This window comes from Rana temporaria, chromosome 12 (genome assembly GCF_905171775.1).
Source record: "Rana temporaria chromosome 12, aRanTem1.1, whole genome shotgun sequence".
Classification (NCBI taxonomy): domain Eukaryota; kingdom Metazoa; phylum Chordata; class Amphibia; order Anura; family Ranidae; genus Rana; species Rana temporaria.
Window position 1 is genome coordinate 147,243,866 of NC_053500.1, and position 69,805 is coordinate 147,313,670.

Here is a 69,805-nt window from a genome sequence, read left to right on the forward strand (position 1 = left end):
GCTTGTACATCAAGACATCGCTTGTATATCAAGACACCGCTTGTATATCAAGACATCGCTTGTATATCAAGACACCGCTTGTATATCAAGACATCGCTTGTACATCAAGACATCGCTTGTATATCAAGACATCGCTTGTACATCAAGACATCGCTTGTATATCAAGACATCGCTTGTATATCAAGACACCGCTTGTATATCAAGACATCGCTTGTACATCAAGACATCGCTTGTATATCGAGACATCGCTTGTATATCAAGACATCGCTTGTATATCAAGGCAAAATTCATTAAAACATTTTGCTTGTCTTGCAAAACGCTCTCAAACCAAGTTACTCTCAAACCAAGGTTTTACTGTAAAAAAAAAATAAAAGGCTTCAGACAAATGAAAAGGCAACGCTGCTGCAAAAAAAAAGACTGACAAGTTTAACCACTTCAGCCCCGGACCATTATGCAGGTTAAAGACCAGGCCCCTTTTTGCGATTCGGCACTGCGTCGCTTTCACTGACAATTGCGCGGTCGTGCGACGCGGCTCCCAAACAAAATTGGCGTCTTTTTTTCTCAACAAACAGAGCTTTCTTTTGGTGGTATTTGATCACCTCTGCGTTTTTTATTTTTTTGCGCTATAAACAAAAATAGAGCAACAATTTTGAAAAAAAATGCAATATTTTTTACTTTTTGCTAATAATAAATATCCCCCAAAAATATCTAAAAATTTTTCCTCAGTTTAGGCCGATACGTATTCTTCTACCTATTATTGGTAAAAAAAAATCGCAATAATCGTTTATCGGTTGGTTTGCGCAAAATTTATAGCGTTTACAAAATAGGGGATAGTTTTATGTCATTTTTATTAATAATTTTTTTTTTTACTGCTAATGGCGGCGATCAGCGACGACGAAAGGGCGTTCTGCGTTAGGAGATGTGAACAGTCTCCATAGAGAACAATGCAATTTCGACCCTCCGGCGTATTGTAGCGTCGCGCTTCAGGCGTACAAACGCCTAGGTGTGAATGGAGCCTTAGAGAGGACGTACCCATACGTGATTGTGCCCAGCCGTGGCATTCTGCCGACGTAAATCGGCGTTAGGCGATCCTTAAGTGGTTAAAAGGCAATGGTGCAAAATTTACAAAACAAAAAGCCGTCCAACAAATTAATAACAACGCAAATTAATAAAAAAAAAAAAGGCAATGGCGCAAAAAAAAAAAAGTGACGGCCAATCACAAAATCAAAATTTGTAGCACCGCCCACCACTGAATAGAATCGTTGGGTTTGTCCTCTTATCATAGGCATGTGCACAGGGTGTGCCAGGAGTGCCCAGCCCCCCCCCCCCTCTACAGCACAGATTCCCTCTACTGCCCAGGCCCCCCCCCTAATCACCCTCTACTGCCCAGGCCCCCCCCCCTAATCACCCTCTACTGCCCAGGCCCCCCCCCCTAATCACCCTCTACTGCCCAGGGCCCCCCCCCCCCTAATCACCCTCTACAGCACAGATTCCCTCTACTGCCCAGGCCACCCCCCTAATCACCCTCTACTGCCCAGGCCCCCCCCCCTAATCACCCTCTACTGCCCAGGCCCCCCCCCCTAATCACCCTCTACAGCACAGATTCCCTCTACTGCCCAGGCCCCCCCCTAATCACCCTCTACTGCCCAGGCCCCCCCCCCCTAATCACCCTCTACAGCACAGATTCCCTCTACTGCCCAGGCCACCCCCTAATCACCCTCTACTGCCCAGGCCCCCCCCCCCTAATCACCCTCTACAGCACAGATTCCCTCTACTGCCCAGGCCCCCCCCCTAATCACCCTCTACTGCCCAGGCCCCCCCCCCTAATCACCCTCTACAGCACAGATTCCCTCTACTGCCCAGGCCCCCCCCCTAATCACCCTCTACTGCCCAGGCCCCCTTCCCCCTAATCACCCTCTACTGCCCAGGCCCCCCCCCCCTAATCACCCTCTACTGCCCAGGCCCCCCCCCTAATCACCCTCTACAGCACAGATTCCCTCTACTGCCCAGGCCCCCCCCCCCTAATCACCCTCTACTGCCCAGGCCCCCCTCCCCCTAATCACCCTCTACTGCCCAGGCCACCCCCCTAATCACCCTCTACTGCCCAGGCCCCCCCCCCTAATCACCCTCTACAGCACAGATTCCCTCTACTGCCCAGGCCCCCCCCCTAATCACCCTCTACTGCCCAGGCCCCCCTCCCCCTAATCACCCTCTACTGCCCAGGCCCCCCCCCCTAATCACCCTCTACTGCCCAGGCCCCCCCCTAATCACCCTCTACTGCACAGATTCCCTCTACTGCCCAGGCCCCCCCCCCCCCTAATCACCCTCTACAGCACAGATTCCCTCTACTGCCCAGGCCCCCCTCCCCCTAATCACCCTCTACTGCCCAGGCCCCCCCCTAATCACCCTCTACTGCCCAGGCCCCCCCCTAATCACCCTCTACAGCACAGATTCCCTCTACTGCCCAGGCCCCCCTCCCCCTAATCACCCTCTACTGCCCAGGCCCCCCCCCCTAATCACCCTCTACTGCCCAGGCCCCCCCCCTAATCACCCTCTACAGCACAGATTCCCTCTACTGCCCAGGCCCCCCCTAATCACCCTCTACTGCCCAGGCCCCCCCCCCTAATCACCCTCTACAGCACAGATTCCCTCTACTGCCCAGGCCCCCCCCTAATCACCCTCTACTACCCAGGCCCCCCCCCCTAATCACCCTCTACAGCACAGATTCCCTCTACTGCCCAGGCCCCCCCTAATCACCCTCTACTGCCCAGGCCCCCCCCTAATCACCCTCTACTACCCAGGCCCCCCCCCCCCAATCACCCTCTACTGCCCAGGCCCCCCCCCTAATCACCCTCTACTGCCCAGGCCCCCCTCCCCCTAATCACCCTCTACTGCACAGATTCCCTCTACTGCCCAGGCCCCCCCCCCTAATCACCCTCTACTGCCCTGGCCCCCCTCCCCCACATTGCCTCCGGCTTTCCTCCTCTCCCTACGGGCTGCAACCTTCGGGCACACACACACGGGGGGGGGGGGGGGGGGGTTAGGATGAGTGGGGGAAGGGGGCAGTAAATATGAATTTTACCAGCCCCTCCCCTTTCTGAGTGAACACAGTGAGTGATTGATGGCGTGGGTTGGAGCTTTGGGCTGCGCACAGCTGTGCCTCTTATTACAGTTTTGGTAGAAGGAGATTGTACAATCTGATTGTATAGTATATGGCCAGCTTTGTAGAACGTGTAAGGACCTGCCTGATTGGATAGTTGAGGTAGGTCCTCCTATTGCACAGTGTTGGTAGACCTAAAGCTGATTGTACAGAGATTGATTGGTCAGCCTAGAACTGACCATACGTTATACAATCTGATTGTACAATCTATTCTTCTTATGTAATAGAAGCAGAAACCTAAACAATGGAATAGAAGGGTCTTACGCTACAGATTGGATAGTAGAGCGAAGGGAGATTGTACAATCAGGTTGTATGGTGTATGGTCAGGAGAGGAGGGTGATTGGATGTGGGTGTGGTGCTCCTGCATTGATGCTGGGAGGAGTTTATTAATAATGATGATAGGCTCCTCCTCCTCCTGTGCACGCCCACTCACGGCCAACGCTCCGTGTTTATTCAACTGTCATCTGCTTTTGTCTCAACTGTCACCCAATGAGACGATGGCGGATCCAGTGTGGGGGCGACGCCCCCTGGTGGACATACATGGGGGAGGGAGGGATGTATTCAGGTCATGCTTATTCTTGCAATGCGCATCCTTTGTTGCAGAGACATTGATTTGGAATAGCGAATCCCCCCGTGCATCAGCGGTGCGGCACACCGTTATTTTATTTATTTTATTTATTTTATTATTTATTTTATTATTTATTTTATTTATTTTATTATTTATTTTATTATTTATTTTATTTATTTTATTTATTTTATTATTTATTTTATTTATTTTATTATTTATTTTATTATTTATTTTATTTTATTATTTATTTTATTTATTTATTTTATTTTATTATTTATTTTATTTATTTATTTTATTATTTATTTTATTTTATTATTTATTTTATTTATTTATTTTATTATTATTTATTTTATTATTTATTTTATTTATTTATTTTATTATTTATTTTATTTTTTACTTAATTTTATTGGGGTGGATTCAGTAAGCAATTGCGTCTGCGTAACCATAGTTACGCAGCGCATTTGCTTAGTTGCGCCGGCGTAACGACTTTTCTGTATTCAGAAAGCTCGTTACGCCGACTGCAGCCTAAGATATGCGTGACATAAGGCTCTTATGCCGTCGTATCTTAGGCTGCATTCTTACGATGGCCACTAGGTGGCGTTCCCGTAGTGGTCAGCGTAGAGTATGCAAATCGCATACTCACGCCGATTCACAACCGTACGCGCGCCCTACGTTCGCATTTTACGTAGTTTACGTTGGTCGGGTTCCGCGTAAAGGCTGCTCCTGCTATTAGCAGGGGCAGCCAATGCTAGGTATACCCGTCGTTCCCGCGCCGCGATGTTTGAAAATTACGTCGTTTGCGTAAGTGAATCGTGAATGTCCACCCCCCGTTCAGGTGTGTGCCCCCCCCCCCCGTTCAGGTGTCCGCCCCCCCCCGTTCAGGTATCCGACTGGCATTGGGCACACTGGCAGCATTTGGCACGCTGGTGGCATTAATAATATAATATGATAATAAAATATTAAAAATATTAATAAAAATGCAATAAAACTATCCCCTATTTTGTAAACGCTATAACTTTTGAGCAAACCAATCGATAAACGCTTATTGGGATTTTTTTTACCAGAAATAAGTAGAAGAATACGTATCGGCCTAAGCTGAGAAAAAAAAAATGATATATATTTTTTAGGGATATTTATTATAGAAAAAAAGTTAAAAATATTGCTTTTTTTTTCAAAATCGTCGCTCTATTTTTGTTTATAGCGCAACAAATAAAAACCGCAGAGGAGATCAAATACCACCAAAAGAAAGCTCTATTTGTGGGAAAAAAAGGACGCCAATTTTGTTTCGGAGCACGACCGCGCAATTGTCAGTTAAAGCGACGCAGAGCCGAAAGCTGAAATTTGGCCTGGGCAGGAAGGGGGTATATGTGCCCAGTAAGCGAGTGGTTAAAGGGTTCCTTCGTATTAGAAAAAAAAATAAAGAATAAAAGAGGTTGAGAAATGCCGGTCTAGTTGAACACTTTAGTGAAATCCAGCTATCTCACAGCACCATCTTGTGGTGACAATACTTATTACAAGGAAAAGCTAATAAAGGACTAAATAGGGTCACCATAGCCAATAAAAAATAAATGCCGTGATCTGTCACTCGCATTAACACAGCAATTTTCACGAATGGCGCATGCGCCGTCCGTGGAAATCTCCCAGTGTGCATTGCTCCTAATACGCCGCAAGGACGCATTGGTTTTGACGTGAACGTAAAAATTACGTCCAGCCTCATTCACGGACGAGTTGCGCAAACGACGTAAAAAAAATCAAAATTCGACGCGGGAACGACGGCCATACTTAACATTGGTACGCCGCACTTGCGCCTCCATATAGCAGGGGTAACTTTACGCCGGGAAAAGCCTAACGTAAACGGCATAACTGTACTGCGTCGGCCGTGCGTACGTTCGTGAATTCGCGTATATAGCTGATTTACATATTTCGACGCGTAAATCAGCCAACACGCCCCTAGCGGCCAGCGTAAATATGCAGTTACGATCCGACGGCGTAAGAGACTTACGCCTGTCGGATCTAAGGGAAATCTATGCGTAACTGATTCTAAGAATCAGGCGCATAGATACGACGACGCAACTCAGAGATACGACAGCGTATCTGGAGATACGCCGTCGTATCTCGGTTGTGAATCTGGGCCAATGTATCCACAATGTATCCACAATTCCACAATGTATCCACAATGTATCCACAATTCCACAATATATCCACAATATATCCACAATGTATCCACAATATATCCACAATGTATCCACAATGTATCCACAATGTATCCACAATGTATCCACAGACTTCTCAGAAAATATCTATTCAATTAACTAGCAGCCTCTTTTCATTAACGTATGTCAGACACACCTGTACTCGGCACCACCTTATTACCTGGTATAGGTGTGACTGTCATACTTTATTAGAACACCTTGTTTCCCATTAATATACGGGGTCACACAAACTGGAATGAACTGGTTACAGGAAAACCCTTTCAATCATAACAATCCGACATAGGAATGTGTCAGCACCGGATTTATGTATGATTTGGCCAAGGTCTAGGTTTAGCAACCACTTCAGCCCCGGACCATTTTGCTGGTTAAAGACCAGGCCACTTTTTGCGTCGCATCCCCTAGACAGATCATTGGAGACATACTGGGTGTGTGAGCTGAAGGGGACACTGGCTGGTGCTCTGAAGAGACAAAGTCCATTGAGGTCCTCCTGCTACAAATGGGATTGTTTATTCCATACAGGCGCTGTAAAGTTCTGCACTTGGGGGCTAAGAATATGCATCATACATACTAGGGGGAGTACAACTGGGGGGATCCGTAGTGGAGAAAGATCTGGGGATCTGTAGTGGAGAAAGATCTGGGGATCCGTAGTGGAGAAAGATCTGGGGGGAGTCCATGGTGGAGAAGAATCTGGGGGGATCCATAGTGGAGAATAGGGTGACCACATTTCCAAACTGCCATTCAGGGACACCCCCCTCCTTCACAAAAATTTGCCAATTTTAAAGTTATTCAGGAGCAGTGATTCTAATTATGCTTAAAGTGCAACAATAAAAATGAACAATTCCTCTAAATATAGTGTCTGGGGGGGTCCCCTTAATCTGCCTGTAAAGTGGGGCATGTGTACCATGTATAGAACCTGCTGCAGCAAAAATGAAATTTCGAAAGAAAAAAAAAAAGAGTAAAATCACATATAAATTTACTCACGGTTGCAATTGCTGGCACCCGGCTATTGAAAAAAAGAAAGAGAAAAAAAAAATAGTGCCCCCCCCCAGTCCATACCAGCACCCACGGGCTCTACCCCCCACCCCAAAGCCTCACGTCCCCATCTTACCCTTGCTGGTGGTTGTGGTGGCATGCAGGCAGGGGGGTTATCAGAATCTGGAAGCCCCCAAAGGGTTTGGAATGGACAAGGGGAGAGGGACTTTTTTTTTACTGGCAGCTTTATTTTTCATTTAGCTGTCAGCGGGAAAGCCCATTGACAGCTGAAGACTCATCAGTTGTTAGAGACGCCGGCTTCCCAGTTCCGCTCTCTCATCGGGTGACTGTGTCAGTTTCATTCCGGGATACTGTATTGTCCTGGAATGAAGGTGCCCGGGACCCGGGACAGAACTTCAAAATGCGGGACTGTCCCGGGCAATCCGGGACACGTGGTCACCCTAGTGGAGAAGGATCTGGGGGGAGTCCATGGTGGAGAAGGATTTGGGAGGGATCCATAGTGGAGAAGGATCTGGGGGGATCCATAGTGGAGAGGGATCTGGGTGGAGTCCATGGTGGAGAAGAATCTGGGGGAGCCATAGTGGAGAAGGATCTGGGGGGAGTCCATGGTGGAGAAGAATCTGGGGGAGCCATAGTGGAGAAGGATCTGGGGGGAGTCCATGGTGGAGAAGGATTTGGGAGGGATCCATAGTGGAGAAGGATCTGGGGGGATCCATAGTGGAGAGGGATCTGGGGGGAGTCCATGGTGGAGAAGAATCTGGGGGAGCCATAGTGGAGAAGGATCTGAGGGGATGCGTAGTGGTGAAGGATCTGGGGGATCCATAGTGGAGAAGAGGGATCTGGGGGGATCCGTAGTGGAGAAGGATCTGGTGGGATCCATAGTGGAGAAGGATCTGGGGGGATCCGTAGTGGAGAAGGATCTGGGGGATCCGTAGTGGAGAAGGATCTGGTGGGATCCGTAGTGGAGAAGGATCTGGGGGGAACCATAGTGGAGAAGGATCTGGGGGCATCCGTAGTGAAGGATCTGGGGGGATCCGTAGTGAAGGATCTAGGGGGATCCATAGTGAAGGATCTGGGGGGATCCGTAGTGAAGGATCTAGGGGGATCCGTAGTGAAGGATCTGGGAGGATCCGTAGTGAAGGATCTGGGGGGATCCATAGTGGAGAAGGATCTGGGGGGATCCGTAGTGGAGAAGGATCTGGGGGGATCCGTAGTGGAGAAGGATCTGGGGGGATCCATAGTGGAGAAGGATCTGGGGGGAGTCCATGGTGGAGAAGGATCTGGGGGATCCGTAATGGAGAAGGATCTGGGGGGAGTCCATGGTGAAGAAGGATCTGGGGGGAGTCCATGGTGGAGAAGGATCTGGGGGGATCCATAGTGGAGAAGGATCTGGGGGATCCGTAGTGAAGGATCTGGGGGGATTTATTAAAACATTTTACTTGTCTTGCAAAACGCTCTCAAACCAAGTTACTCTCAAACCAAGGTTTTACTGTATTCTGATACTCAGTTCTACAGAGAGAGTTGTCCTCACTTGTACATTAAGTTAATTCCCATCTCCTATCCAAGTTCTCCAAATAAAACATAAAGGGCCGTCTTTACCATAGGGCAAACAGGGGCAGCTGCCCAGGGCCCTGTCACTGTTGGGGGCCCAAAGCAGAGCCGCCCGTTAAGCCCCTGTGCTGCCCACAAATCAGCGCTGAAAATCATCAGCGGCACGCAGCCAGTGACAGTACTGCTTCCCTTCCCAGTGTTTCAAAATGTACAGCACCCCTTGCTTCCCTTTAGACGTGCACTTCTCCCTTCCTGCCACTGGGTGCTGCTTGTCTATAAAAGTGAATTAGAATGTGATTTTATAACATCCCCAGTTTGCTCTTCCCGAGGCTGACTTCTACCTGTCCTGCTCCTCAAGGTATGTCAATGTTTGCTAACGTATTATGCAAATAGAAGTTTTCTGTAGAGTGTGCCCAAAGTCTTTATAATATTTGATTCACTGCAGGTCTGGTCAGTGTTTTAAAAAGTTCCTCTATTTTACACATGGCATGGCATGGGGTCACAGCACCGTCTGTCCATTCTGCTTTAGCACCATGGGACCCCATGCCATGCCATGTGTAAAATAGAGGAACTTTTTAAAACACTGACCAGACCTGCAGCCCAGGCTGAGTAAGGCCTCAGAGCACATGGCATTACTGTCTGTATTTAACTGCTTGATGGGCTTATTTTGGGCCTGGCTGGTTCACATGTATGTGTTTTGGCGGCCCACATTTGCGCAGGCACAGCAGCCCATTCATTTGAATGGGCCGCCATGCCTGCGTTTCCTGCAAAGAAAAGCGCATGCCTCATGTAATAGGCTGCGCACACGGCACGCCTATGCCCATCAAGCACTGAAATACAGCACTGTCTGTCCATTCTGCTGTCTGCTGTGACTTATCTGCAGTTCCCGCACTGTCAAACTTGCTGCATTTTTAGACGTTTAGGTCACGCTTTTAAAAACACAGTGCGTTTGTGTGTGCAAGAACTGCAGGTAAGTAGCATGGTGCAAGAACTGCAGGTACGTAGCATGGTGCAAGAACTGCAGGTAAGTAGCATGGTGCAAAAGCAGAATGGATTTAAAGGCAACTGTATTTTTAAAATGCTGAATGCACCTTTTTTTCTGCAGGAAACGAAGGCATAGCAGCCCATTCAAATCAATGGGCTGCTGTACCTGCACAAATGAGGACCGCCAATACATACATGTGAACCAGCCAGGCCCAAAATAAGCTGGAGGGGGGCCCAAACCATATTAAAGACGGCCCTGGACACATCCCCTAGACAGGTCATTGGAGACAACAAGTGGAAGAGTGTGTGCACCTGACTGTGTGAAAATACCATGTAACTGGCTGTGTATTACTCAGTGGCAGGGCCGGACTTACCATTGGGCTTGACTGGGCTCAGGCCCATGGGCCCTGCCCAATAGGGGGCCCCGGGAGGAGGAAGCAGGAAGAGCCATGCAGTTGTGGATGGATAGGTAAGAAGTCCGTTCAGCCGTAGCACCCACCCCGCATACCTCCCGACACGCACGGATTCTGCGGGACTTTCCCGCACAGACAGCTTCTTCCCGCAGTCCCGCAAAAGGGTTAATTTTCCCGCACTGCAAGAGGAGGCAGCACGGAAGCAGGAGGAACCGGAGCGGTGTGTGGAGGCAGGGCCGCTGATAGGGCAGTACAGGCAGCCCTGTTGTACCGGGCCCGGACCCCAGCAGCTCCACAGGGGGGCCCGGACAACTTTACAGTTAATTTCTGTCTATTAAAAAAATACAGCTTTCTAAACTTCAAGTCCTTCCCCCGCTACTACTTGCTAAGGGAAGGGGCTGTAATTACACATTCCTGGGCCCCATCAGGTCATCAGAGGGGCCCAGGATGTGAGTGCAGTGGTGGGACTATTTCTTGTATTTCGGGCGGATGTACATAACACTGTACAGCACATTACTCTGCTTTTTAATTAGTCCCGGCCACTGCTGCTCACTACCTTCCCTGGTGGAGTGATACGATGCTGCACTCCGCCTCCTGTCCTCAACTCCTCATGTGCAGAGTGCAGACTGCCGAGACTTAGATGAGGCTGACAAGGGAGAAAGAACCTGAGCACCATGGCTGCAGAGCACACAGTGAGTGTAGCACAGAGGATAGACTCCTCACTGTGTATGGCTTACACACAGCATGGCATGTTACAGTATGTGTATTTAGAATTATGATACTTACAGAGGCAGCATGTGCTCTGTGATGATCTGTCACAGTGTCATATTGCTGTTGGGTGCTTACTTTGTTATGGCTGTACTGGGTTGAAGTTTGTAACCCACAGTACAGCCAAAGTCAGAACCCAAAAGCCATTTGACACTGACAGATCCATGACAGAACACATGCTGTGTGCTGCCTGTGTGATTTTCATAATGCTGGTGAAGATGCAGTGAGATGTTGCTTTACACATGCATTTAACCACTTCCTGTCCAGCGATGTACTGGTACATTGCTGGATTGTAAGGGTGATATCTTGATAATCGCTACAGCGATGATCAAGATATAATTTTTGAGCCCCAGCGATTCTGCACAAAGTAAAAAGTAATCTTACTGGTTAAAAAGCCCCTGGATTACTTTTATAGTCAGTGGAAGGGGGTTCCACCACCATCACGCCACCACCTTTGCTGGGCTCTCCAATGCAATCGGGTCCTGTGAGCAGCAGCATCAAGTTCCTGGGACACAGTGAGTAGAACTGATGTAGTTCCTCCCACTGTGTGCTGTCAGAAACCAGGAGCAATTACCGGCTTGAACAAGCAACTGATCAAACCGATCTGGGTTTGATCAGATGCTTTGGAGGCCAGAGGATAGATATGGGGTCTAATAGACGCCAGATCTCTCCATAAAGGGGACCTGTCACTGCCCCATGCTATAACCAGGGATGTTGTTCATTACTTCTGATAGCAATAAAAGAGATATAAAAAAAATGAAAGACACAGTGAAAACATTTTTTGTTAATAAAATAAAATTGAAAAAAAAAAAAAAATTAAACCGTCTCTGTCCCCCTGTACTGATAAGCCATAATGATTGTGTGTGCATATGTAAACGGTGAGAAATCTGCAGAGGTGGGGAGGAGGGGCCTGGGGTGGGGTTGAGGGCGGGATTAAAGGGGGCCCCGTCAGGTAGTCTGTACGGGGCCCCATGATTTCTAACAGCAGCCCTGTGTGGAGGACTGTGGCTGCTGAAGGGAAGAAAGCTGACATCCGGGCTAATCACAGTCTGTGGCCCCGGCTGTCGGCACAGGTGAGAGGCACTCCCCCCCCCGCTCAACAACTGCAAACCCCCCCCCCCCGGACAACAACTTCAATGCGTGGGAGGGAGGAGGAACCGGAGCAGTGTGTGTGGATGTCTGCTGAAGGGAAGAGAGCCGACACATTCCGTGCACAGGTGAGAGGCACCCCCCCCGCACAACAACTTTAATGCGCCCCCCCCTGCTCACTCAACAACTTCAATTCGCCACCCCCACTCAACAACTTTAATGCGCCCCCACGCTCAACAACTTCAATTCGCCCCCCCGCTCAACAACTATGATCCCCCCTCACTCAACATCTTTGTCCCCCCCAATTCTCGGCTCCAGGGGGCCCCTTCAACACTCAAGCCCAGGGGTCCCCACCACCCTAAGTCCTGCCCTGCTCAGTGGGGTACAAATATTGGGGGGTAGTGCTACAGTTCCATGAACTTTGTTCTCTGACATTATTATTTGTCCTGCAGGCAACTCTTCAGCTACAGCAAAGACGGAGGAAGGGAACGGCACTCTGAAAAGGAAGTTTCACTTTCGTTTCTTGCTCTCAGTCACGATGGCGAGTGTCGATGTGAGAGACGAGCTCTACTGCTCCATCTGTCTCGGCATATTCACGGATCCTGTAATTCTGCAATGTGGACACAACTTCTGTAAGGTCTGTATTACCTGCGTGCTGGAGACACAGGAGGGGTCCGGAGTCTATTCCTGTCCGGAGTGCAGAGAAGAGTCTCAGGAAAAGCCGGCCCTGCTGAGGAACATAACCCTTCGTAACATCGCTGAGCGTTTTCTATTGGCTCAGCCAACTCCGGAGGAGACCGGGGTCCTCTGTACTTATTGTGACTCTTCTGTTCCTGCTGTTAGGACCTGTCTGCTGTGTGAGGCTTCTCTTTGCGGCAAACACCTAAAAAAACACAGAACTTCACCAGAACACGTCTTGGTGGATCCCACCATGTCCCTGGAGAACAGGAAATGTCCCACTCACAAGGAGGTCCTCAAGTATTTCTGCACTGAGGACTCCACCTGTATCTGTGTGACCTGCAGGCTCGATGGAGACCACCAAGGACATCAAGTGGAGTCTCTGGACCAGGCCTCTGAGAGGGAGAAGCAGAACCTGAGAAATCGTCTTCAGAATATGACTTCTAGCAGAGCAGAAAGTGAGAAAACGCTCCAGAGATTGCAAACGCACATGAAATGTATTCAGGATAAAGCAGCAGGTAAAACAGAAAGAGTCACCGCCATCTTTACTGACCTCAGGACCCAACTGGATGCCCTGGAGAAAAGAGTCCTCACCAAAATCTCCACACAAGAAAAGCAGATGACCTGTTCCATCTCAGATCTGATCCGGCAAATGGAAATAAAGATGGACGGGTTGCTTAGGAAGATGCGTCGCATTGAGGAGCTGTGCGACTTGACCGATTCTCTGACTGTCTTACAGGAATCCAAGAGAAATGGTTTTTTTGATGTTGGAAAGAAAGACCATGGAAGTGGAGAAGAGCATTTCAATATATCCTGCGCTACAAATCTGGATGAGATTGTGCTGGTAGAGACCATACATGCTAAATTCTCTGATATTATAACCTCCGCGGAGAAAGAGATTTACACACCGTGCCGTTCCTACAAACTTGATGGAAACACGGCAGCTAAAAGTCTTCGTCTTTCCTGGAATGGAAAAGAGGCATTCTGGATACAACCAGCACCAGGCTCATCACATGAGGACTCACCAGGAAGATTCCGGGACTGTTCCCAAGTTTTAGGCACCCCGTCTTTTTCTTCAGGACAAAACTTCTGGGAGATGCAGATGAGTGAGTGTGGGGAGTGGAGGTTGGGGGTGTCCTATGGCTCTATTGATAGGAGAGGAGAGTCTTCATATTTGGGGTGTAATGACAAGTCCTGGTGTTTCTCGAAGTCCTCCTACAATCGGTATTCAGTTATACATGACAAGAAAGAAATTATAATATCTCACAATATTTCCCGCAGTAGATTCCGGGTCTATCTGGACTATGAGGCGGGACAAGTATCCTTTTATGAAATGTGTAACCCCATCAAACATCTCCACACCTTCACTGCCACCTTCACCGAGCCCCTTTATGCATCTTTCTATGTGTTTGGATCCAAGGCCTCTGTAAAGATCACAACATAAATTAGGGGGCGCTCATGCTTTGAGAGGAGGGACCTTGTCCCATGGGAGCCAATGGGGAATTGTTTTTAGAATTGTTCACTTTACAGTATCCACACGTTTTGTATTATAAAGGCTACAAGGCCTTTAAAAATAATCTCTTTTTCGCCTTGGTACCTTTTCAATTTACTAAACTGGCAGCCAGTGGCAGGTGGTGGGTACTTCTTTGGGGGGGGGAGGGGGGCAAGCAAACACCCCCTTGGTGGTGTGGCACAGAATTCCCCCCCACGAGCGGTCTGGCCTGGCACTGACCCACTTTTGTGGCGGGGCTGTGGTGTCCTCTCCTGGAGTACAGGCAGTGGCCACGGTGGCTCCGGTGTGTCCACTCTTTCTGCTTCTTCCGACAAAGCGCTAGGCATCGAATAGGATTGCCTGACGGGCTCAGAGCCGTCTTAATGGCATCATGGGCCCCTAGGCAAAGTAATGCACAGGGGCCCCAGCTTTCCCCAATTTACACATCTACTTTCAAGAAATGAAGTATAAATAGTTGATAGAATTAAACATATATTCAGTACTTTCAATAAAAGCGATTTTACAAAAGGAAAGTATTCCATAAACCAAAGACTAGTCAACACAAAGGGCACAGTGCAGGGGGAATGCAGAAGGGCACAGTACAAGGGGGAGGGGAGGGGTCAGAAGGGCACAATACTGGGATCAGGAGGGCACAGTACAAGGGGGAGGGGGGGTCAGAAGGGCACAATACTGGGATCAGGAGGGCACAGTACAGGGGGGAGGGGGGGTCAGAAGGGCACAATACTGGGATCAGGAGGGCACAGTACAGGGGGGAGGGGGTGTCAGAAGGGCACAATACTGGGATCAGGAGGGCACAGTACAGGGGGAGGGGGGGTCAGAAGGGCACAATACTGGGATCAGGAGGGCACAGTACAGGGGGAGGGGGGGGTCAGAAGGGCACAATACTGGGATCAGGAGGGCACAGTACAGGGTGGGAGGAGGGGTCAGTAGGGCACAATACTGGGATCAGGAGGGCACAGTACAGGGGGGGTGAGAAGGGCACAATACTGGGATCAGGAGGGCACAGTACAGGGGGGGTGAGAAGGGCACAATACTTGGATCAGGAGGGCACAGTATAGGTTTTGGGACGCTTCCCGGGACACAACCATATCAGGACAGTTTAGTAAAAAGCATGACTGTCACAGCAAATTTGGGACAATTGGCAAGCATGATGTAATGCAAGATTATTGTGCCCCCCCCCCCCCATGTACCTGGGGCCCCTGGGCAGTGCCCTTGCATTAAGATGGCCCTGCTTTGGCCAATCGGGAAACAGGTCTCAATCTCCTGATTGGCGGAGGGGAACTTTTAGTGTGTTAATAGCAAGAATTAATTCGCTATGGTCACACAACTGGGTGGGCTTGGCGCTCCGAGGCCACCCTTTTTATGAAGCCTAGTAGAGCCTATGGCTCTAATCGGGTGCTTCAAAAACACACCCTGCCGCATTGGAATCCAAGGTACACCGCCACAGATATGTAGATCAGGAGGCCGGACGCATGGATAGGGGAGGCGGCGCCCGAGCGCCCTCTATGGACGGCCCACCACTGCTGGCAGCCGACATGAAAAGCAAACCTTTGCGGTACCGGCTCTCACTTTCACAAGCCTTGCAGAGCTCCACGTGTAACCCCAAAACCCTGAGAATCCATTATACAAACACAAGCAAAGTTGTACAACTCCCCCCGAGTGCACCCCCCTGACTGGCTGGTCATTGGTGAGCATTGCAGTAAAATTTGGGAAATGTAGATGTGTGTAGTTGCTTTGGTATTTAAGTGGTGGCACGAAAATGGAAGAAGAGCACAAATTATATTATAATTTATATATAGAAAAGACAATTCTGCTTCTTCCTTTGGTTGTCAGCTAATGGACCAGGGCCAAGGAACTTCCACTACAAGCCTGTTCTTAGAGTTTTCAGTTGGCAAATCAAGAGTATTGACTTTGGTTTACAAGCAATTAAGTAATAATTATGATAATATTAATTATAATAATACATTAACAACTAAGAGTGGAAACACCTAGTTTGAGGCTACAATTTATAGCTTAACATTGAAAATTTAACCTTTTTTTTCTTGTTCTTTTATCCTGTATTCTTTACAATAAAACTCTTGCAAAGTTTATATTTTATAGCTTATTTTATAGTTTGTAAGACATAATTGTTTCATCTCTATTAAAATATATCTATAGTATACTATCTATATAAAAACGCTCTTTATTTTCAGCCATGTGACAGTTATTTTCAAATCCATTGTCTCTCACCTGAAAATAACTGTCACTTTTTTTTAAATAAAAATCCTTATCCCGATGTGTGAATTTCTTTAAAGTGGAGTTCCAGCCGAAATATGACTCTTAAGATAAAAAATACCCCTAGAATACTCATGCCTCGTGCAATGTAACAAAAGGTATGCTGTAAACTATGCTCAGTTTTCTATTTGTGCAGCATCGTTTTCTTACTTTGTGAAGTTCCTGCACAGCGCGGCCATCTCCGGTGTGGGCATCTGAAGCCGCAGTGTCCTTCTTCCTGGATTGCGTGCATGCTGGCTACCCAGCATGCTCCTGCCAATCTTGCGCATGTGCAGTGCAATCTTGGTCAGCTTGCCATGCCACGCTGAACTAGATTTTCCATAGACACCAGTGTTAAATGTTACAGGAGCCGTGCCATGGCAAGCTGAACTAGATTTTCCATAGACACCAATGTTAAATGTTACAGGAGCCGTGCCATGCCAAGCTGAACTAGATTTTCCATAGACACCAATGTTAAATGTTACAGGAGCCGTGCCATGCCAAGCTGAACTAGATTTTCCATAGACACCAATGTTAAATGTTACAGGAGCCGTGCCATGGCAAGCTGACTAAGATTTTCCATAGATGCCAATGTTAAATGTTACGGCAGCAGTGCCAAGCTGACCAAGAACTTCCATAGACGCCAATGTTAAATGTTACGGCAGCAGTGCCAAGCTGACCAAGAACTTCCATAGACGCCAATGTTAAATGTTACGGCAGCAGTGCCAAGCTGACCAAGATTTTCCATAGACGCCAATGTTAAATGTTATGGGAGCAGTTCCATGGAAAGCTGACCAAGAACTTCCATAGACACCAATTTAAAATGTTACAGGAGCCGTGCCATGCCAAGCTGACCAAGATTTTCCGTAGATGCCAATGTTAAATGTTACGGGATCTGCGCCATGCCAAGCTGACCACGATCTCCCAGGAGCCCATGCAAAACCAGAAATGACGTATGTCGCGTCGCGGGCCGCTAAAGGAGGAAGTGAAATTAGATATAGGCATAAATCAGGTAAGTGAACAGAAAAAAAATAATGAATTGCCAATTCATTTTAAGGATGCACATTAGTACCGCATGGTAAGGAGTGAAAAATGAAAAATGTGGGTGGAACTCCGCTTTAACTTTTGTAGCATTTGTAAATATTTGTAACATTCTGTTTTTTTTAAATTAGCTTTTTTCATTACATGTGCAGTTGCAAACCGCGATGCTCAGGGCTGAGGCCGAGCCGCAGCACTATGTGTGTGAATGGACACACAGAGCCACGAGTCTGCAAATGTTAATGCCCGGTGACAACTGTGATTTGCTGAATTTGTTATCGGTTATCATAAATCTGCAGGTAGGTGTCCAGAATAGAGGTCTCTGATCTAGAAAGATTCGGCAGGGAAAAGTAGGAAAGAATTCCTTAAATAAAAATAGAGAGAGACAGTTTGGAGGTTGGGGGATATTCTGGGTGAGGTGTCCTCCAGTGCTGACTGACCGGGCAGAGATGGATCATCCATAAGGCAACCTAGACTAAAACCGAAGGTCTGGTGTCCTGCCAGGGGCCCAGCGATGACCTTCATGGTGCTGCAGGGGGATTGCAACTGGTGACAGCTGTGCACCGGCCCGTCACATCTCAGGAGAGGAGGGTGGACTGGTAGGTAGTCGGTAGGTGCCATGCAACACAAATGGGGAAACTTCACTGTGCCTACTGTAATCCATATCAATGTCAATGGAAGGGAATGGGGAGAGGGTAAAACTGCTATCTCACCTGGGGGCCCCATTCTGCCCTATTGTGCTATATGTTTCTAGGGAAAATCTCAAATAAATCTAAAATAACAAACAACAAACATGTTCTACTTACCTCCTGTGTACAGTTGGTTTTGTACAGAGCAGCCTGGATCCTCCTCTTCTCAGGTCCCTCTTCACTGTTTCTGGCCACTCCCTCCTATCGAGTGCCCCCACAGCAAGCAGCTTCCTGTTTGCTGTGCGGGTTGGACTGCTTGCTAGTAGCGGGTTGAACCCCCTTTATTTGGTCCTTATTAGTAGCGGATTGCACCCCCTTTATAAGGCTCACCTTGCTAGTAGCGGGTTGGACCCCCTTTATAAGGCTCACCTTGCTAGTAGCGGGTTGGACCCCCTTTATAAGGCTCACCTTGCTAGTAGCGGGTTGGACCCCCTTTATTAGGCCCACCTTGCTAGTAGCGGGTTGGACACCCTTTTATAAGGCTCACCTTGCTAGTAGCGGGTTGGACCCCCTTTATAAGGCTCACCTTGCTAGTAGCGGGTTGGACCCCCTTTATAAGGCTCACCTTGCTAGTAGCGGGTTGGACCCCCTTTATTAGGCCCACCTTGCTAGTAGCGGGTTGGACACCCTTTTATAAGGCTCACCTTGCTAGTAGCGGGTTGGACCCCCTTTATAAGGCTCACCTTGCTAGTAGCGGGTTGGACCCCCTTTATAAGGCTCACCTTGCTAGTAGCGGGTTGGACCCCCTTTATTAGGCCCACCTTGCTAGTAGCGGGTTGGACCCCCTTTATTAGGCCCACCTTGCTAGTAGCGGGTTGGACCCCCTTTATTAGGCCCACCTTGCTAGTAGCGGGTTGGACCCCCTTTATTAGGCCCACCTTGCTAGTAGCGGGTTGGACCCCCTTTATTAGGCCCCCCTTGCTAGTAGCAGGTTGGACCCCCTTTATTAGGTCTCCCTTGCTAGTAGCGGGTTGGACCCCCTTTATAAGGCTCACCTTGCTAGTAGCGGGTTGGACCCCTTTTATAAGGCTCACCTTGCTAGTAGCGGGTTGGACCCCCTTTATAAGGCTCACCTTGCTAGCAGTGGGTTGGACCCCCTTTATAAGGCTCACCTTGCTAGTAGCGGGTTGGACCCCTTTTATAAGGCTCACCTTGCTAGTAGCGGGTTGGACACCCTTTTATAAGGCTCACCTTGCTAGTAGCAGGTTGGACCCCCTTTATAAGGCTCACCTTGCTAGTAGCAGGTTGGACCCCTTTTATAAGGCTCACCTTGCTAGTAGCGGGTTGGACCCCCTTTATAAGGCTCACCTTGCTAGTAGCGGGTTGGACCCCCTTTTATAAGGCTCACCTTGCTAGTAGCGGATTGCACCCCCTTTATAAGGCTCACCTTGCTAGTAGCAGGTTGGACCCCTTTTATAAGGCTCACCTTGCTAGTAGCGGGTTGGACCCCCTTTATAAGGCTCACCTTGCTAGTAGCGGGTTGGACCCCCTTTTATAAGGCCCACCTTGCTAGTAGCGGATTGCACCCCCTTTATAAGGCTCACCTTGCTAGTAGTGGGTTGGACCCCCTTTATAAGGCTCACCTTGCTAGTAGCGGGTTGGACCCCCTTTTATAAGGCTCACCTTGCTAGTAGCGGGTTGGACACCCTTTTATAAGGCTCACCTTGCTAGTAGCGGATTGCACCCCCTTTATAAGGCTCACCTTGCTAGTAGCAGGTTGGACCCCTTTTATAAGGCTCACCTTGCTAGTAGCGGGTTGGACCCCCTTTATAAGGCTCACCTTGCTAGTAGCGGGTTGGACCCCCTTTTATAAGGCCCACCTTGCTAGTAGCGGATTGCACCCCCTTTATAAGGCTCACCTTGCTAGTAGTGGGTTGGACCCCCTTTATAAGGCTCACCTTGCTAGTAGCGGGTTGGACCCCCTTTTATAAGGCTCACCTTGCTAGTAGCGGGTTGGACCCCCCTTTATAAGGCTCACCTTGCTAGTAGCGGGTTGGACCCCCTTTATAAGGCTCACCTTGCTAGTAGCGGGTTGGACCCCCTTTATAAGGCTCACCTTGCTAGTAGCGGGTTGGACCCCCTTTATAAGGCTCACCTTGCTAGTAGCGGTTTGGACCCCCTTTATAAGGCTCACCTTGCTAGTAGCGGGTTGGGCCCCCTTTATAAGGCTCACCTTGCTAGTAGCGGGTTGGGCCCCCTTTATAAGGCTCACCTTGCTAGTAGCGGGTTGGGCCCCCTTTATAAGGCTCACCTTGCTAGTAGCGGGTTGGACCCCCTTTATAAGGCTCACCTTGCTAGTAGCGGGTTGGACCCCCTTTATAAGGCTCACCTTGCTAGTAGAGGATTGCACCCCCTTTATAAGGCTCACCTTGCTAGTAGAGGATTGCACCCCCTTTATAAGGCTCACCTTGCTAGTAGCGGGTTGCACCCCCTTTATAAGGCTCACCTTGCTAGTAGCGGGTTGCACCCCCTTTATTAGGCTCACCTTGCTAGTAGCGGGTTGGACCCCCTTTATTTTTTTTATATGGGAACTCCAAAATCAGGTTGATATGATGTGTATTACGCTGATATTTTGATACAGCAGGATTAACAGCTCTGCCTTTCTCTCTATCTGTGGTCAAGATATAGAGGTCCTGAGGAAGCTACCATTGTGAAACGCGTCGACCTCTTGACATAGCAGTAATAGGGTCACATAAGAGTATTCATTGACATGTTATATATGTATTGAGCTAATGGTTTTCTTTTAGAAAAAGTATGTTAAACAATTTTAACTTTTTTGTAATAAAGAGAATATTTTATCTATTAGATTTTCATCGTCCTCTTCTGGGACCGCGAAAGTCCGTCAGCTGTTCCTTTCGAAGCGTAAAAAAATATCGCACAGGCTTGTTAAAAAACGATTTTTCATTCCACTCACATTTGAAGAGCGTCTTTCCCCCGACACCGGGGAGGACCACGCTCCGCTATGTATAGCTGTTCCCCTCCTGTCATGGACTGCAAGTGTGAGCCGCCAATCGCAATGTCCTCAGCGTCCCCGCCCCCGAGCGATTGGCGGTTCACACTTGCAGTCCATGACAGGTCTGGAGGTGAACGGCTATACATAGCTGAGCGTTGTCCTCCCCGGTGTCGCGGGAAAGACGCTCTTCAAATGTAAGTGGAATATAAATAGTTTTTTAACAAGCCGGTGAGATAATGAAGAGAGAAGAGGCGTTGGGACGTGATATGAGGCGCAGGGGGATGTGGACCAAGTGCCTCCACTTAATACAAAAGTGTGGGATACGGAAAAAAAAAAAAACCCACACCTAGACGGATGCAGCATCAGTCCCCTGCCGCCTCTAAGATTGAGAACTGAGTAATCAAAGACTACTGATCGCTCAGTTCCCGGTCTCCAGTGAGCAGGGAGCTGGTGATTATCAGTCTCCGGCTCTCTGCTCCACCCCTCCAGTGCTCACTAGAGTGCCAGGCTGTGCAGGAGGTGGCTGGCTCAGGCTCTTAGCAGTGCATTGATAGATTGAGTTCGCTGTCGGTCCATGCATCTGGGTGGATCCCGACATTAAAGTTGGGATCTCTACAGAGTCTGGACTGGCTGAGTGGCATCAACTGACAGCAGGCTTTAGCCCGCTGTCGGCTGAATACAAGTCACAGGTGTGCAGAGCAAAGTTGATACCCAGGAGAAGTAGGGCCAAAAGAGATCTGACCAGTGGCTGCTGGTGGCGGGGCGGCGGCAATTGCAATTGGCAGTTTAAGTAACGCAGTGCTGAGTAGCAAAAAGCGGCCTGGTCAGGAAGGGAGTAAAACCTTCAGGAGATCAAATGGTTAAACATAAAGGGCTAGATTCAGAAAGCCCGCCGTAAGTTTGTGCGGGCGTAGTGTATCTGAGATACGCTACGCCGCCGTAACTTAGTAAAGCTGGGGCTGGATTCACAAAGAACCAGCGCCCTAAGTTACGGCGGCGTAGCATAAATCTGTCGGCGTAAGCGCGCCGAATTCAAATTGAGAAGAGGTGGGCGTGTTTTATGTAAATAAAACATGACCCCACGTAAATTACGTCTCTAACGAATGGCGCATGCGCCGTCCGTGAACGTATCCCAGTGCGCATGCTCCTAATCACGTCGCAAATAGTCAATGCTTTCGACGTGAATGTAATTTACGCAAAGCCCTATTCGCGAACGACTTACGCAAACGTGGTAAAATTTTCAAAATTCGACGCGGGAACGACGTCCATACTTAACATTGGCTATGCCTCATATAGCAGGAGTAACGTTACGCCGGAAAAAGCCTAACGTAAACGACGTAAGAAAATCTGCCGGGCGCACGTACGTTTCTGAATCGGCGTATCCAGCTCATTTGCATATTCTACGCTGAAATCGACGGAAGCGCCACCTAGCGGCCAGCGTAAATATGCAACTAAGATCCGACTGGCGTAAGTCTCTTACGCCGTCGTATCTTTGCCTAATTTCGGCGTATCTTGCTTTCTGAATACAGAAAGAAGATACGCCGGCGCAGCTTTGAATTTACGCGGCGTATCAATAGATACGCCGGCGTAAATTCTTGCTGAATCTAGCCCAAAATTGCTTAGGGTTTGGTACTACTCTTGGGGTCCAAAATACAAACCAGACACTAAGTGCTGCTGAGGAATAGAACTCTCCGCAACATAGACAAGTGTTTTTTCCCAGCTGGGCCAACTCCGGAGGAGACCGGGGTCCTCTGTACTTATTGTGACTCTTCTGTCCCTGCTGTTAGGACCTGTCTGCACTGTGAGGCTTCTCTATGCGGCAAACACCTAAAAAAACACCAAAATTCTCCAGAACACATGTCCCTGGGGACTCTTCACGGCACACCAGCTTCCCCGGGCTCTCCCGTGCCATCGGAGACCCGGAGAAAGAATCGTCCGGCGCCGGATGGGAAGAATAGAGATGAGTGATGACCAGATGGTCACCAGTCATCTCTATGACCGTCGGAGGCCCGGGACGCGATGTGATGACGTCACGCCCGGGTTTTCCAGAAGTAAACAAAGCCGCGATTGGGGCTAGTAAGCATGAGATCGGTAAAAAAATAAATCACGATCTCATGCTTTCCAGCCTGGAGGAGAGATGTGGGGGGAGGGGGAGGAGGAGAGATGTGGGGGAGGTCTTATTGACCCCGCCCCCCGCTGGGGGGGAAGAGGGAGGTCTTAGTGACCCCGCCTCTCTCCATAAAGAGGACCTGTCACAGTGATTCCTATTACACGGGATGTTTACATTTCTTGTAATAGGAATAAAAGTGATCAAAAAAAATAAAATGCAAAAAAAAAAGAGTAAAATAAAATAAATAAATTATATATATTTTTAAACGCCCCTGTCCCCGATAGCTCGCGCTCAGAAGAAGCGAACGCACACGTAAGTCCCGCCCACGTATGTAAACGCCATTCAAACCACATGTGTGAAGTATCGCCGCGTGCGTTAGAGCGAGAGTGATAATTCTAGATCTCCTCTGTAACTAAACGGGTAACCTGGAAAAAATTTCAAAGCGTCGCCTATGGAGATTTTTAAGTAACGAAGTTGGGCGCCATTCCACGAGCGTGCGCAATTTTAAAGCGTGACATGTTAGGTATCTATTTACTCGGCGCAACATCGCATAGTTGCCAACATTTTTAAAAAATTTCCAGGGACACTTTGCAGCACAGCTATTAATTAATTACCACACTCACTGGCGAAGATTATGCGTAGTGGGTGGAGCTTCGGGGGAAGTGAGTGTAGTAATTAATTAATAGCTGTGCTGCAAAGTGTCCCTGGACAAATGTTGGCAACTATGCATCGTCTTTCACGATTTGTACCGTCCGGGCTTTCCCCCCAGAGATCTACAAGTCCCATCATTCCCCCCAGAGATCTACAAGTCCCATCATTCCCCCCAGAGAACTACAAGTCCCATCATTCCCAGGAATAAAGGGGCGGACTATTAGCAGAGGAAGTGAGTAGCGATTGGGTGAAAGTGATTCTGATTGGAGGATTGTTGCCAGGCCCCCGGATGACTGTCAGTCGCTGGGCTCTGATTGGAGAGATGCCTGTCAGTCACACGGAGGGCCGGGTCCTGATTGGACGGTGAGGGAGCACGTGTTCCGGCGGTGTGTATGGGGATCTGTGGCCTGCTGTGGAGGCGCCTGTGCCGGTCTGTTATCATGTCCCAGACCGAGGCTCGGGCCTTCAGCTCCCGCAAGAGCAAAGCGCCCCGGGAGACCCTCCGACACATCAAGAACAAGGAGAAGCTGAGCCGGACCGGAACCCTCGGGCCCCACACCTTCTATGTACAGGCGGTGGCCTCCGGGAGCCGCGACACCGGGGCCTCCCTGTACCTCTTCTCCGAGCACAACCGGTGAGCGGGGGAGGAGGGGCCACACCGGGGGAGGGGAGGGGCCATACTGGGGGTCACACCGGGGCCTCCCTCTACCTCTTCTCCGAGCACAACCGGTGAGCGGGGGAGGAGGGGAGGGGCCATACTGGGGGAGGGGTGCTGGGGGGTCAGGAGGGGTCACACAGGGAGGGAAGGGGTGCTGGGGGTCAGGAGGGGGTCACACAGGGGGAGGGGTCCTGGGGGTCAGGAGGGGTCACACAGGGGAAGGGGTCCTGGGGGTCAGGAGGGGTCACACAGGGGGGGAAGGGGTGCTGGGGGTCAGGAAGGGTCACACAGGGGGAGGGGTGCTGGGGGTCAGGAGGGGTCACACAGGGGGAGGGGTCCTGGGGGTCAGGAGGGGTCACACAGGGAGGGAAGGGGTGCTGGGGGTCAGGAGGGGTCACACAGGGGGAGGGGTGCTGGGGGTCAGGAGGGGTCACACAGGGGGAGGGGTCCTGGGGGTCAGGAGGGGTCACACAGGGAGGGAAGGGGTGCTGGGGGTCAGGAGGGGTCACACAGGGGGAGGGGTGCTGGGGGGTCAGGAGGGGTCACACAGGGGGAGGGGTGCTGGGGGTCAGGAGGGGTCACACAGGGGGAGGGGTCCTGGGGGTCAGGAGGGGTCACACAGGGGGAGGGGTCCTGGGGGTCAGGAGGGGTCACACAGGGAGGGAAGGGGTGCTGGGGGTCAGGAGGGGTCACACAGGGGAAGGGGTCCTGGGGGTCAGGAGGGGTCACACAGGGGAAGGGGTCCTGGGGGTCAGGAGGGGTCACACAGGGAGGGAAGGGGTGCTGGGGGTCAGGAGGGGTCACACAGGGGGAGGGGTGCTGGGGGTCAGGAGGGGTCACACAGGGGGAGGGGTCCTGGGGGTCAGGAGGGGTCACACAGGGAGGGAAGGGGTGCTGGGGGTCAGGAGGGGTCACACAGGGGAAGGGGTCCTGGGGGTCAGGAGGGGTCACACAGGGAGGGAAGGGGTGCTGGGGGTCAGGAGGGGTCACACAGGGGGAGGGGTGCTGGGGGTCAGGAGGGGTCACACAAGGGGAGGGGTGCTGGGGGTCGGGGGGGTCACACAGGGAGGGAAGAGGTGCTGGGGGTCAGAAGAGGTAACACAGGGGGAGGGGTGCTGGGGGTCAGAAGGGGTAACACAGGGGGAGGGGTGCTGGTGTCAGGAGGGGCTACACAGGGGGAGGGGTGGGGTGCTGGGGTCAGGAGTGGTAACCCTGGGGGAGGGGTGCTGGGGGTCACCCAGGGGGAGGGGTGCTGGGGGTCACCCAGGGGGAGGGGTGCTGGGGGTCAGGAGGGGCTACGCAGGGGGTGGGGTGCTGGGGGTCACCCAGGGGGAGGGGTGCTGGGGTTCAGGAGGGGCTCAGATTGTGGAGAGGAGGCGAGGTGACAGGTAGGGGTCCTGGGAAAATAAAGCCCCCCCCCCTCCCCAGTGTGTGGCTCAGTCTGTGGCCCCTGGGGGGGTTTCCACAAGGTGGGGGGCACAACTAGGGGGAGGAGAATTCTACATTTCCATAGAGAAGGCCGATTCTGGAGCCACATGTGATTAGGGACACAGTGACATCATTGGCTCTCTGTGCCCCCCCCCCCCCTGTGACGTCATTGGCTCTCTGTGCCCCCCCCCGTGAGGTCGTTGGGTCTCTGTGCCCCCCCCCCCGTGAGGTCGTTGGGTCTCTGTGCCCCCCCCCCGTGAGGTCGTTGGGTCTCTGTGCCCCCCCCCCCTTGTGAGGTCGTTGGGTCTCTGTGCCCCCCCCCCCCCCGTGAGGTCGTTGGGTCTCTGTGCCCCCCCCCCCCCTGTGAGGTCGTTGGGTCTCTGTGCCCCCCCCCCCCCCCCGTGAGGTCGTTGGGTCTTTGTACACCCCCCCCCCCCTGTGAGGTCGTTGGAGCGCTGTGCCCCCCCCCCCTGTGAGGTCGTTGGAGCGCTGTGCCCCCCCCCCCTGTGAGGTCGTTGGAGCGCTGTGCCCCCCCCCTGTGAGGTCGTTGGAGCGCTGTGCCCCCCCTGTGAGGTTGTTGGGTTGCTGTGCCCTCTGTGACGTGACCCCTGTGAGGTCGTTGGGTCGCTGTGCCCCCCCTGTGAGGTCGTTGGGTCTCTGTGCCCTCCCTCTGAAGTCGTTGGGTCGCTGTGCCCTCTGTGACGTGACCCCTGTGTTTCCTCTCTTGCAGGTATCTGTTTAATTGTGGAGAAGGGACACAGAGGCTGATGCATGAGAACAAGTAAGATTTCTTCTCTCTTCTGATTGGTTGCCCGTGTGATGATGAAGAATCTAATTCTCTCTCTATGTTCCCATCACAGGCTGAAGTTGTCCCATCTGAGCACCTTGTTTGTGACCCGAATGAACTGGTCCAACGTGGGAGGATTATCAGGCAAGTCATGTGATCGGCGTGTACATGTATGACCCTCGTCCCCTCTCTGTACATGTATGACCCTCGTCACCTCTCTGTACATGTATGACCCTCGTCCCCTCTCTGTACATGTATGACCCTCGTCCCCTCTCTGTACATGTGTGACCCTCGTCCCCTCTCTGTACATGTATGACCCTCGTCACCTCTCTGTACATGTATGACCCTCGTCACCTCTCTGTACATGTATGACCCTCGTCACCTGTCTGTACATGTATGACCCTCGTCACCTCTCTGTACATGTATGACCCTCGTCACCTGTCTGTACATGTATGACCCTCGTCACCTGTCTGTACATGTATGACCCTCGTCACCTGTCTGTACATGTATGACCCTCGTCACCTGTCTGTACATGTATGACCCTCGTCACCTGTCTGTACATGTGTGACCCTCGTCACCTGTCTGTACATGTGTGACCCTCGTCACCTCTCTGTACATGTATGACCCTCGTCACCTGTCTGTACATGTGTGACCCTCGTCACCTGTCTGTACATGTATGACCCTCGTCCCCTCTCTGTACATGTATGACCCTCGTCCCCTCTCTGTACATGTATGACCCTCGTCCCCTCTCTGTACATGTATGACCCTCGTCCCCTCTCTGTACATGTATGACCCTCGTCACCTGTCTGTACATGTATGACCCTCGTCCCCTCTCTGTACATGTATAACCCTCGTCCCCTCTCTGTACATGTATGACCCTCGTCACCTCTCTGTACATGTATGACCCTCGTCACCTCTCTGTACATGTGTGACCCTCGTCACCTCTCTGTACATGTGTGACCCTCGTCACCTCTCTGTACATGTATGACCCTCGTCCCCTCTCTGTACATAGTGTCCCCTGTACATGTGTGACCCTCGTCGCCTCTCTGTACATGTGTGACCCTCGTCCCCTCTCTGTACATGTATGACCCTCGTCCCCTCTCTGTACATAGTGTCCCCTGTACATGTGTGACCCTCGTCCCCTCTCTGTACATGTATGACCCTCGTCACCTCTCTGTACATGTATGACCCTCGTCACCTCTCTGTACATGTGTGACCCTCGTCCCCTCTCTGTACATGTGTGACCCTCGTCCCCTCTCTGTACATGTATGACCCTCGTCCCCTCTCTGTACATGTATGACCCTCGTCACCTGTCTGTACATGTATGACCCTCGTCCCCTCTCTGTACATGTGTGACCCTCGTCACCTCTCTGTACATGTATGACCCTCGTCGCCTCTCTGTACATGTGTGACCCTCGTCACCTCTCTGTACATGTATGACCCTCGTCGCCTCTCTGTACATGTGTGACCCTCGTCACCTCTCTGTACATGTATGACCCTCGTCACCTGTCTGTACATAGTGTCCCCTGTACATGTATGACCCTCGTCACCTGTCTGTACATGTATGACCCTCGTCACCTGTCTGTACATGTATGACCCTCGTCACCTCTCTGTACATGTGTGACCCTCGTCACCTCTCTGTACATGTATGACCCTCGTCACCTCTCTGTACATGTGTGACCCTCGTCACCTCTCTGTACATGTGTGACCCTCGTCACCTCTCTGTACATGTGTGACCCTCGTCACCTCTCTCTGTACATGTGTGACCCTCGTCACCTCTCTCTGTACATGTATGACCCTCGTCACCTCTCTGTACATAGTGTCCCCTCTACATGTGTGACCCTCGTCCCCTCTCTGTACATGTGTGACCCTCGTCCCCTCTCTGTACATGTGTGACCCTCGTCACCTCTCTGTACATGTATGACCCTCGTCACCCCTCTGTACATGTATGACCCTCGTCCCCTGTCTGTACATGTATGACCCTCGTCACCTCTCTGTACATGTATGACCCTCGTCACCCCTCTGTACATAGTGCCCCCTCTCTGTACATGTGTGACCCTCGTCCCCTCTCTGTACATGTGTGACCCTCGTCCCCTCTCTGTACATGTATGACCCTCGTCCCCTCTCTGTACATGTATGACCCTCGTCACCTCTCTGTACATAGTGTCCCCTCTACATGTATGACCCTCGTCCCCTCTCTGTACATGTGTGACCCTCGTCCCCTCTCTGTACATGTGTGACCCTCGTCACCTCTCTGTACATGTGTGACCCTCGTCCCCTCTCTGTACATGTATGACCCTCGTCACCCCTCTGTACATGTATGACCCTCGTCCCCTGTCTGTACATGTATGACCCTCGTCACCTCTCTGTACATGTATGACCCTCGTCACCCCTCTGTACATAGTGCCCCCTCTCTGTACATGTGTGACCCTCGTCCCCTCTCTGTACATGTGTGACCCTCGTCCCCTCTCTGTACATGTATGACCCTCGTCCCCTCTCTGTACATGTATGACCCTCGTCCCCTCTCTGTACATGTATGACCCTCGTCCCCTCTCTGTACATGTATGACCCTCGTCCCCTCTCTGTACATGTATGACCCTCGTCCCCTCTCTGTACATGTATGACCCTCGTCACCCCTCTGTACATAGTGCCCCCTCTCTGTACATGTGTGACCCTCGTCCCCTCTCTGTACATGTGTGACCCTCGTCCCCTCTCTGTACATGTATGACCCTCGTCCCCTCTCTGTACATGTATGACCCTCGTCCCCTCTCTGTACATGTATGACCCTCGTCCCCTCTCTGTACATGTATGACCCTCGTCCCCTCTCTGTACATGTATGACCCTCGTCCCCTCTCTGTACATGTATGACCCTCGTCACCTCTCTGTACATGTATGACCCTCGTCCCCTCTCTGTACATGTATGACCCTCGTCACCCCTCTGTACATAGTGCCCCCTCTCTGTACATGTGTGACCCTCGTCCCCTCTCTGTACATGTGTGACCCTCGTCCCCTCTCTGTACATGTATGACCCTCGTCCCCTCTCTGTACATGTATGACCCTCGTCACCTCTCTGTACATGTATGACCCTCGTCCCCTCTCTGTACATGTATGACCCTCGTCACCCCTCTGTACATAGTGCCCCCTCTCTGTACATGTGTGACCCTCGTCCCCTCTCTGTACATGTATGACCCTCGTCACCTCTCTGTACATGTATGACCCTCGTCCCCTCTCTGTACATGTATGACCCTCGTCACCCCTCTGTACATAGTGCCCCCTCTCTGTACATGTGTGACCCTCGTCCCCTCTCTGTACATGTGTGACCCTCGTCCCCTCTCTGTACATGTGTGACCCTCGTCCCCTCTCTGTACATGTGTGACCCTCGTCCCCTCTCTGTACATGTGTGACCCTCGTCCCCTCTCTGTACATGTATGACCCTCGTCACCTCTCTGTACATGTATGACCCTCGTCCCCTCTCTGTACATGTATGACCCTCGTCACCCCTCTGTACATAGTGCCCCCTCTCTGTACATGTGTGACCCTCGTCCCCTCTCTGTACATGTGTGACCCTCGTCACCTCTCTGTACATGTGTGACCCTCGTCACCTCTCTGTACATGTGTGACCCTCGTCCCCTCTCTGTACATGTATGACCCTCGTCACCTCTCTGTACATGTGTGACCCTCGTCCCCTCTCTGTACATGTGTGACCCTCGTCCCCTCTCTGTACATGTGTGACCCTCGTCCCCTCTCTGTACATGTGTGACCCTCGTCACCCTTCTGTACATGTATGACCCTCGTCCCCTCTCTGTACATGTATGACCCTCGTCACCTCTCTGTACATGTGTGACCCTCGTCACCTCTCTGTACATGTGTGACCCTCGTCCCCTCTCTGTACATGTATGACCCTCGTCACCCCTCTGTACATAGTGCCCCCTCTCTGTACATGTGTGACCCTCGTCCCCTCTCTGTACATGTGTGACCCTCGTCCCCTCTCTGTACATGTGTGACCCTCGTCCCCTCTCTGTACATGTGTGACCCTCGTCCCCTCTCTGTACATAGTGTCCCCTGTACATGTGTGACCCTCGTCACCTCTCTGTACATGTATGACCCTCGTCATCTCTCTGTACATGTATGACCCTCGTCACCTCTCTGTACATGTATGACCCTCGTCGCCTCTCTGTACATGTGTGACCCTCGTCACCTCTCTGTACATAGTGCCCCCTCTCTGTACATGTATGACCCTCGTCACCTCTCTGTACATGTATGACCCTCGTCACCTCTCTGTACATAGTGTCCCCTGTACATGTATGACCCTCGTCACCTCTCTGTACATAGTGCCCCCTCTCTGTACATGTATGACCCTCGTCACCTCTCTGTACATGTATGACCCTCGTCACCTCTCTGTACATAGTGTCCCCTGTACATGTATGACCCTCGTCACCTCTCTGTACATAGTGTCCCCTGTACATGTGTGACCCTCGACATCTCTCTGTACATGTATGACCCTCGTCATACGGTGCCAATCTGTACATGCATGCTTTGCAGGAACACCGGATCCACGCCGTTCCTATTGACAGAACAGCGATCTGCCTTGTTTACATAGACAGACCGCCGTTTTCCCTCTGTTCCTGAATGATCGGAGGGTGCTGGCGGACATGGAGTCCACGGTACCTTCTGATTGGCTCCCCCTGTGTATAAGATCTGGAAGTGCAGGATAACGTGTGTGTGTACAGTGGAACCTCGGATTGCGACTAACGCGTTTCACAATACAAGCATTTTATTTTTAAAAATCCCTGACTCGGTTCGTGAATTTTGTCTCGCAAAACCGTGCGGTACGTAATCCGAGGTTCCGCTGTGTGTGTATAATTTCCTCTAGGACGGTTGGCGAGGGGTTAGTGCCGGTGACGTCATCGTGCGGTACGTAATCCGAGGTTCCTCTGTGTGTGTGTGATTTTCTCTAGGACGGTCGGCGAGGGGTTAATGCCGGTGACGTCCTCTGTATCATTGTTGACTCCCCCAATATTCCCTCATCTATAATCTTCCTTTCCCCCCCCCCCCCTGTAGGGATGCTGCTGACGTTGAGGGACGTCGGACTTCCGTCCTGTGTGGTGGCCGGACCTCCTCAGCTGGTAAATTATCTACATTTTTATATTTTACATTGTTGTGCCGGAGTGGCGATGTCGCCCAATGGGTGGCCCCCGAAAATCTCCTGATGCATACCTGCGATCGGGAGCTTTTCCATTCATGTGACTGCCAATCAGAGTGGTCACATGATCGGAATGCCCCTCCCCCCTCCCATTCAGCCTTTAGAACCTCTTAAAGGTCCAGGAGGTGACAGTGAGGAAAGGGTTAAGGATGCCAGGAAGGATCAGAGCAATTCTAATTGGGTAAAGCGGCCATCGGATTTCACATCTCTGGACCCCGACATTGGCTGTGTGAGCTTAGAATGCTCGTCGCCCACTGAGGCGGGGGAGGGGTGATTGGTGTTCACATTTCCAATTTTTTTTTATTTTTTTTTAACCCCTTCCATACCGGGGGGTACTTGTACACCTTCCCGCCCAGACCAATTTTCAGCTTTCAGTGCTCTTGCACTTTGGATGACAATTGCGCGGTCGTGCTACACTGTACCCAAACTACATTTTATCATTTTGTTCCCACAAATAAAGATTTCTTCTGGTATTTGATCACCTCCTGGGATTTCTATTTTCTGCAAAAAAAATAAAAAAAATGACCGAAAATGTAAAAAAAAAGTTATTTCTTTGTTTGTTATAAAACATTGTAAATAAGTACATTTTCTCCTTCACTGATGGGCACTGATAAGACGGCACTGATGGGCACCGATGAGGTGGCACTGATGTGGCATTGATGGGCACTAATATGCGGCATGGGTGGGCACTGATAGGTGGCACGGATGGGCATAGATGGGCACTGATAGGTGGCACTATCATATGTGTTGTACTAATGGATGCCAATCGGTGCAAAACAATGCCTGCCAATCAGTGATGCCCATTGTGGGCACTGATTGGCATCCATTGCGGGCACTGATTGGCATCCATTATTTGTGTCATTGTCATCCCTGTTGGTCTTGGGTGGCATACCTGTGTGTGTGTGTGTGTGTGTGTGTGTGTGTGTGTTTTTTTTTTTTTTTTGCATCCCTGGTGGTCTAGTGGGCATCCCTGGTGGTCTAGTGGGCATCCCTGGTGGTCTAGTGGGCATCCCTGGTGGTCTAGTGGGCATCCCTGGTGGTCTAGTGGGCATCCCTGGTGGTCTAGTGGGCATCCCTGGTGGTCTAGTGGGCATCCTTAGGGGGGGGGGGGGGGGCTGTGCTGATAATCGATCAGCACAACCCCCCCCCCCCCCCCCTGTCAGAGGAGCAGCCGATCGGCTTTCCTCTACTTACGTCTGACAGACGCGAGTGAGGAAAAGCCGATTACCGGCTTTTCCTGTTTACATCGTGATCAGCTGTGATTGGACACGGCTGATCACGTGGTAAAGAGCCTCCGTCAGAGACACTTTACCTTGATCGGTGTTGCTGGGAGTCAGACTGACACCCTGCAACAACGATCTCCGCGATGCGCGCCCCAATATCTTGAGGACGTCATATGACGCCCACTCAGGATATTGAAACCACTTTGCCATTGGCGGGAAGGGGTTAAAGTGGAGTTCTGGCGATTAAAAAAAGAAAAGTCAGTCGCTACAAATCCTGCAACTGCTGACTTTTAAAAAAAGGACACTTGCCTGTCCAGGACGCCCGCGATGTCCTCACCTGAAGCTGATCGGGAGGGGGGGGGGGCACCCCGGGCTCCTGGGCACCATTTGGCCCCTTGCAGGTGTAATGCCTGTACCCCCCTGATGGCGCCCCTGCTGGTCACCATCTGAAAATGTGAGTTGCTTGTTTGCCTTGCTGGTCCCATGAATTGGAAAAGACCTGAAGCACCCGTCTCAGTGTGGCAGCCAAGCAAGTAGCATTTTCAGATGGGGCAAAAGCGCCAATCAGATCTTCTGGCAGATTTCCTTGTCGCATAAAGTAAACCTCCTTAACCACTTCCAGCCCGGTCAGTAACAGATTGACGTCCGGGAAGTGGTTGTGAAATCCTGACTGGACATCTACTGACGTCCAGCAGGATTTCATGCCCGCGCCCGTGGGGGCGCCCAGTGCGGCGATCGGTGATGCGGGGTGTCAGTCTGACACCCTGCATCTCCGATCTCGGTAAAGAGACTCCGGCGGAGACTCTTTACCACGTGATCAGCCGTGTCCAATCATGACTGATCACTAAGTAAACAGGAAGAACCGTTGATCGGCTCTTCCTCACTCGCGTCTGATAGACGCGAGTAGAGGAGAGCCGATTGGCGGATCTCCTGACGGGTGGTTCGCGCTGATTCTTTATCAGCGCAGCCCCCCCCCCCCCCTCGGATGGCCACACTGGAGCACCGAAAAAAAAAAAAAAAGGGCAGTAAAAAAAAAAGATGCCAATCGGTCCCACAAATGGGCACTGACTGGCAACATGGATCCATCAGTGCCACCCCACAGTGTCCATCATGCCCAGTGCCCACCTATCAGTGCCCATCTGTGCCACCCATAAAGAAACCCATCAATGCCACCCATCAGTGCCGCCTCATCTGTGCCCATCAGTACCACCTCATCTGTGCCCATCAGTACTACCTCATCGATGTCCATCAGTGCCATCTCATTGGTGCCCATCAGTGCCATCTCATCAGTGCCCGTAATTGAAAGAGAAAACTTACTTATTTACAAAAAAAATAACAGAAAAAAATTTAAATGTAATTTTTTTCAATATTCAGTCTTTTTTTTTTTTAGTTGTTGTGCAAAAATAAAAAATCGCAGAGGTGATCAAATACCACCAAAAGAAAGCTCTATTTGTGGGGGAAAAAGGACGTCAATTTTGTTTGGGTACAGTGTAGCATGACCGCGCAATTGCCATTCAGTGCGACAGCGCTGAAAGCTTAAAATTGGCCTGGGCGGTAAGGTGCGTAAGTGGTTGGTATGGAAGTGGTTAATAAACGATGTATCTGTAAAGAAGGATGATCAATACTTACCTCTCCTGCTCCCCACACTGCCAGACGCTTCTCCATTGCTGAGGATGTGCCTGGCTGTAGTGTCTGGCTGTAGTGTCTGGCTGTAGTGTCTGGCTGTAGTGTCTGGCTGTAGTGTCTGGCTGTAGTGTCTGGCTGTAGTGCCTGGCTGTAGTGCCTGGCTGTAGTGCCTGGCTGTAGTGCCTGGCTGTAGTGCCTGGCTGTAGTCTGCTGGGAAATGTCTCGGTGTGTAACCCTCGGCGGGTCTCATTGCGATTTGAAGCGACGAAACACGGGAGTTTTTCACTTTCTTTGGGGTGAGAAGCGGCACGAAAACGACTGACTGGAGGAGAGCGATCGTCGTTCCTACTAGGAACACACGATCTGTTTCTCCTCTCCTGACACAAATCCCCGTTCCTGCTCTGGTGCCCGCAATCGTGGGTGGTCAGCGGAGATCGCGCCTGCCTGCCACGCGCATCGGGCTCCCCGGCTCTACCAGATTTCCCACCGGTGTGCGCAATGATGTCGCATGTCCGGCCCCACCCAGCGCGTTTCTGGGAATAGCTGGCATTGAGGAGAGGTGCCGGTCTCCCTGCAGCCTCTGCGGGGCGTTTGCTCAGCATTTAGTGGTGGGGGCAGCAGGATTAGGGAAGTATTCGATGTTTTCCTCTCAGGACGGTTCTTTGTGACGAGGTTTCCCTCTGTGACGGTTAGATTGGAGTGCGCTCCGTAATGATGTCCTCCCTTTTTCTCCTTCACACAGGAGAAACTCCTGCGAGCCATCAAGACCTACTGTGGACCCCTAGATGGTCTTAATGTTGGTAAGAATTTATTTCCATGACAACATGCTGTGTGATTTGGCATCAGATGTCCGGTCTGGGGTCCCCCCCTGGGGCTTCTGTGGTGGTCTCCCCCCCCTCCCCCCCCCCCTCCCCTCCCTCTGTCGTCTCTCCCCTCCCCTCCCTCTGTCGTCTCTCCCCTCCCCTCCCTCTGTCGTCTCTCCCCTCCCCTCCCTCTGTCGTCTCTCCCTTCCCCTCCCTCTGTCGTCTCTCCCCTCCCCTCCCTCTGTCGTCTCTCCCCTCCCCTCCCTCTGTCGTCTCTCCCCTCCCCTCCCTCTGTCGTCTCGCCCCTCCCCTCCCCTCCCTCTGTCCGTCTCTCCCCCCCCCTCCCCCTCCTCTCTGTCGTCTCTCCCCTCCCCCCCCCCCTCCCTCTGGTCGTCTCTCCTTCCCCTCCCTCTGTCGTCTCTCCCTTCCCCTCCCTCTGGTCGTCTCTCCCCTCCCTCCCTCTTCGTCTCTCCCCCTCCCCTCCCTCTGTCGTCTCTCCCCCTCCCTCCCTCTGTCGTCTCTCCCCTCCCCCCCCCCTCCCTCTGTCGTCTCTCCCCTCTCCCTCCCCTCCCTCTGTCGTCTCTCCCCTCCCCTCCCCTCCCTCTGTCGTCTCTCCCCTCCCCTCCCCTCCCTCTGTCCGTCTCTCCCCTCCCCTCCCCTCCCTCTGTCGTCTCTCCCCTCCCCTCCCTCTGTCGTCTCTCCCCTCCCCTCCCCTCCCTCTGTCCTCTTCTCCTCCTCCCTCCCCTCCCTCTGTCGTCTCTCCCCTCCCCTCCCTCTGTCGTCTCTCCCCCCCCCCCCCCCCTCTGTCGTCTCTCCCCTCCCCTCCCCTCCCTCTGTCGTCTCTCCCCTCCCCTCCCCTCCCTCTGTCGTCTCTCCCCTCCCCTCCCCTCCCTCTGTCGTCTCTCCCCTCCCCTCCCCTCCCTCTGTCGTCTCTCCCCTCCCCTCCCCTCCCCTGTCGTCTCTCCCCTCCCCTCCCCTCCCTCTGTCGTCTCTCCCCTCCCCTCCCCTCCCTCTGTCGTCTCTCCTCTCCCCTCCCCTCCCTCTGTCGTCTCTCCTCTCCCCTCCCCTCCCTCTGTCGTCTCTCCCCTCCCCTCCCTCTGTCGTCTCTCCCCTCCCCTCCCTCTGTCGTCTCTCCCCTCCCCTCCCTCTGTCGTCTCTCCCCTCCCCTCCCCTCCCCTCCCTCTGTCGTCTCTCCCCTCCCCTCCCCTCCCCTCCCCTCCCTCTGTCGTCTCTCCCCTCCCCTCCCCTCCCTCTGTCGTCTCTCCCCTCCCCTCCCCTCCCTCTGTCGTCTCTCCCCTCCCCTCCCCTCCCTCTGTCGTCTCTCCCCTCCCCTCCCCTGCTTCTGTGGTTGTTTTTGTTACAAATGAAGTGAGGAGACTGCAGTCCCTCTTTTGAATGTTCTGTGCGCTAAAATTTGTTGTTCTACAGAGGTTCATCCCTACACCGATCCTGTGTACAAAGACGAGACGATGACCGTCCACCAAGTACCGATCTTCAGTAAGTGATCGATCCTTCCTGGTTCTGATTCCCCCCCCCCCTTTCCTTCCTGTTCTGATTCCCCCCCCCCCTTCCTTCCTGGTTCTGATCCCCCCCCCCTTCCTTCCTGGTTCTGATCCCCCCCCCCTTCCTTCCTGGTTCTGATCCCCCCCCCCTTCCTTCCTGGTTCTGATCCCCCCCCCCCTTCCTTCCTGGTTCTGATCCCCCCCCCCCTTCCTTCCTGGTTCTGATCTCCCACCCATTCCTTCCTTCCTGGTTCTGATCTCCCACCCATTCCTTCCTTCCTGGTTCTGATCTCCCACCCATTCCTTCCTTCCTGGTTCTGATCTCCCACCCCTTCCTTCCTTCCTGGTTCTGAACTCCCACCCCTTCCTTCCTTCCTGGTTTTGATCTCCCACCCCTTCCTTCCTTCCTGGTTCTGATCTCCCACCCCTTCCTTCCTTCCTGGTTCTGATCTCCCACCCCTTCCTTCCTTCCTGGTTTTGATCTCCCACCCCTTCCTTCCTTCCTGGTTCTGATCTCCCACCCCTTCCTTCCTTCCTGGTTCTGATCTCCCACCCCTTCCTTCCTTCCTGGTTCTGATCTCCCACCCCTTCCTTCCTTCCTTGTTCTGATCTCCCACACCCCCCCTTCCTTCCTTGTTCTGATCTCCCACACCCCCCCTTCCTTCCTGGTTCTGATTCCCCCCCCCCCCTTCCTTCCTGGTTCTGATTCCCACCCCTTCCTTCCTGGTTCTGATTCCCACCCCTTCCTTCCTTCCTTCCTGGTTCTGATCTCCCACCCCTTCCTTCCTTCCTTCCTTCCTTCCTGGTTCTGATCTCCCACCCCTTCCTTCCTTCCTTCCTTCCTGGTTCTGATCTCCCACCCCTTCCTTCCTTCCTTCCTTCCTGGTTCTGATCTCCCACCCCTTCCTTCCTTCCTTCCTTCCTGGTTCTGATCTCCCACCCCTTCCTTCCTTCCTTCCTGGTTCTGATCTCCCACCCCTTCCTTCCTTCCTTCCTGGTTCTGATCTCCCACCCCTTCCTTCCTTCCTTCCTGGTTCTGATCTCCCCCCCCTTCCTTCCTTCCTTCCTGGTTCTGATCTCCCACCCCTTCCTTCCTTCCTTCCTGGTTCTGATCTCCCACCCCTTCCTTCCTTCCTTCCTGGTTCTGATCTCCCACCCCTTCCTTCCTTCCTTCCTGGTTCTGATCTCCCACCCCTTCCTTCCTTCCTGGTTCTGATCTCCCACCCCTTCCTTCCTTCCTGGTTCTGATCTCCCACCCCTTCCTTCCTGGTTCTGATTTCCCCCCCCCTTCCTTCCTGGTTCTGATTTCCCCCCCCCCCTTCCTTCCTGGTTCTGATTCCCCCCCCCTTCCTTCCTGGTTCTGATTCCCCCCCCCCTTCCTTCCTGGTTCTGATTCCCCCCCCTTCCTTCCTGGTTCTGATTCCCCCCCCCCTTCCTTCCTGGTTCTGATTCCCCCCCCCCCTCTTCCTGGTTCTGATTCCCCCCCCCTTCCTTCCTGGTTCTGATTCCCCCCCCCTTCCTTCCTGGTTCTGATTCCCCCCCCCCTTCCTTCCTGGTTCTGATTCCCCCCCCCCCCTTCCTTCCTGGTTCTGATTCCCCCCCCCTTCCTTCCTGGTTCTGATTCCCCCCCCCTTCCTTCCTGGTTCTGATTCCCCCCCCCCCTTCCTTCCTGGTTCTGATTCCCCCCCCCCTTCCTTCCTGGTTCTGATTCCCCCCCCCTTCCTTCCTGGTTCTGATTCCCCCCCCCCCCTTCCTTCCTGGTTCTGATCCCCCCCCCTCCCTCCCTGGTTCTGATTCCCCCCCCCCTTCCTTCCTGGTTCTGATTCCCCCCCCCCTTCCTTCCTGGTTCTGATTCCCCCCCCCTTCCTTCCTGGTTCTGATTCCCCCCCCCTTCCTTCCTGGTTCTGATTCCCCCCCCCTTCCTTCCTGGTTCTGATTCCCCCCCCCTTCCTTCCTGGTTCTGATTCCCCCCCCCCCTTCCTTCCTGGTTCTGCTCCCCCCCCCCCCTTCCTTCCTGGTTCTGATTCCCCCCCCCTTCCTTCCTGGTTCTGATTCCCCCCCCCCCCTTCCTTCCTGGTTCTGATCCCCCCCCCCTTCCTTCCTGGTTCTGATTCCCCCCCCCCCCCTTCCTTCCTGGTTCTGATTCCCCCCCCCCCTTCCTTCCTGGTTCTGATTTCCCCCCCCCCCTTCCTTCCTGGTTCTGATTTCCCCCCCCCCCCCCTTCCTTCCTGGTTCTGATTCCCCCCCCCCCCCCTTCCTTCCTGGTTCTGATTTCCCCCCCCCCTTCCTTCCTGGTTCTGATTCCCCCTCCCCCTTCCTTCCCGCCGCTGTTCAGTAACCAAAACTACGAAAGTAACTCTAACTTTTTTTAATCCACTGAAAATTTCCAATGAATGTCCTAATCTTTGTTTATTTAGGTAATGGGAGTGGAAAAGAATCGTCGGCCCAACCTCTGGACCTGAGTCCCTCCGCTGAGGCCGGGGGTCGGGGGGATGGGAGAACATCTACAGGTATTGGGGGAAGGGGGGGGGGGGAGAGGCTTGGCTGAGTGTCTCTAATCATTTTATTGCAGCGTTGGGGGATCATACATCCAGGGCCGGGGCAAAGGGGTGGGCAGCTGCCCTGGGCACTGTGGTATGTGAGGTGGGGGGGGGCACCACAAGTAGATTGGGGGAGGGGGAATTTGTGTTGAGAGGGGTGAGAATTAGGGATTTGGGGGGGAATTTGTGTTGGATGTGGAGGAGGGGTTGATTTTGGGGGGGGGGGGGGGTGTATTTGTGCTAGGAGGGAAAATTTTAAATAAATAATAAAGAGGACCTGTCATGCTTATTCCTATGACGAGGGATGTTTACATTCCTTGTAATAGGAATAAAGGTGATCAAATTTTCATAACATCGCGCCCGGCCTCCGAACGATCAGAGAGACTCTGGTGACCGTAAGGTCCAGGTCTATGCTCAACATCGAGGGGGCGGCGGGGGGGGGCGGCGGGGGGGGGGGGGGGGGGGGGGGGGACGTCCACTAAGATCGTTCTTATGGTGTACGGAATCGCCGGGTGATGATGCCTGTAGCTCCTCCCATCATTCAGATATAGTCCCACAAAGTCCAGGACTTCATATGACGGCCTGGGGGTGCCAAGTGGTTAACCCCAAAGAAGGAGTTAAAAGCGCCGATGCAGGAGTGTGGGGTGTAGCAAGATGGCGGCGACGGAACGTGACTTCCGTATCATTCTGTGATGGGGAGCGGAATGTGACCACACCCCCCTATCACTGTGCTCGGGGCTTCTTCTTGTGATTGGGGGATATCGGTCCTGATTCTATCCATGCCTCTAAATTGGTCTTCTTTTTCCTCCATTTTGTTGTAGACCAACGAAGAACAGCTGACAGAGGCCCGCCGTGCGTCATTTCTTTTGTCTGTAAGGTGAGGGTTCTGTTTTCTATTTGCGTCCAAAATAATATCGCCAAATATTTAATGTTTATTTGAATCGTGTGATTTCATTTTATTCTTCTCTTGTCTGTAAGGTTCATGACAAAAAAGGACATTTCCTGGTTGCCAAAGCGAAGGAGATCGGACTTCCTGTGTACGTATCTTTTATTGTAAAGGGCGGGAAAAACCTGAGATCCCAACACCAGGGTGCATTTGATTTTTATAGAGCAACTGTCATCTCTGTCCCCCCGCTGTTGGCTCCCTCTATCCTCCTTGTCCCCCCGCTGTTGGCTCCCTCTTTCCTCCTTGTCCCCCCTGCCGTTGGCTCCCTCTATCCTCCTTGTCCCCCCGCTGTTGGCTCCCTCTTTCCTCCTTGTCCCCCCGCTGTTGGCTCCCTCTTTCCTCCTTGTCCCCCCTGCCGTTGGCTCCCTCTATCCTCCTTGTCCCCCCGCTGTTGGCTCCCTCTATCCTCCTTGTCCCCCCGCTGTTGGCTCCCTCTTTCCTCCTTGTCCCCCCGCCGTTGGCTCCCTCTTTCCTCCTTGTCCCCCCTGCTGTTGGCTCCCTCTATCCTCCTTCCCCCCCCCGCTGTTGGCTCCCTCTTTCCTCCTTGTCCCCCCGCTGTTGGCTCCCTCTTTCCTCCTTGTCCCCCCGCCGCTGGCTCCCTCTTTCCTCCTTGTCCCCCCGCTGTTGGCTCCCTCTTTCCTCCTTGTCCCCCCGCTGTTGGCTCCCTCTTTCCTCCTTGTCCCCCCGCTGTTGGCTCCCTCTTTCCTCCTTGTCCCCCCGCTGTTGGCTCCCTCTTTCCTCCTTGTCCCCCCGCTGTTGGCTCCCTCTTTCCTCCTTGTCCCCCCGCCGCTGGCTCCCTCTTTCCTCCTTGTCCCCCCGCTGTTGGCTCCCTCTTTCCTCCTTGTCCCCCCGCTGTTGGCTCCCTCTTTCCTCCTTGTCCCCCCGCTGTTGGCTCCCTCTTTCCTCCTTGTCCCCCCGCTGTTGGCTCCCTCTTTCCTCCTTGTCCCCCCGCTGTTGGCTCCCTCTTTCCTCCTTGTCCCCCCGCTGTTGGCTCCCTCTTTCCTCCTTGTCCCCCCGCTGTTGGCTCCCTCTTTCCTCCTTGTCCCCCCGCTGTTGGCTCCCTCTTTCCTCCTTGTCCCCCCGCTGTTGGCTCCCTCTTTCCTCCTTGTCCCCCCGCTGTTGGCTCCCTCTTTCCTCCTTGTCCCCCCGCCGCTGGCTCCCTCTTTCCTCCTTGTCCCCCCGCTGTTGGCTCCCTCTTTCCTCCTTGTCCCCCCGCTGTTGGCTCCCTCTTTCCTCCTTGTCCCCCCGCCGCTGGCTCCCTCTTTCCTCCTTGTCCCCCCGCTGTTGGCTCCCTCTTTCCTCCTTGTCCCCCCGTTGTTGGCTCCCTCTTTCCTCCTTGTCCCCCCGCTGTTGGCTCCCTCTTTCCTCCTTGTCCCCCCGCTGTTGGCTCCCTCTTTCCTCCTTGTCCCCCCGCTGTTGGCTCCCTCTTTCCTCCTTGTCCCCCCGCTGTTGGCTCCCTCTTTCCTCCTTGTCCCCCCGCTGTTGGCTCCCTCTATCCTCCTTGTCCCCCCGCTGTTGGCTCCCTCTATCCTCCTTGTCCCCCCGCTGTTGGCTCCCTCTTTCCTCCTTGTCCCCCCGCCGTTGGCTCCCTCTTTCCTCCTTGTCCCCCCTGCTGTTGGCTCCCTCTTTCCTCCTTGTCCCCCCGCCGCTGGCTCCCTCTTTCCTCCTTGTCCCCCCGCTGTTGGCTCCCTCTTTCCTCCTTGTCCCCCCGTTGTTGGCTCCCTCTTTCCTCCTTGTCCCCCCGCTGTTGGCTCCCTCTTTCCTCCTTGTCCCCCCGCTGTTGGCTCCCTCTTTCCTCCTTGTCCCCCCGCTGTTGGCTCCCTCTTTCCTCCTTGTCCCCCCGCTGTTGGCTCCCTCTTTCCTCCTTGTCCCCCCGCTGTTGGCTCCCTCTTTCCTCCTTGTCCCCCCGCTGTTGGCTCCCTCTTTCCTCCTTGTCCCCCCTGCCGTTGGCTCCCTCTATCCTCCTTGTCCCCCCGCTGTTGGCTCCCTCTATCCTCCTTGTCCCCCCGCTGTTGGCTCCCTCTTTCCTCCTTGTCCCCCCGCCGTTGGCTCCCTCTTTCCTCCTTGTCCCCCCTGCTGTTGGCTCCCTCTATCCTCCTTCCCCCCCCCGCTGTTGGCTCCCTCTTTCCTCCTTGTCCCCCCTGCTGTTGGCTCCCTCTTTCCTCCTTGTCCCCCCGCTGTTGGTTCCCTCTTTCCTCCTTGTCCCCCCCGCTGTTGGCTCCCTCTTTCCTCCTTGTCCCCCCCCGCTGTTGGCTCCCTCTTTCCTCTTGTGCCCCCGCTGTTGGCTCCCTCTTTCCTCTTGTGCCCCCGCTGTTGGCTCCCTCTTTCCTCTTGTGCCCCCGCTGTTGGCTCCCTCTTTCCTCTTGTGCCCCCGCTGTTGGCTCCCTCTTTCCTCCTTGTCCCCCCGCTGTTGGCTCCCTCTTTCCTCCTTGTCCCCCCGCCGTTGGCTCCCTCTTTCCTCCTTGTCCCCCCGCCGTTGGCTCCCTCTTTCCTCCTTGTCCCCCCGCCGTTGGCTCCCTCTTTCCTCCTTGTCCCCCCGCCGTTGGCTCCCTCTTTCCTCCCTCTTTCCTCCTTGTCCCCCCGCTGTTGGCTCCCTCTTTCCTCCTTGTCCCCCCGCCGTTGGCTCCCTCTTTCCTCCTTGTCCCCCCGCTGTTGGTTCCCTCTTTCCTCCTTGTCCCCCCCGCTGTTGGCTCCCTCTTTCCTCCTTGTCCCCCCCCGCTGTTGGCTCCCTCTTTCCTCTTGTGCCCCCGCTGTTGGCTCCCTCTTTCCTCTTGTGCCCCCGCTGTTGGCTCCCTCTTTCCTCTTGTGCCCCCGCTGTTGGCTCCCTCTTTCCTCTTGTGCCCCCGCTGTTGGCTCCCTCTTTCCTCCTTGTCCCCCCGCTGTTGGCTCCCTCTTTCCTCCTTGTCCCCCCGCCGTTGGCTCCCTCTTTCCTCCTTGTCCCCCCGCCGTTGGCTCCCTCTTTCCTCCTTGTCCCCCCGCCGTTGGCTCCCTCTTTCCTCCTTGTCCCCCCGCCGTTGGCTCCCTCTTTCCTCCCTCTTTCCTCCTTGTCCCCCCGCTGTTGGCTCCCTCTTTCCTCCTTGGCCCCCCCGCTGTTGGCTCCCTCTTTCCTCCTTGTCCCCCCGCTGTTGGCTCCCTCTTTCCTCCTTGTCCCCCCGCTGTTGGCTCCCTCTTTCCTCCTTGTCCCCCCGCCGCTGGCTCCCTCTTTCCTCCTTGTCCCCCCGCTGTTGGCTCCCTCTTTCCTCCTTGTCCCCCCGCTGTTGGCTCCCTCTTTCCTCCTTGTCCCCCCGCCGCTGGCTCCCTCTTTCCTCCTTGTCCCCCCGCTGTTGGCTCCCTCTTTCCTCCTTGTCCCCCCGCCGTTGGCTCCCTCTTTCCTCCTTGTCCCCCCGCTGTTGGCTCCCTCTTTCCTCCTTGTCCCCCCGCTGTTGGCTCCCTCTTTCCTCCTTGTCCCCCCGCTGTTGGCTCCCTCTTTCCTCCTTGTCCCCCCGCCGCTGGCTCCCTCTTTCCTCCTTGTCCCCCCGCTGTTGGCTCCCTCTTTCCTCCTTGTCCCCCCGCTGTTGGCTCCCTCTTTCCTCCTTGTCCCCCCGCTGTTGGCTCCCTCTTTCCTCCTTGTCCCCCCGCTGTTGGCTCCCTCTTTCCTCCTTGTCCCCCCGCTGTTGGCTCCCTCTTTCCTCCTTGTCCCCCCGCTGTTGGCTCCCTCTTTCCTCCTTGTCCCCCCGCTGTTGGCTCCCTCTTTCCTCCTTGTCCCCCCGCTGTTGGCTCCCTCTTTCCTCCTTGTCCCCCCGCCGCTGGCTCCCTCTTTCCTCCTTGTCCCCCCGCTGTTGGCTCCCTCTTTCCTCCTTGTCCCCCCGCTGTTGGCTCCCTCTTTCCTCCTTGTCCCCCCGCCGCTGGCTCCCTCTTTCCTCCTTGTCCCCCCGCTGTTGGCTCCCTCTTTCCTCCTTGTCCCCCCGTTGTTGGCTCCCTCTTTCCTCCTTGTCCCCCCGCTGTTGGCTCCCTCTTTCCTCCTTGTCCCCCCGCTGTTGGCTCCCTCTTTCCTCCTTGTCCCCCCGCTGTTGGCTCCCTCTTTCCTCCTTGTCCCCCCGCTGTTGGCTCCCTCTTTCCTCCTTGTCCCCCCGCCGCTGGCTCCCTCTTTCCTCCTTGTCCCCCCGCCGCTGGCTCCCTCTTTCCTCCTTGTCCCCCCGCCGCTGGCTCCCTCTTTCCTCCTTGTCCCCCCGCCGCTGGCTCCCTCTTTCCTCCTTGTCCCCCCGCTGTTGGCTCCCTCTTTCCTCCTTGTCCCCCCGCCGTTGGCTCCCTCTTTCCTCCTTGTCCCCCCGCCGTTGGCTCCCTCTTTCCTCCTTGTCCCCCCGCCGCTGGCTCCCTCTTTCCTCCTTGTCCCCCCGCTGTTGGCTCCCTCTTTCCTCCTTGTCCCCCCGCCGTTGGCATGCTTTGGATTACAAGCGTGTTTCCGGAACGAATTATCCTCTCAATCCGAGGTTTTACTGTAATGGATTTTTATCCTCCCCGCCTCACACACTTTAACACGCCTGTTTTCTGTATGCAGAGGGACCCGAGAGATCGGAGTGCTCATCTCAGAGCTTAAATCTGGGAACAGCGTCACATACCAGGGCAAAGAGGTGAGGACCATCGTTCCCGAGCGACGCTTCAATAACTCAATAACACCTGTTGTTTAAAAATGATTATTTTTTTATTTTTTTAGATTTCCCCGGCTGATGTCCTGAGTCCGGACATCCCGGGCCCCAGGTTTCTTGTGGTGGAATGTCCAACTGAAGACTTCATAACTCCCATGATTGAGAACGAGACATTGAAGAGGTAGGTGTGTCACGTGCCGGGTCCTGAAACCGAAGAAGCGGAGAGGGCTCTCCCTGTGGCTGGGTGCTCTCGGTGTCCCTGGTGGTGGTGGCGGGGATTGCCGGCTGTGCCGCAGAGGAGAGGTGGTGGTGTGGAGATCCCTCTCTGCAAAGTGGATACCAGATGAGGAGGTGAGCAGTAGGACCCAGGAGAGCTGAGGTGTGGGGACTGCACACAGTGGGTTGCAGTGGTAGGTGCAGCAGGCTGGTTACTGTAGGTGAGTACTGCGAGTTGGAGCAGCAGGCTGGATACGGTAGGTGAGTACTGCAGCGGCAGGTTTGTACAGCAGGCTGGCACCAAGGCGGCCCACAGCAGACCGGGCCCAGCTGAAGACGTAGTCGGGGACGGTTGCAGAGGTCGGTGGTCAGCGGATCGGATGTCGGAGACGTGGTTGGGCGAGCCGCGGTCATACCCAGGAGAGGAGATGGGCAGATCAGGGGGCAGTCCGAGGTCAGAGACGAGAGGAATCCAAGAACAAGCCGGGTCAGTAACGGGTTATCGGAAGCCTAAGCAAGGGAACAGGAAACTGAAGACCAGTCGGCGGTGTCTGTGAGCGTTGGGCATCCCTTTAAAGGCCAGGATGTAGCGCTTGTGGCGTTCGCCCATTTATGCGGGCACACACGGGTACGCCCATATTGGGTGTTGGCTAACATGCCAGAGCTTTTGCCAATTCTTCTCCGGCGTGTCCCCTGACAGTAGGGCCGTGTTTCTGGTGAGGTCAGTGGTGGGGGCGCACAGTGATCTGCAATACCGCCTTTCACCAGAGGGGGGGGGGCACACAGTGCTCTGCAATACCGCCTTTCACCAGAGGGGGGGGCACGCAGTGCTCTGCAATACCGCCTTTCACCAGAGGGGGGGGGGGCACACAGTGCTCTGCAATACCGCCTTTCACCAGGGGGGGGGGGGGCACACAGTGCTCTGCAATACCGCCTTTCACCAGAGGGGGGGGCACGCAGTGCTCTGCAATACCGCCTTTCACCAGAGGGGGGGGGGGGGCACACAGTGCTCTGCAATACCGCCTTTCACCAGAGGGGGGGGGGGGGCACACAGTGCTCTGCAATACCGCCTTTCACCAGAGGGGGGGGGCACACAGTGCTCTGCAATACCGCCTTTCACCAGAGGGGGGGGCGCACAGTGCTCTGCAATACCGCCTTTCACCAGAGGGGGGGGGGCGCACAGTGCTCTGCAATACCGCCTTTCACCAGAGGGGGGGGGGGGGGCGCACAGTGCTCTGCAATACCGCCTTTCACCAGAGGGGGGGGGGCGCACAGTGCTCTGCAATACCGCCTTTCACCAGAGGGGGGGGGGCACACAGTGCTCTGCAATACCGCCTTTCACCAGAGGGGGGGGGGCACACAGTGCTCTGCAATACCGCCTTTCACCAGAGGGGGGGGGGCACACAGTGCTCTGCAATACCGCCTTTCACCAGAGGGGGCACACAGTGCTCTGCAATACCGCCTTTCACCAGAGGGGGGGGGGCACACAGTGCCCTGCAATACCGCCTTTCACCAGAGGGGGGGGGGGGCACACAGTGCTCTGCAATACCGCCTTTCACCAGAGGGGGGGGGGGGGGCGCACAGTGCTCTGCAATACCGCCTTTCACCAGAGGGGGGGGGGGGGGGGGCGCACAGTGCTCTGCAATACCGCCTTTCACCAGAGGGGGGGGGGGGGCGCACAGTGCTCTGCAATACCGCCTTTCACCAGAGGGGGGGGCACACAGTGCTCTGCAATACCGCCTTTCACCAGAGGGGGGGGGCGCACAGTGCTCTGCAATACCGCCTTTCACCAGAGGGGGGGGGGGCACACAGTGCTCTGCAATACCGCCTTTCACCAGAGGGGGGGGCGCACAGTGCTCTGCAATACCGCCTTTCACCAGAGGGGGGGGGGGGGGCGCACAGTGCTCTGCAATACCGCCTTTCACCAGAGGGGGGGGGGGGGCGCACAGTGCTCTGCAATACCGCCTTTCACCAGAGGGGGGGGGGGCACACAGTGCTCTGCAATACCGCCTTTCACCAGAGGGGGGGGGCGCACAGTGCTCTGCAATACCGCCTTTCACCAGAGGGGGGGGGGGCACACAGTGCTCTGCAATACCGCCTTTCACCAGAGGGGGGGGCGCACAGTGCTCTGCAATACCCGCCTTTCACCAGAGGGGGGGGGGGGGGGCGCACAGTGCTCTGCAATACCGCCTTTCACCAGAGGGGGGGGGGGGGCGCACAGTGCTCTGCAATACCGCCTTTCACCAGAGGGGGGGGGGGGCACACAGTGCTCTGCAATACCGCCTTTCACCAGAGGGGGGGGGGCGCTCAGCAATTTATTTTTGTTGTCATTTTATTATTATTTTTATATATATATATTCCTTTTTTTTTAAGGTAAAAGGTTACCGTAATTATTAATGTATAATTGCACATTATTATTTTACATTTAGCTTGTTATTTGTGTATTTAATTTACATTTTATTTATTCATATATTATTGCTGTTTTATTTAAAATAAATAATTGAGCAGAAAAAACGCGCGAATGGTGCGTTTCTTTTAATGTCTATGAGAATAAAAATGCGTTTTGGATCTTTGAAGCGCTCAGGTGTGAATGCGGCGTTGGTGACATCATAGTGACCAGCTCTGGAATGAACGGTGGTGATTGGTTTGTGTTTCAGACACCAGGAGGGGAATTCGGAGGGCGGAGTCGATCTGATCGTCCACATGACCCCGGAACACATTCTCCACTGCAGCAGCTACCGGAACTGGATGGAGCGGTGAGTGTTTTTTATTATTATTATTATTATTATTATTATTATTATTATTATATATTTTTTTATTATTTTTAAGTCCGGGTTCCGTCCTCCAAGTCTGACGTTCTGTGTATTTTATTAAAGTGGTTCTAAAGGCAGGAGGGTGTGTTTTACCTTGACCACTTGCTGGGGACCGCCCACCGTACATGTCCTGCGGCACGGCGGCCGCTCGGTGCCAGATCAGGTACCTAGTATATGAACTGACGCTTGTCGGGTCATCTGCTCCCGTGGATGTCCAACGGCAATCTGCTTATGTTAACCACTTCAGCCCCGGAAGAATTGACCCCCCTTCCTGACCTGGCCACTTTTTGAGATTCGGCACTGTCCCTTTAAGTGACAATTGCGCGGTCGTGCGACGTGGCTCCCAAACAAAATTGACATCCATTTTTTTTTTTTTCCAGAAATAGAGATTTATTTTGGTGGTATTTGATCACCTCTGCGTTTTTTTTTATTTTTTGCGCTGTAAACAAAAATAGAGCGACAATTTTTTGGGGGGGGGAGGGGATGCAATATTTTTTTACTTTTTGCTATAATAAATATCCCCCCAAAAAATATATAAAAAAACTTTTTTTTCCCTCAGTTTAGGCCGATACGTATTCTTCTACATATTTTTGGTAAAAAAAATCGCAATGAGCGTTTGGTTTGCGCAAAAGTTATAGCGTCTACAAAATAGGGGATGGTTTTATGGCATTTTATTAATATTTTTTTATTATTAGTAATGGCGGCGATCAGCCTGTCTCTGTCTGCCTGTCTGTCTGCCTGTGTCTGCCTGTCTCTGCCTGTCTCTGTCTGTCTGCCTGTCTCTGTCTGTCTGCCTGTCTCTGTCTGTCTGCCTGTCTCTGTCTATCTGCCTGTCTCTGTCTGTCTGCCTGTCTGCCTGTCTCTGTCTGTCTGCCTGTCTCTGTCTGTCTGCCTGTCTCTGTCTGTCTGCCTGTCTCTGTCTGTCTGCCTGTCTCTGTCTGTCTGCCTGTCTCTGTCTGTCTCTGTCTGTCTGTCTGTCTGTCTGCCTGTCTCTGTCTGCCTGTCTCTGTCTGCCTGTCTCTGTCTGTCTGTCTGCCTCTGTCTGTCTGTCTGCCTGTCTCTGTCTGTCTGCCTGTCTCTGTCTGTCTGCCTGTCTCTGTCTGTCTGCCTGTCTCTGTCTGTCTGCCTGTCTCTGCCTGTCTCTGTCTGTCTCTGTCTGTCTGTCTGTCTGTCTGTCTGCCTGTCTCTGTCTGTCTGCCTGTCTCTGCCTGTCTCTGCCTGTCTCTGCCTGTCTCTGTCTGTCTGTCTGCCTGTCTCTGTCTGTCTGTCTGCCTGTCTCTGCCTGTCTGTCTGCCTGTCTCTGCCTGTCTGTCTGCCTGTCTCTGTCTGTCTGCCTGTCTCTCTGCCTGTCTGTCTGCCTGTCTCTGCCTGTCTGTCTGCCTGTCTCTGCCTGTCTGTCTGCCTCTGTCTGTCTGCCTGTCTCTGTCTGTCTGCCTGTCTGTCTCTGTCTGCCTGCCTGTCTGTCTCTGTCTGTCTGTCTCTGTCTGTCTGCCTGTCTGTCTCTGTCTGTCTGCCTGTCTGTCTCTGTCTGCCTGTCTGTCTCTGTCTGTCTGCCTGTCTCTGTCTGTCTGCCTGTCTCTGTCTGTCTCTGTCTGTCTGTCTCTGTCTGTCTGCCTGTCTCTGTCTGCCTGTCTCTGTCTGCCTGTCTCTGTCTGTCTGCCTGTCTCTGTCTGTCTGCCTGTCTCTGTCTGTCTGCCTGTCTGTCTGTCTGCCTGTCTCTGTCTGTGTCTGTCTGCCTGTCTGTGTCTGTCTGTCTGCCTGTCTGTGTCTGTCTGTGTCTGTCTGTCTCTGTCTGTCTGTCTGCCTGTCTCTGTCTGCCTGTCTCTGTCTGTCTGTCTGCCTGTCTCTGCCTGTCTCTGCCTGTCTCTGCCTGTCTCTGCCTGTCTCTGCCTGTCTCTGCCTGTCTCTGTCTGTCTGCCTGTCTCTGTCTGTCTGCCTGTCTCTGTCTGTCTGTCTCGCGCGCTCTGCCTGTCTCGCGCTCGCACGCAATATAACCTGGAAGCCCCGCCTCCTTCTCTCTGTCAGGTTCGGCCCGCGGACGGAGCACCTGATCCTGAATGAGAGCGTTTCCGCCATCCATAACCAAAGTGCCTACAGAATCCAGAGCCAGCTGAACCTCATCCACCCCCGTATCTTCCCGACTCTCCCGGACCTCTCCAGGAAGGTAAGTCGCCGGGCATGCTGGGAGTTGTGGTTCTGCGGTGGGGGATTGGTGAGCTGCTTCCATAGAGTCTCCCTTGTGGTTTTGTGTGCAGAAGGCGGCAGAGAAGGACGTCCGCGGGGTGAGAGCCGAATGTCTTCTAAAATACCAGCTGAGACCCACCCGGGAATGGCAGAGGTAAGCCGGCCCCTGATTGGGTCGTCCCTTCACCCGCACAGGCGGGTCCTTGTCTCCATGGTCACTCCCTTATCCTGGCCGGAGGATCCAACCAATAATATTTAGTGATTCTTTTATCTTTCTGCACTTCACCCCCAAAGAATCGGATCAGGAGAGCCTTGGAAAAGTGGCACTGCGGAGCAATTCATTCTCAACTATTGCAGCAGAAGTCGCTCTACCGGCAGCTATTTACATCGGAGCTTAGAAGGGGGAGCGCGGGAAACGAGCTGCCGAGTCACTGCTGGGAGGAGGGGGGTGCAGGGGGTGCAGAGTTCGAGTCACTGCTGGGAGGGGGGGGACAGAGTTCCTGAGTCGCTGCTGGGAGGAGGGGGGAGCAGGGGGTGCAGAGTTTGAGTCACTGCTGGGAGGGGGGGAGCAGAGTTTGAGTCCCGAGGTGTGGGGGGCGCCGGTGACGCTCAGACGATCCTTTTCCGAGTGTCTCCGGGCGCTGTGCACCTCTGGCCACATGCGGTACTACACACACCAGCAGTCACTGTGAAACGTATTATCTGAGTTTCCATTGACTTCTATGAGGAAACTCGCTTTGGATTACAAGCATTCACTGTGATTGGAGGAGGGAGTCTCTGATGATGGCGCTGTGATTAGGAGGAGGGGTGATGGCGCTGTGATTGGAGGAGGAGGGGGTGACGGCGCTGTGATTGGTATTTCAGGGACATGGTCACCAGTAACAACACCCCGGAGTTTGTGAAGGAGGCGATGACTCTGCCGGGATTCCCGGACGCTCTGAAGGAGTGCAGGCGGCTGCTGGAGGCCGACATCCCACAATCTGCAGGTAAATACAACTGTCACTTCTGACCTTCCCCCGAGGTGTTCGGAGGGCGACGCCTCTGGCGGCTTTTACTGCCGATCATACATATAAATCTCTCTCTCCCTCCAAACTGTCGGCCTTTTTTTGTTTGTAGCACAAACAAATAAAAACCAGCAGAGGTGATTAAATGCCACCAAAAGAAAGTTCTATTTGTTTGAAAAAATACACTTTGTTATAAAACATATCCAAAAAAAAAGTAGAACATTTTATTTTATTCTTTCCTTCTTCCGTTTTTATATAATATAAAAAAAAAAAACGCAATGGTGATTAAATGGCACCAAAATAAAACTTTTGTTGTTTGAAAAAAAATGATATAAATTTATTTGTGTAGAGCGTCGCACGACCGCACAATTGTCAAAGTAGTTCAGTGCTGAATATCAATAAATGACCTGGTCATGAAGGGGGGTAAATACTTCCTGTGGTGAAATAAAACTTCATGGCTGCCATTGTGTGACGGATAGAACTGGCTTTGCTGGCAGCATGCTTATCCCAGGCCGGAGCTCAGGAAGTCCCGCAGTCCCAGAATGTCGCTCCGTGTTGTCGGGGGATGGTGATGGGGGTTGTGTGATCGTCTCATGGACTCTTCTCTCCCCTCCCCCCAGAGGAGGATCCCCAGTATCCTGTGGTCGTGTTTCTAGGAACCGGTTCTGCTGTGCCCATGAAAAGCCGCAATGTCAGCTCTACTCTGGTGCATGTCAGGTGCGTGTTCTGCTGCCCACTGCCCTCCTTCTATCCACTGCCCTCCTTCTACCCTGCTACCTATTCTGCCCTCCTTCTACCCTGCTACCTATTCTGCCCTCCTTCTACCCCGCTACCTATTCTGCCCTCCTTCTACCCTGCTACCTATTCTGCCCTCCTTCTACCCTGCTACCTATTCTGCCCTCCTTCTACCCCGCTACCTATTCTGCCCTCCTTCTACCCCGCTACCTATTCTGCCCTCCTTCTACCCCGCTACCTATTCTGCCCTCCTTCTACCCCGCTACCTATTCTGCCCTCCTTCTACCCTGCTACCTATTCTGCCCTCCTTCTACCCTGCTACCTATTCTGCCCTCCTTCTACCCTGCTACCTATTCTGCCCTCCTTCTACCCTGCTACCTATTCTGCCCTCCTTCTACCCCGCTACCTATTCTGCCCTCCTTCTACCCCGCTACCTATTCTGCCCTCCTTCTACCCCGCTACCTATTCTGCCCTCCTTCTACCCCGCTACCTACTCTGACCACTGCCCTCCTTCTACCCTGCTACCTATTCTGACCACTGCCCTGCTACCTGTTCTACCCACTGCCCTCCTTCTACCCTACTACATATTCTGCCCACCTTCTACCCTGCTAACCCTCTATGTATTCTGCATTTATAAGAGTATTTTTTGTATGATGGTATCATGGTAGGTAGTAATAAAGAAGGTCCAACCCGCTACTAGCAAGGGGGACCTAATAAAGGGGGTCCAACCCGCTACTAGCACGGGGGACCTAATAAAGTGGCCGGTGAGTGTATAATGTCCGATTGGTTTGGGCGTTAGAGTGTAAGCTTCTGTGGTGCCGAATCTGATGTGTCGGGCTCGGTGTATTTGTACAGCACTACGGAATATGTTGGAGCTCCTGTGATATTTAGCGACTCGTTCTTGTTTCCCTCCTCAGTCCCTCCCTGGTGTTGTTGCTGGATTGTGGAGAGGGGACGTTCGGCCAGCTGTACCGGCACTATGGTGATGAGGTGGACGACGTTCTGTGCCAGCTGTCTGCAGTGTTTGTGTCTCACATTCACGCCGATCATCACACGGTAAGTTCGGCAGCGTTGTTGGTGTGGCTTTTATGGGGGGGGGGGGGGGTCGGTTATAAATGGATTTCTTCATAAAAAGGATTCCCGTTCCAGCATCCTTCTTCTTTTTTTTTTTTTTTCTTTTTTTCTTTTTTTTTTTTTTTTTCTAGTCCTTTAGGCTCCATTGATGATGAGATCTCATCCACCTGAGCAGCTTTCCTGAGTACAGGAGAGAGAAACCTGCAGAAACAGGGAGGTGTATTTATTAAAGGGAAATAGACTGTGAACTTTGCAAGTGCAGTTGCCCCAGAGCTTAGTAAATGTGGTGACGCTTCACTTTGCGAAGAATACCCAATCACGTGCAAGGAGAATAAAAAAAAATGGCATGTTTGCTTGCACATTATTGGATGATGGAAGTCAGCAGAGCCTCCCCTCGTTTTACTAAGCTCTGGAGAAACTGCACCTGCAAAGTGCTCAGTCTATTTTCCTTTAGTAAATCACCTGCACATTTTTATATGTGGCTCGGGCACACACTGGCAGCCTTGGGGAGACATCGATCGCATCTCCTCTCTAGTGACGAGCTTATTCAGAAGGAATCAGTACAGCGAATGAGCAGCGGAATGGTTCATGTTTGTAATTCTAGTCCTTAAAGCGGAGAGTTCCGGGCTTTTTATTAAAAGTCATCGGCTACAAAAAGTGGATCTGCTGGCTTCTAATAAACAGACACTCGCCGGTCCAGCGATGCGGCCGCACGGAGCCCCGCCCCCGCTCCTCTCCGCGGCGCCTCCATTGCCACTCTGGGCACCCGCCCTTGACAGCTTTCGCCTTCAGGTCCCGGGCACTCACTGCGCATGTGCGAGTCGCGCTGTGCTCTGCAGAGTGGACAGGCGATCCCCTGGGACGTGTCCCAGGAGATCACCTAGAGGGAGGGGCCGCCTAGGGGGGAGAGGAGGCGTCGCCTAGGCGGCCCGTAGTTGGAAGTAGTAAGTGGGACAGGAAGTCCTAATCCTGATGAAGCCCCCACCTCCCCCCATGTGTGGCATGTAAGGGGGGCGAGGAGTGCTTAAAGCGAAAGTTTCACGTTTGGGGGGAACTCCGCTTTAAAGTGGTTGTTAACTTGGTGGTGGTGTTACCATCCCCTCTGTTATAATAAATGATGTGCCCCACCAATAAATACGTTATTCTATAGCGCCCCTCAGCGGTTACATGTTCGGTCGTCTCTCTCTCGCGGACAGGAAAGTGGGCGGAGCCGAGAAAACCCCCCCACTGACGTCAGCCGGGAGGAGGAGAGAGACGGCCAGACACGTGACCGCTGAGCGGCGATATAGAATAAGATAATTGTCGGTGGATTTTTTAGAAAATCTTTACTTCTAGAGTTCCAGTCCACTTTAGGTTATTGTGTTCCATTTTGTCTCTATTCAGGGCCTCCTCCGTGTTCTGTATGAGAGGGAGAGAGCGCTGGTAAGTATATCCATAAGACGGGACTGAATGGTATTTGATGCCCTCTTCAGTATATCGGTGATTTTATCTTCATGTCTTCTTGCAGAGTTCACGCGGAAAGCCATTCAGTCCCGTATTCCTAGTAGGTCCCACCATTCTAATGACCTGGCTCAATCAGTTTCATGACCACTGCCAGGATCTTCTCCACAATATCCGGTAAGTCGCACTCCGTCATCGGCCATTTTTGAAATGGCCACCCCCAGAACTTGCCTGTTGTGCTGCATCTATGGCATCTCATGTGGGAAATGCCAAGGGTATGAATACTTTTCCCAGGCGCTGTATATAGAGGGGTATGAATACTTTTTCAAGGCACTGTATATAGAGGGGTATGAATACTTTTTCCAGGCACTGTATATATAGAGGGGTGTGAATACTTTTTCCAGGCACTGTATATAGAGGGGTATGAATACTTTTTCCAGGCGCTGTATATAGAGGGGTATAAATACTTTTCCCAGGCACTGTATATAGAGGGGTATGAATACTTTTTCAAGTCACTGTACGAGTAAATGTACCCATCAACATTTTGTACTGTATGCTGTAAAACCTTGGATTGCGAGGATAATTTGTTCCAGAAAAACACTTGTATATCAAAGCAAATTTTTCCATAAGAAATAATGGAAACTCAGATGATTGGTTCCACAGCCATTTATTCACAAGTCCTTCAGTTTTATAGTCCATATAAAAAGATTCTAGTGATGCGATTGGCTGTGTGACCATAAAATGTCCACCAATGGAAGCCTCCACAAGGGGATTAGAAGGAAAATCCAGCAGGAGCTCCAGAGTATAAAAGAGAAGAGAGGCGCCTCTAAGTGTAGCAATATGGTTACATTTAATGAAGGTACAACATTTAGAAACTCGATGATTAAAAGAGGCACATCTAAGTATGGAGGGATCCGGGGTAAAGCTGTCCATATAGACCGTCCTCCTCACAGCCAGCTTTCACCGCTGTCAGTCTGCAATTATGACGGGAAGACTACCCTGCAGGAGAGCGATCTGAAAGCAAAGCTTGAACTGCTCGTTGAAGGGCCGACATCAGTGGCAGCAAGGAGGACGGTCTATGTGGACATCTTTACCCTGGATGCCTCCATATTTAGATCATCAACCTTTTAATCATCACTATTGCTAAATGTTGTCCCTTCATTACATGTAACCATACTGCTACACTTGGAGGCTCCGCTCTTCTCTTTTATACTCAGTGGTGACATGACGCTACTCTTATATCAAGACATCGCTTGTATACCAAGGCAAAATGTATTTAAAAAATGTAGCTTGTCTTGCAAAACGCTCTCAAACCAAGTTACTCTCAAACCAAGGTTTTACTTGTATTCAAAAATAAACAGAAACGTAAAGAAGAAATCCTCTCTGTTTGAGACTCTCCTCCTGTTTGAGACTCTCCTCCTGTTTGAGACTCCTCCTGTTTGAGACTCTCCTCCTGTTTGAGACTCTCCTCCTGTTTGAGACTCTTCCTGTTTGAGACTCTTCCTGTTTGAGACTCTTCCTGTTTGAGACTCTTCCTGTTTGAGACTCTTCCTGTTTGAGACTCTTCCTGTTTGAGACTCTTCCTGTTTGAGACTCTTCCTGTTTGAGACTCTTCCTGTTTGAGACTCTCCTGTTTGTTGTGTTGCAGTTTTATCCCATCGAGGAGTCTAATAGAAGGCGCAGAGGAAGAGTGTCCCAAGGCCAGAAGCCTCGTCTCCTCCCTGCTGGAGAAGTGCCAGCTGGATAAGGTGAGGAAGTGACGATCGTGTGGATTCCAGAGATAAAAAAAGCAAAGAAAGGTCATCGTGCCGACTTCCGATGTGTAACATTGTAGCCGTGTCACTCAAAGAGGAGGAAGTAAACCCTAAAAAAAAACCCTGCAAGACAAAGGCATAATGAGCTAGTATGCGTAGCATTATGTATTGCTTACCTCATCCTCGGCCCCGCCCTCCGGCCGCGGATATCTCTCCCGAAGCTTCCTTCCGGATATCGCGGCTCTGGCGCTGTGATTGGCCAAAGCTGTGATGACGTCACTCCTGTGCATGAGCGTGGGAGCCGCCAGTCGCGTCACTGCCTCCTTTAGCAACGGCGATCGTGCCGCCGTTACTAACGTGCGCCTGCGCCGCAGACATCAGCGCCCGCATTTTTGTAGATATCTGCTAAACTGTACAGGTAGTGAAGTGACATTTTGTAGCATTCCTTTTATTTATTTTTTGCTCCTCCCAACGGCTACATAAAAGGTTATGTAGGGTGGGGTTGAGGAGCTGGGCCAGCACATAGTTATTAAACGATCTCATAGGAGGAGAGGAAATGCATGGAGGGAAAAGGCTGTGTTGGGGAAATAAATCCTCTCTGAAGAAGTCACATTTGCTCGCGAGTTGAAAGGCGAAACATTGTGAAAAGAGAAAATGCCAAAAATAAGCTCAGAAAATGTTTTCTCTTTTCTGTGTGTTTTTTTTTTTTTTTTTTTTGTTTCTTTTTCCTGCATTGTAAGTTGGTGACGGGTTCTCTTTAAGTGAAAAAGACGAGTTCTTCCTATTTTGTCACCTGAGGTTCTTTTTTCTGACTTTCTCGCACTTCTCAGTTTCAGACGTGTCATGTCCGCCATTGTAAGAATGCTTTTGGCTGTGCGGTGGTCCACCAGTCTGGCTGGAAGTTGGTTTTCTCCGGGGACACCATGCCCTGCGACGCTCTCATTGAGATGGGTGAGTCGGTGGCTTGTAATCTTTTTGGGATTGTTCTCATGATTTATTTATCCTCAATGATCGTATTCTTAAAGGTGTTGTAAATTCTCGCGATTTGCGTTCTATGCATTGAGGTGAAAAAACTCTTGTAGTGCACCAGCCGCCCCCCATTTACTTACCTGAGCCCGATCGTTCCTGCCCCAGGGACAAACACTCCAGCCGGTGTTTTGGGTCCTGATTGGATAGATCGATAGCAGCGCAGCCATTGGCCCCCTCGGCTGTCAATCAAATCCAATGGGGCAGGGGTGGGGCCGAGTCTGTAATTTTATTTTTATATATATATAGTTTTAGTTTTTTCTTGCTGCAGTTGAGCAACATTGAGATCCGCTTTATTTTTCTATCACCAGGAAAAGACGCCACACTACTCATCCATGAAGCCACGCTGGAAGATGGATTGGAGCAAGACGCAATCGAAAAAGCACACAGGTACCGGGGGGCCGACATATACTCTCTACAGGGGGAGGCAAACATGAGAAAGATCACCGGGCTTTGGTGTCATTAACTAGCAAGGCCGAACTAAATATTATTTATTATTTTAATTTTTTTTATATTCTAAAACAAATTTCACTGGAAAAAATATAAACTTAAAGTGGATGTAAACATATTCCCAGTACAATGGTATGTCAGGTGATACACGGGGAGGAAACAAAATCCCCCCCCCTACATAAGTTGTACATGTATACAATTTCCAGCTGCTTTCCCCAGCAGAGTAATGTTCACAATCATATTTTGAAGATTGGTCATACAAGTCCAGTAGGGTTGGGTGGGGTAGTGGTAGGGCAGGGCTAGTGTGGGGTGGGGTAGGGTAGGCTAGTGTGGGATGGGGTGTGATGTAGGGTAGTGTAGGATAGGGTAGTGTGATGTAGTGTGGGGTAGGGTAGTGTGATGTGGGGGTGGGGTAGGGTAGGATAGGGTGGGGTAGAGTGATGTAGGGTAGGGTAGTGTGGTGTAGGGTAGGGTAGTGTGGTGTAGAGTGGTGTAGAGTAGGATAGGGTAGGGTAGGGTAGTGTGGGGTAGGGTAGTGTGATGTAGTGTAGGTTTATTTTTTGGTGCATTGGAGACAATTGGGACACTTCATTGCAGTGGCGGTGAATAAAGTTAGGAAGATGAAATGACACGGGGGGTGGATCATGCATGCCGAGGCAGAGTTGGCACGTGGCCTCAGGCGGACGTGCCGTGTGTTGCAGATGTTGTCCTTCGTCGCTCTCTTGTAGAGATGGAGGATCTCGGGTGTGTCTGGAGGGATCGGCCTCCAATATAAACCGTTCTTTCATTTTATCCTGCTGGCAAAGTGAACACTTTTTTGTACTTTCTGGGCGACTTTCCAGCGTTCCCTTCCTATTGGAGCGAATCCTGATAACTCTTCTCTTTCCCTCTCTGTATGGAATAGCACGACCTCTCAGGCCATCAGTGTGGGGAGGAAGATGAACGCCGAGTACGTGATGCTCAACCACTTCAGCCAGAGATATTCCAAACTGCCGCTGATGAGCGACGAGTTCAGCAGAAAGGTGGGGATCTCCTTCGACCACATGCGGGTAAGTAATCCCTTCCGACTCGCCAAATCCGCTTCTTCTCAATGAACTTTGACCCATGCAGCAAATGTTTACCATAGATCAGAGTCATAGATACTTAAAGGGGAAGCTCTGCTTGTTTGCACCCTCCACTGCCACATTTGGCACTTTTTGGGGGGAGCGTGTACCTGATTTTGACAATTTTTTTTATTACTTTTTGCTATAATAAAAATCCCCAAAAAACATATAAAAAAACATTTCCTCAGTTTAGGCCGATACGTATTCTTCTACCTGTTTCTGGTAAACAAAATCGCAATAGGCGTTTATTGATTGGTTTGTGCAAAAGTTATAGTGTCTACAAAATAGTTTTATGGCATTTTTATTATATATATATATATTTTTTTTTTTTCCCTTATTGTAACTGCAACATTGTGTCAGACACTTTTGACACTATTTTAGGACCATTGTCATTTATACAGCGATCAGTGCTATAAAAATGCTGTGTAAATGACACTGGCAGTGAAGGGGTTAACCACCAGGGGGCGAGGAAGGGGTTAAGTGTGTCCTAAGGAGTGATTCTAACTGTGTGGGGATGGGCTAGAAGTGACACATCACTGATGACAGCAGAAGATCACTGTCCTGTCACTAGGCAGAACAGGGAAATGCCTTGTTTACAAAGGCCTCTCCCCGTGACACCGGCGGACATCGAGTCTGCGGGTCCCGCTGTCACGGAGCTCACGGGGGGGGGGGGTGGGAATTTAAAGGGACGTACCTGTACACCCATTTGCCTGTCCGCGCCATTCTGCTGACGTAAAAGTGCATGCGGCGGTTGACAAGTGGTTAACCTGCATCGGTGTTGAGAAATTTCTTCCCTCCAACTGACATTTCCCTTTTTTTTTTTTTTTCCCCCTAAAAGATCCGATGGAGCGACTTTAAAATCCTTCCCAAACTAATGGGGCCCATCAAAGCTTTGTTCGCCGACGATCTGCTAGAGCTGGAGGAAAAGAGAGAGAAAAGAGAGCGCAACCAACAAGAAGCGCAGAACTCGGCGGCCGACTCCATCGGACCCGCCGGGAGCAAACGGGATCTGGAGGTGGACGGAGAGGGCGACTCCGCCAAGAGGATGAAGGCCAAGTGAAGGAGTATTATCGCCCGCTTTGGTGGCAAGTCGCCCCGTGGCTGCAGCTTTTCGGGTCAGGGCGGACTTCCGGTAGCGGAGGGTGGAAAGCCGCTGTGGGTGAAGGAGAGCGTCATCTGTACGAGGAACCGAACACCGGGCGGTGGAGGAGGAGACTCGGAGGGATTGGTCTTCAATGTCCTGTGCCCCTCCCCCAAGGATGCCCCGCCCAAGTTCACAGTCACCTCCAATGTGACGCCTCATTTTTATAATCTGTTCCATTTCAATATATTGCATCCTTCCAGGTGCGGAAATGCCTTCGGGGGGCCATTTCTCTCCTTCACTTCTGATATGTGAAAGGCTTTGCAATCAAATATTCCTGCATGTGCTGCTTCTCTCCTGGGGCTGCTGTGTGCTGCACTGTGCATACCTGACAGGTACAAAGCACCCGGAAAGTATTCACAGCGCTTCACTTTTTCCACATTATGTTACATCCTTATTACAAAATGGATTCAATTCATTATTTTCCTAAAAATTCTACAAACAATCCCCCGTAATGACAACGTGGGAGAAGCTTCTTAGAAATCTTTGCAAATTTATTTTAAAAAATCCCACGCGCGAGTATCGCGGGCTCCTCCCACGTACGTGAGTGTGTGTGGCGGGCTCCTCCCACGTACGTACGTACGTGAGTGTGTGTGGCGGGCTCCTCCCACGTACGTACGTACGTGAGTGTGTGTGGCGGGCTCCTCCCACGTACGTGAGTGTGTGTGGCGGGCTCCTCCCACGTACGTGAGTGTGTGTGGCGGGCTCCTCCCACGTACGTACGTGAGTGTGTGTGGCGGGCTCCTCCCACGTACGTACGTACGTACGTACGTACGTACGTACGTACGTACGTACGTGAGTGTGTGTGTGGCGGGCTCCTCCCACGTACGTACGTGAGTGTGTGTGTGTGGCGGGCTCCTCCCACGTACGTACGTGAGTGTGTGTGTGGCGGGCTCCTCCCACGTACGTACGTGAGTGTGTGTGTGGCGGGCTCCTCCCACGTGAGTGTGTGTGTGGCGGGTTCCTCCCACGTACGTGAGGCGGGCTCCTCCCACGTACGTGAGTGTGTGTGTGGCGGGCTCCTCCCACGTGAGTGTGTGTGTGGCGGGTTCCTCCCACGTACGTACGTGAGTGTGTGTGTGGCGGGCTCCTCCCACGTACGTACGTGAGTGTGTGTGTGGCGGGCTCCTCCCACGTGAGTGTGTGTGTGGCGGGTTCCTCCCACGTACGTGAGGCGGGCTCCTCCCACGTACGTGAGTGTGTGTGTGGCGGGCTCCTCCCACGTGAGTGTGTGTGTGGCGGGTTCCTCCCACGTACGTGAGGCGGGCTCCTCCCACGTACGTGTGTGTGTGGCGGGCTCCTCCCACGTGAGTGTGTGTGTGGCGGGTTCCTCCCACGTACGTGAGGCGGGCTCCTCCCACGTACGTGAGTGTGTGTGGCAGGCTCCCACACACACACACACACTCGTGTACGTACGAGGGAGGATTCAGACTTGTGTAAGTGGGAGGAGCCTGTGATACTTGTGTACGTGGGAGGGGCCTGTGATACTTGTGTAAGTGGGAGGAGCCTGTGATACTTGTGTACGTGGGAGGGGCCTGTGATACTTGTGTACGTGGGAGGGGCCTGTGATACTTGTGTACGCGTTTTTTTTTATAAAAAATATATATTTGCAGAGATTTCATACAATCTTCTCTCGCGTTGTCATTATCGGGAATTTCTTGTCAAATTTTGAGGAAAATAATGAATTGAATCCATTTTGGAATAAGGATGTAACATAAGAAAATGTGGAGAAAGTGAAGCTCTGCGGATCCTTTCCGGATTCTCTGTATATAAGCAGATAAGTGACTTGCAGCAGTTCAGGCCCCCATGTGACTACGGAGGGGGAGGGGCTACAAGGACACAGCATGGCGACGGACACTTATGAAGGAAGATGATAAAATGTATCTAAAAGGTGAAATCTTCTCCGAATCCCCGATCCGCATCACAATTTATTTTCAGGTGAATCCGAATCTCCAGGTGAATGTGAATTCCTCGCCGAGCAAAACGCGTCGCTCTCCAGACATCTGATGGACTTTATTTTTTATTTGTATTTATTTTAAAGTGATGCGATTTATTTCTGTACAGAGAAACCTGGAGGTCCATTTATAAATCTCTTCTCTCGGGATTCACCGATTGGATTCGCTTGGAAATCGGTGAATCCCGAGATATTTATAAATAGGACCCCCCCCCCCCCCAAATGTAATCACTGGATGGCTTGGTCTCCTAATTTTAAGCTGAATATTACACAAAAGTATTGGGACGCCCCCCTTTACACGCACATGACCTTTAATGACCTCCCAGTCTTAGTCCGGAGGGTTCAATATTTAGTTGGCTCCGCCCTTTGCAGCTATAACAGTTTCACCTCTTCTGGGAAGGCCGTCCACAAGGTTTAGGGGTGTGTCTATGGGAAGGCCGTCCACAAGGTTTAGGGGTGTGTCTATGGGAAGGCCGCCCACAAGGTTTAGGAGGGTGTCTATGGGAAGGCCGTCCACAAGGTTTAGGGGTGTGTCTATGGGAAGGCGGTCCACAAGGTTTAGGGGTGTGTCTATGGGAAGGCGGTCCACAAGGTTTAGGGGTGCGTCTATGGGAAGGCCGTCCACAAGGTTTAGGGGTGTGTCTATGGGAAGGCGGTCCACAAGGTTTAGGGGTGTGTCTATGGGAAGGCGGTCCACAAGGTTTAGGGGGGTGTCTATGGGAAGGCCGCCCACAAGGTTTAGGGGTGTGTCTATGGGAAGGCGATCCACAAGGTTTAGGGGTGTGTCTATGGGAAGGCCGTCCACAAGGTTTAGGGGTGTGTCTATGGGAAGGCGGTCCACAAGGATTAGGAGGGTGTCTATGGGAATGTTTGACCATTCTTCCTGCAGAGCATTTGGGCGGAGTCAACTCAATATTGAACCCTCCGGACTAAGACTGGGAGGTCATTAAAGTTTGTGTGTGTGTGTGTAAAGGAGGCGTCCCAATACTTTTGATAATTTAATGTATATCATGGGGGGTGGTTTTCAGATGGAGAAGGGGGATGGGCTCCATACAATGAGATGAGAGTCCTCAGTACTTTGTACATCGCAAAGAAATTATTTTTGGATTCATTAAAGTCTTTATCATTTAATCCCCGGATTGGATTGTTGGCGTTTTTCTCTCCATAAGATCAATACATGAAATTTGTGTTCTCCTTCCTAAAGTCCCTTTTCTAAAATGCGGGCGTTCTCGTTCCCAAGCCGGCCCTTCGTGTCCATAAGACACCCGGACTGCGGCTCTGACTTGCCGGACCTGTACCCGGACCAGACTGAACTGGATGTGCGGAGCCGACCTGCAGATGGGACTTTTAGGTGTCGGGAGGTCTGAAAAGTACCGAGTTCTGGAGAACGTTCCGGGTCTAGAGCCACGGCATCTCCTCCATCCGTGTCCTGTGAAGATTTGCTCTGTTGAACCCGGATTCGGTGGTAAATGATAAATATCTTCTACCCAAAAATATACTGATCCAGACCTTTGATCTCAACACTTGACCTACACTTTATTTTATTTTTATTTTCTTCATTCTTCCTTTTTGAAGAAAAATAAAGGAAGAATGAAGGAAAAAAAAAAAAGAATGAAGGAAATTTTATTTATTTTTTTCTTTCCATTCTTTGTATTTTATGTTCCCCTTCATTCTTCCCTTTTATTTTTAAACATTTTTTTACACAGTTTTGTTTACATCTGTCACTTATTTTTTCTTGTTTTATTTTTTGTTTTTAATCTTTTTTTTTCCCCTTCATTCTTCCTTTTTATTTATTTATTTTTAAACAGAAAAGTGTTTACTGAATATCTTGTAACACTGATTTGTTGATACAAACACTTTTGTGTTTAAAAATAAATAAAGAAAAAGGAAGAATGAAAAGGGGAAAAAAATTAAAACAAACAAAACAAGAAAAAAAAAAGACAGATGTAAACAAAACTGTAAAAAAAAAAATGTTTTATATAAAAAAAACGGAAGAATGAAGGGGAACATAAAATAAAAAGTAAATTTTTCCCTTCATTCTTTTTTTCCCTTCATTCTTCCTTTTACTTTTTTTTATATTTAAACAGAAAAGTGTTTTCTATTAATAAATCGGCGTTAGAAGATATTCGGTAGTCGACATTCAAGTTTACAGAGGTAAAAAAAAAAACGCACATGCTCAGAAGCAAGTTATGAGACGGGAGCGCTCGTTCTGGTAAAACTAGCGTTTGTAATGGAGATCGCACATTCGTCACGCTGTAACAGACCGAAAAGCACGAAGACTGAAAAGCGCGAATCGTCTCCCACCAAAAACTTTTACCAACACAAAAGCAGCCCCAAGGGTGGCGCCATCCGAATGGAACTTCCCCTTTATAGTGCCGTCGTACGTGTCGTACGTCACCGCGCTTTGCTCAAGCATCTTTTTTTCACGATCGTGTGTAGGCAAGGCCGGCTTAAAGCGGTGGTTCCCCCTTAAAAACAACTTTTTTTTATTCCACTGCCCCCCCACATTCCATCACGATTAAGGCACATATTTTTTTTTCCTGCTGTACATACCTTAGTACAGCATATTCACCCGTGCATCCGGGTTGCGAGTCCCGCGGGAGTGGGCGTTCCTCTCATGCTGTTGATTGACGTTTTGCCCAAAAACGAGCTCTCCCCCGTCGCGTAAGCCGCGTCACGGTTGGCGAAAGGAGCCGAATGGCGAGTCGGCGCTATACTGCGCATGCGCATCGCCGTTCGGCTCCTTTCGCCAATCGTGACGGGGGGAGAGCTCGTTTTTGGGCAAAACGTCAATCAACAGCATGTGAGGAACGCCCACTCCCGCGGGACTCGCAACCCGGATGCACGGGTGAATATGCTGTAGTAAGGTATGTACAGCAGGAAAAAAAAAATATGTGCCTTAATCGTGATGGAATGTGGGGGGGCAGTGGAATAAAAAAAAGTTGTTTTTAAGGGGGAACCACCGCTTTAACAAGAATCGGGTTGAAAAAAAACGTCTTTTTTCTAGACCATTAAAAGTGGTCGTGTGTACGCGGCATTAGGCTGCAATCGCACCTAGGCGTTCCGGATCACAGGCGAAATTACTGCGATTCCCGAATCGCCGCAAAACGCGTGACACGCTTGTGATCCCGTTACCTTAAATGGCACCCCAATCACAGGACAATATTGTCACCTGACAAATCACACAAACAAAATCGCGGGGCGCTTGTTTTTCAAAGGCAGTCCTGCAATTTGTTAGGCGACAATCGCGGCAAAATCACGTCTCGATTGGGGTGATATGGAAAGTAATGCATCGTCGATCGACCTTAAGTAATTGATTATGTTGTGAAGTTTTTGAGGCGTGTGTTGGACCGGAGGTTGGAGGCTTCAGCGCTACAGTGTCCCGGAGCCACTGCCAGCTATGGCCAGGTGGCTTCCAGGTACCAATCTCCGCCCGATTTAATTGGCCGGGAGTTCAGGTATCTCGGAGTTGTGTATTAAGCTGCCCGGGCGTAGTTATTTAGTTATAAATAGTGTAGTGTCTTTATTTCTCTTTCCTTCTCTCTCCCTCCATGCCCAATTCTTTTTTTCTATCCACCCCTCTCTTTCCTTCTCTCTATTTTTTTCTTTCCTTCTCTCTCCCTCCATCCCTATTTCCTTTTCTCTTTAGTTCTCTGCCTCTTTTTTTCCCTTCTCTCTCTCTCTCTCTTTCCTTTGCGCTCTCTCTCTCCATCCCGTTCTTTCCTTTCCCCCCTCTCTCTTCCCTCCCTTCTCTCTTTATCTTCTCTTCCCTTCCGTTCCTAGACATCGTTTTAAGGAGTGCTGCAGTCCAGGATCTTTTTCTATCCTCTTTCATCCTTCTCGCGCTCCATCCCTTTCTTTCCCTCCATCCCTTTCTTTCCCTCCATCCCTTTCTTTCCCTCCATCCCTCTTTTTTTCTTTCATTCTCTTCCTTTCTTTCCTTCCTTCTCTCCCTTTCTTTCTCTATCTTTCCTCCCTTCTCTTTCTCGCTCTTTCATTCTCTCTCTCCCCCTCCATCTTTCTCGCTCTTTCATTCTCTCTCTCTCCCCCTCCATCTCTCTTTTCCTTCTCTCTTTCGTTCCTTCTCTTTCTTTCCCTCCGTCTCTTTTCCCTTCACTTTCTCTCTCTATTTCATTTTCTCCCTCTTGCTCTCTTTCTTCTCTCCCTCTTCCTTTCCATCTCTCTCTTTCCATCATCTGACTTAACCCGCTCAGAGGGGGCGGGCCTTATAGCACAGAGGCTTAGGCCTCGTACACACGATCGGACATGTCTGCTGGGAGATTTTGGTCTGATGTGTGTACACACCATCAGACCAGAATACGCGGTGACGATGACACGGCGATGTGCGCGACCCAGGAAGTTCAATGCTTCCACGCATGCGTCAAATCACTTCGACGCATGCAGGGGATTTCGGTCCGATGGACAGGTTTCCACCGGACATGTTTCTTAGCATGCTAAGAAACTTTTGTGCGCTGGAAACCTGTCCGCTAGGTCCTACAAACGGTCGGACATGTCTGCGGAAACTGGTCCGGACGGACTAGTTTCAGCGGACATGTTCGGTCGTGTGTACAAGGCCTTAGAGGTGAGCCTTGCAGCACTGGGGTCTTTGGTTCAAATCCTGACCAGGACACTATCTGCATGTTCTCCCTGTGCTTGCGTGGGTTTCCTCCCACACTACAAAGACATGCCACCTTTGCGTTGGTGGTGCAGTGGCGAGCATAGCTGCTTTCTAAGTAGATAACCCGGGTTCAATCCCCGGCCAACGCCATCTCCAAGATATCTTCCTCCCCTTCTAAGTGTATTGAGTCCCCAGGGGTTATACAGATTAAGTGTTGAGTACTGTATTTATCGGCGTATAACACGCACCCTAAATTTAAGAGGGAAGTTTCAGGAGGAAAAAAAACTTTCCTACGGCCCCCTGCTTATAACACGCAGGCACAGTTTACCGTCTATTTCCAGGGTAAAAAAAGTGAGTGTTATACGCCAATAAACTACAGTATATAAGAAAAAGAAAAGAGATTGTGGGACTTTAACTGAATGAAACGAACCAATGAGCATAATAATTACAAAGGGCGTACATACATATAAATTGGTAGAGAAGGTATATAAAATGTAATATAATAAAAATAGGTCTCAGATATCATCAAAACAATTGATAGTACACAATTATTCCAATATGATACCCACATAATAATGGACCTCGGGTATGTGGGCCCAAATTGTACCGGTAACATTTATACATGGATAAGAATGTCTCGTTATAATAAAAAACAGATATTGCATGTAGTTACTGTGACGTAGCATCGTAGAAAAGCTCTACGCGTTTCGTCATCACCATACCACTCATCAGGAGCAGACGTATTTCTTGGGAGGATCTATAATAGGGTAAAAAATGCCAAGATACTATGATGGTAGAAAAGGGGGGGGGGAGAAGCTATGGAACAAGGATAAAGAAGGGGGAGCACAACGGACCCCAAACACCTTCACCTCGCTGTAGTCAAATAGATAAAATTGTTGACGATATTAATAAATGGAGGCAATATAGCTGACGTCATCCCCGGGAGCGGAGGCGGGAACAAGGCGCTGCGCATGTTTTTCTTTGGATGGAAATGTTGGAGGAAAGTTCTCTCTTTCCTCCTGAGTATGAATGGGAGCAGACAGGGAATGTCTAAATACAGGACCTTCACTGGGACCTGCGGTGAAAAAGGCATCTAGTAAAATTATTCTTATTATATTTTCAAATTTTATTTAACAAAACATTTATCTGTGTCTTTCGTCACTTCATTAAAATGTTCTACCTACAAGCGTTTGTGTGATCTCTCTTTGCACGTTGCGAATACAACCCCCCCCCCCCCAAAAAACGTAAAACTATCGCATAAAAAAACGGCGATAAAACAATCCCTTGCAAACTTTTACGTTGCGATTTTCATCCAGTCATCCCACACACAGAAGCCGGCATGGAGGGGCTCGGCGAAGGTGTCGGTAAAGGTGTGGAGGTGTCGAGTCGTCTCGCCCAGCTCATAAAAGGACACGGCCCCGCGCTCGTAATCCAAACAGACCTTCAATCGATGACCGGAGACCTTTTCAGCCAAGGGGACCTCTTTACCATCATGGATTACAGAATACAGACTCTCGTTGTACCTACGAAGACACCAGGATTTGTTGTTGTCTCCAAAATAGGAGTGATCCCCGCTCCTGTCTATAGTGGGGTAACACACGCCTATCCTCCAGTTTCCGACATCGCCGGTCTCCACTTCCCACGAATGGCGCCCTGAAGAGAAGCGGTTGGCGCTCATCACCTGTGGGTAGTACTGGAACCTCTGAGGGTGATAGAGTTTCATCTCTGATTTGGATATAGTCTTTAGGTCACTCGATATGTCGATGTCCTCACAAGCCGTGTTCACGTCCAGTAGGACTTCTGTTGTCTCCCGCCTAGAAATCCTTTTCACACCCGTTACAAAATCCGACAGACCGCCATACAGCGTCTCCGAGATACGACCTTCACTCAGATCATTGCCGAGGACTTGATCGTCCTGCTTTGTGTCCTCCTCGTCCTTTTTCCTTGTGGCGAGAGTCTCATGCATGAGGGATTGTCCTTCTTGTAAGACGGTGAATGGATCGATCGTTTTTAGCAGGCTTTCAATCTGCTCCATCTTTGTGGATAACTCTTCCGCTTCGATTTCAAGCTTCTTGACCGCCTGAGAGACGAAGGCCGAGACCCGTTCCCGCTGGCTGGAGATCTCGCTCAGGACGCTCTTCTCGTGCTCCTCCAGCCGTCTCTTGATGTCTTGGAAGAGGGTCACGACTCTACGCGTTTCCACCACTACTTTGTCCTCATTTTTTTTCCTGTGCTCTTTTAGTTTCTGGAGTTTCTTCTCAACCTTCTCCTGCTTGGACACCAGTTTTTTCTGGACGGTTCTCAGGATTTCCTTCTTCTTGTCAGAGACGTCCTTCAAAAGACTAATTTTGTGTTTCTTGTGTTCTCCATCCAGCCGGCAGGAAACACAAATATAGGCGCGGTCCTCTGTGCAGAAATACTCCAGAACCTTCTTGTGTATGGGACATTTTCTGTTCTTGAAGGAAACAGTGGGCTCTACGAAGAGGTGCTCGGGTGAGGTGCTGTGGACTCTTAGGTGGTTTTCACATAGGGAACACTCACACAGTAGACAGGATTTCACAGCGGCTACGGAAGTATGAATGCAGTTTGTACACAAGATTTGGTTCTCTTCTCTCTTGGGCTCGGTAGAGAGGAAGCGTTGTGCAATGTTATTCAAAGTCGTGTTCTTTCTCAACGCCGGGCGCTCTCCAAACTCCTCCCTGCACTCCGGACAGTTGTACGTTCCACAGCGCTGCTGTGTATCCAGCACTTGGTGAATACAGAGCCGGCAGAAGTTGTGTCCGCATCTCAGGGTGACGGGATCCGTATAGATGTTCAGACAGATGGAGCAGTCCAGTTCATCCCTCACATCTCCCGACGCCATTTCTGAAATAAAAAATAAAAAAATAAAAAAAGTGTTCTACCTAGAAAACGGAAGGTGGCGCTCATCGTTTTACTGCACAAAATCATATAAAAAGAGAAGGAAGGAGCTTAAAGGGGAGGTTCACCCTAAAAACGACTTTCCCTTATTACACTGCCCCCCCACATTACAATACGATTATGCCTATTACTTTTTTTTCGATGCTGTACATACCTTCGTACAGCTATTCACCCGTGGCTTCCGAGTCCCACGGGAGTGGGCGTTCCTAACATGGTGGTGATTGACGCTTTGACAAAAAACGAGCTCCCCCCGTCATGTAAGCCACGTCACGATTGGCGAAAGGAGCCGAACGGCGATGTGCAGTATAGCGCCAACTCGCCGTTCGACTCCTTTCGCCAAACGTGACGCGGCTTACGCGACGGGGGGGGGAGCTAGTTTTTTGTCAAAACGTCAATCACCAGCATGTGA

General features: G+C 51.7%; 3 protein-coding genes across 4 annotated transcripts; 2 read left to right on the plus strand and 1 right to left on the minus strand.

The window, feature by feature from the left end:
- The first annotated feature begins 12,187 nt into the window (after window positions 1-12,187).
- On the plus strand, window positions 12,188-14,428 carry LOC120919132 (E3 ubiquitin/ISG15 ligase TRIM25-like). The gene has a single exon (XM_040331157.1). It carries the CDS (start codon window positions 12,278-12,280, stop codon window positions 13,859-13,861), a length of 1,584 nt encoding a protein of 527 aa, XP_040187091.1. The 5' UTR covers window positions 12,188-12,277; the 3' UTR covers window positions 13,862-14,428.
- Window positions 14,429-23,933: 9,505 nt separating this feature from the next.
- On the plus strand, window positions 23,934-60,403 carry ELAC2 (elaC ribonuclease Z 2). Of its 2 annotated transcripts, none has more exons than XM_040331158.1 (24): window positions 23,934-24,258; window positions 26,441-26,491; window positions 26,571-26,641; window positions 31,559-31,623; window positions 35,292-35,349; window positions 36,781-36,849; window positions 39,272-39,364; window positions 40,216-40,271; window positions 40,373-40,431; window positions 44,878-44,950; window positions 45,034-45,146; window positions 47,839-47,937; window positions 50,020-50,158; window positions 50,250-50,332; window positions 51,043-51,164; window positions 51,803-51,899; window positions 52,835-52,973; window positions 54,375-54,413; window positions 54,499-54,608; window positions 56,080-56,179; window positions 57,016-57,136; window positions 57,523-57,601; window positions 58,566-58,710; window positions 59,603-60,403. In XM_040331158.1, exons 1-24 carry the CDS (start codon window positions 24,017-24,019, stop codon window positions 59,822-59,824), a joined length of 2,445 nt encoding a protein of 814 aa, XP_040187092.1. In that variant the 5' UTR covers window positions 23,934-24,016; the 3' UTR covers window positions 59,825-60,403. The 2 variants fall into 2 exon arrangements, with proteins under 2 accessions (XP_040187092.1, XP_040187093.1); XM_040331159.1 differs by lacking the exon at window positions 23,934-24,258 and adding an exon at window positions 24,297-24,353.
- Window positions 60,404-67,707: 7,304 nt separating this feature from the next.
- Window positions 67,708-69,361, minus strand: LOC120919136 (E3 ubiquitin-protein ligase Midline-1-like). Its single transcript, XM_040331161.1, has one exon. The coding sequence runs from the start codon at window positions 69,338-69,340 to the stop codon at window positions 67,772-67,774; it is 1,569 nt and encodes a 522-aa protein (XP_040187095.1). The 5' UTR covers window positions 69,341-69,361; the 3' UTR covers window positions 67,708-67,771.
- Between the last annotated feature and the right edge of the window lie 444 nt (window positions 69,362-69,805).

Bases quoted from the DNA above. Each gene is read 5' to 3' on its own strand.
- LOC120919132 (XM_040331157.1), top strand. From the start codon at position 12,278: ATGGCGAGTGTCGATGTGAGAGACGAGCTCTACTGCTCCATCTGTCTC.
- ELAC2 (XM_040331158.1), top strand. From the start codon at position 24,017: ATGGGGATCTGTGGCCTGCTGTGGAGGCGCCTGTGCCGGTCTGTTATC. The intron at 40,432-44,877 runs GTACGTATCTTT...TTCTGTATGCAG, and splicing joins AAGGAGATCGGACTTCCTGT to AGGGACCCGAGAGATCGGAG. The intron at 54,414-54,498 runs GTAAGTATATCC...GTCTTCTTGCAG, and splicing joins ATGAGAGGGAGAGAGCGCTG to AGTTCACGCGGAAAGCCATT.
- LOC120919136 (XM_040331161.1), bottom strand. From the start codon at position 69,340: ATGGCGTCGGGAGATGTGAGGGATGAACTGGACTGCTCCATCTGTCTG.